At 43.8% G+C, this 70,844-nt stretch overlaps 3 protein-coding genes, 1 non-coding gene and 2 pseudogenes across 6 annotated transcripts; 3 read left to right on the top strand and 3 right to left on the bottom strand.

Annotated features, from left to right (window-relative positions):
• Positions 1–10,073: 10,073 nt before the first annotated feature.
• TRNAE-UUC lies at positions 10,074–10,145 on the bottom strand. Its single transcript has one exon. It is a non-coding gene; the product is annotated as a tRNA-Glu (tRNA).
• A 578-nt stretch (positions 10,146–10,723) lies between these two features.
• Positions 10,724–15,156, bottom strand: CCDC115 (coiled-coil domain containing 115). Of its 2 annotated transcripts, none has more exons than XM_043574362.1 (5): positions 14,983–15,156; positions 14,805–14,908; positions 14,634–14,716; positions 13,894–14,025; positions 10,724–12,136 (listed from the first exon to the last, which is right to left on the bottom strand). In XM_043574362.1, the coding sequence occupies exons 1-5, from the start codon at positions 15,154–15,156 to the stop codon at positions 12,024–12,026; spliced, it is 606 nt and encodes a 201-aa protein (XP_043430297.1). In that variant the 3' UTR covers positions 10,724–12,023. The 2 variants fall into 2 exon arrangements, with proteins under 2 accessions (XP_043430297.1, XP_043430287.1); XM_043574352.1 differs by having other exon boundaries at positions 13,894–14,040.
• Positions 15,157–15,184: 28 nt separating this feature from the next.
• On the top strand, positions 15,185–19,911 carry IMP4 (IMP U3 small nucleolar ribonucleoprotein 4). Of its 2 annotated transcripts, XM_043574341.1 has the most exons (9): positions 15,185–15,892; positions 16,035–16,143; positions 17,901–17,984; positions 18,692–18,801; positions 18,880–19,012; positions 19,111–19,265; positions 19,348–19,442; positions 19,563–19,636; positions 19,722–19,911. In XM_043574341.1, the coding sequence occupies exons 1-9, from the start codon at positions 15,890–15,892 to the stop codon at positions 19,832–19,834; spliced, it is 876 nt and encodes a 291-aa protein (XP_043430276.1). In that variant the 5' UTR covers positions 15,185–15,889; the 3' UTR covers positions 19,835–19,911. The 2 variants fall into 2 exon arrangements, with proteins under 2 accessions (XP_043430276.1, XP_043430266.1); XM_043574331.1 differs by having other exon boundaries at positions 15,188–15,892; positions 19,348–19,636.
• Positions 19,912–32,417: 12,506 nt separating this feature from the next.
• Positions 32,418–45,124, top strand: PTPN18 (protein tyrosine phosphatase non-receptor type 18; the record flags this gene model as incomplete). The annotated part of the gene is given in 15 exon segments (XM_043602261.1): positions 32,418–32,583; positions 33,116–33,192; positions 33,272–33,368; positions 33,478–33,521; positions 40,571–40,633; positions 41,220–41,257; positions 41,259–41,274; positions 41,488–41,630; positions 42,544–42,585; positions 42,660–42,765; positions 42,851–43,038; positions 43,277–43,344; positions 43,664–44,215; positions 44,644–44,718; positions 44,927–45,124. Coding segments are annotated over 15 exon segments (1,743 nt in total), but the record flags the coding sequence as incomplete, so codon positions are not given.
• A 7,688-nt stretch (positions 45,125–52,812) lies between these two features.
• LOC122496173 lies at positions 52,813–54,779 on the top strand (annotated as a pseudogene).
• Positions 54,780–65,568: 10,789 nt separating this feature from the next.
• LOC122480217 lies at positions 65,569–66,298 on the bottom strand (annotated as a pseudogene).
• Between the last annotated feature and the right edge of the window lie 4,546 nt (positions 66,299–70,844).

Here is a 70,844-nt window from a genome sequence, read left to right on the forward strand (position 1 = left end):
GCGTTCTTTATGAGAGATGAGAATTGGACAATGGTGAGGATGAAGGGATTCTCCTACAAGCTGGCTGTTTCAGGCATTGCATGAAAGATGCTTAATGTGCAATGTAGCTTCAGATAGTTAAGGACAAAGCTCTTTCCTAGGGTTTAAACAGAGTGGTTAAGAATACTTTTTACTATATTCATCTAAAATGCTCGTTGACAGCTGCTTTAAGCACACCGTAGTTCAAGGCAGTTAAGACAAGGCATTTCTTGGGAACCTGGGTGGCTCAGTCAGTTAAGCATCGGACTCTTGATCTTGTTTAAGGTCATGATCTCACAATTCAAGCATTATATCCCCATATCAGGCTCTGTGTTGATGGCCTTGGGATCTGTGCTGATGGAGTGGAGCCTGCTTGGGATTCTGTCTCTTTCTCTCGGCCCCTGCCCCCACGTGTGCATGCTCTCCTCTCTCTCTCTCTCTCTCTCTCTCTCTCTCTCAGTAAGTAAACTTAAAAAAAAGACAAGGCATTTCTATAATATTTATGGAGTACACATAAGGAGCACCTTTTTACAAAGACTTATTTTTTACTTTTTTATGTTTATTTTTGAGAGAGAGAGGGAGAGACAGAGGTCACATGCAAGTGTGGGAAGGTGTGAAGGGTAAAGACAGAGGGAGAGAGAATACCAAGCAAGCTCCACACTATCAGTGCAGGGTCTGATGTGGGACTTGATCCCACCAACTGATAACAACCTGAGCTGATATCAAGAGTCAGGCACTCAACTGACTAAGCTACCCAGGCACCCCAGGTGCACATTTTACTAAATGGTGAGAGGTTCATGCAAGTGACAAGAAAAACAGTATAGTTTTAGGCACTTCAGTGCATGGCCATTGTTTATTGCTAATATATAGTGTTTCAACAAAGTTTCCTATGAGATCAGTGTAAAGGCTAATAAAGAATGTTTGAAGTACAGTGTAGTTTTAGGCACTTGGATAGAAGGCCCTTCCCTATTGTTGATCTAATGAAGTTTAAGAACATTTTATTCAGAAGGCATTTGGAACCCTCACTGAGAACACAGGGATTTCAGGTAGTTAAACAAACACACGGGCATTCCCTAGTGCTTACCAGGATTTAACCACACTTCTTACTGGATAAATACAAGAAACTAACTCAAAAATGCTTTAAGCATTAATGGAGCATTTGTCCTCAATTAAACATAAAAACATTCCCTAAGGCTAAAAACACAGGGTTTAAACAAAAGTTTATACTAGATGTCCATTATAAGTGACACAAAAGATGCATTAACCACCATGTAGATTTAGATACTTCAGAGCTAGGGCATTTCCAGTGCTTCTACACCAGAATCGGAATAGTTATGACTGTGTATCCAAAATCTTTTTGAACTAGGCTTGACACAAAACACAATTAGGCAGAGAAGCACATGGCCATTCCCTTTGCTAACAGAATGTTTGAACAAAAGCTCCTTTTGTAAAAGGCAGTTAAGAACACAGTCATTTTCTGCTGCTAATAGAGAGTGTTTCAACAAGAGATCCTATGCTGTGTAGGTGATGGCTACATGAATGATACTATAAGCACAATGGAGTTTCAGACACTTAGGCCCAAACCCCCTCCCTAGAGTTTACAGAGAGATTAAAAACACTCCTTGCTACATTCATCTGAAACACTAATTGACATCTGCTTTAAGCACAGTGCAATTTTAGGCTCTTACGATCACGGCCATTGGAACAATGTCTAGACAGTCTCTCAAGACACTTTAAACACAGTGTAGTTTTAGGCCATGAAACATAAAGCCCTTCCATTCTATGTATACAAATAAGTTTAGCAAGACTTGCTACTACATGAACTTACAAGTGAATGCAATCCTCAGTGAGCACACAGCTTTTTCAGGCAGGTAACCACATAGGCATTTCCTGTGTCTTATACAGAATTATTTAAGCCCCCTCCTTATGGGAAAAATCTAAGAAACTAACTCAAAGATGCTTCTGGTAGAGTTTTTTCCAGCAGTTAAGCACATGGCCTTTCTGTATTGTGAACACATACTTTTTGGAACAGAAACAGGCATGGAGACTTGGAGAAAGTGAGAAGACAGAGAAATTTATCCCAAATGAAAGAACAAGCAGAGATCTAAGTGAAACAGATATAAATAACCCCCAAAGGGGAAAGAGAGAGAGAGGAAAACCAAAAAAAGGCTCTAAATTATAGAGAACAAACTACTGGTTACTGGAGTGGACAGGATGGAGGGACAGGTTAAGTAGTGAGCTTGTCATGATGAGCACTGAGTGGTGCTCCTGGAATTGTTGAGTCAATCTACTATATGCTTGAAACTAAGATCACATTGTATTTTAACTAAGGGACTTCAAGTAATAATAAGAAAATGAAAAAAAAAAAAAAACCTTTAAGGCGGGGAATGAAAGCCACTTGAAGCACAGTGTGGTTTTAGGCAGTGAAGCATGTGGCCATTCCTATTGCTCATATACACTGCTGCAACAGATGTTCCAATGAGATGTCTGTGAAAAGGTACATGTAAGACACTTTCAGTAGTGAGTAGCTTTAAGCAATTAAGCAGTAGGCCCTTCCCTAGTTTGTATACACAGGAGTTAGGAGCACTTCCTCCAACATTGACCAAAAACATTAACTGAATTTAAGCACACTGCAGATTCAGGGAGTTAAGGCCATGTCCATCCTCTAGTGCCTTACTATAAGCACATCTTTTCTGTGTAAAAGGCCTATGCAAGCCACTTGAAACACAACCTCTACCTTTAGGAAGATACATGCAGATCCATTACCCTCTAAAAAATATGGAGTATTTAAACAAATGGTCCTATTCCATGTACATGAAATTCTACATGAAAGCCCTTTGAAGAACACTGTACTTTTAAGCAGTGAAGCACTTGGCCAGTTCTGTTGCAGGGAGTATGGCCGAAGTCGCAAAAGATGAGTCCGCAAAGTGCAGTTAAGTGAAGGTCCTCATAATGGAGTCGGAATGAGGCCCCGACTCCAGAATGAAGCTTCTTTTTATTAGGATAATTGCTAAAGATTATGTGCATAAAGTCAGCTAAGCAAGTGTGTTAATCAGCCTTTAAAGATTGAATTTCAAGTTAAATGGTTTCTATAACACTGGAAGGGTCAGGTGTGAAGGAGGATCCGGCCTTGGACAATGTTAATGGCTCTGGGCGTTCCTTATGAGCCTCTGCCGCGTTCAGCTGTGTAAACATGTCCTAAGGCCTTGCACCTTCTCCAGCCCTTCCCTTTGGAAGTCTTTTCCTTTGATGCTTCTCTCCTGCATCTCCCATACATTTCCTATTCCTCATATAGAATGTTTTGATGAGTTTATTCGCATATATTGAAAGTCATCAGCCAGTCTTGAAACAGGGTAGTTTTAAGCCATTAAGTTTAAGTGTTTCTATAAAGAGATTTAAGAAACTTGTCACTTCATGTATTTTAAAAATATTTGGAGATTTTACCAAGTGCATGGCTGTTTCAGGCAGTTAAGCACCTATACACGCCCTGATCATTTAGAAAGATTTAAGCACATTTCTTATTGGATGAATCTAAGAGACTAACGCAAAGATGCCTTAGCCACAATTGTGTTGTGGCAATTAAGTGCATGGCCATTCCCTTATGATAATAAACAGATTTTAGAGAAAATACCCAACTAGATGCATGTTGAAAGCCAAATGAAAGATATATTAAGCACAGCATAGTTAGGCGGTCAAAAAGAAGTCTCTTCCATAGCATTTATCCAACCAGGTGGAAGAACACTTGTAATTATATGTATTAAAAGGAATTTGAAATACTCAGAACACAACTATCAGGCAGCTCATCACATGGACATTCCCTAGTGCTTGAACAGATGGGTGTAAGCACACTTCTTCCTGCCTTTGAGAAGGTAATTCACAAATGCTTTAAGAAAAGTGTTTTTCTGTGAGTTAAGAACATGGACACTGCCTTGTGCAAATATAGAGGGTTTGAACAAAAGTTCCTACTGGATCTACACTGAAAGCTGCATGAATAATGCCACTGTACTTTTAAGCACCTAACGCTAGGCCATTTCCTGGTGCTTCTACACAAGGGTTTAAGAATACTTCTGACTACACATCCCCAAGAAGCTTTCTAAAACCCTCTTGCAGCAAAGGGTACTTTTCAGCAGTAAAGCACAAGTATCTACACAGAGAGGTGGTGGGGAAAGTGTTACTCCATATGTCTATGAGGGACAAGACTGTCACTTGAAGCACAGTAATGCTTTGGGCACTTAAGTATGGGGCCTTTCCCTATGGCTAGTAGAGAATGTTTTTTAAAGTTTTTATTTAAATGCCAGTTGTGATGTATGTATGGTGTTTGGTGTCTGTGTGTGGTGTATGTTTGGTGTGTGTGGGTATCTCTGTGGTGACTGAGTGTGCGATATACCTTTACTATGTGTGTATATGGTAAGTGTGTGGTGTTGTGAAAGTGCGCTGTGAGTATGGTATATGTGTGGAGTTGTGGGTTGGCTGTTTTGTGTGTGTGTGTGGCATGTGTGGTATATATTTGGCATATGCGTGGTGTGTGTGTGTGACATATTCCTTTGGTTTCACTTGTGTGTTTGTGGAAGTGTTATATGTGAGGCGTCTGCCAAGTATCTGTTTTGTGTGTGTGTTGGTGGTATTTTTGTGGCATTCTCTGTGTGTGTGTGTTGTATGTGTGGTCTGTGTCTTTGGGGTGTGTGCTGCATGTGTGGTGTGAGTGTGAGAGATGAATGTGTTTGTTGTGTGTGGTGTATATTTGGTATGTGTGTTTGCTTGGTATTTTTGTGATGGGTGTGGTGTTTATGTGGTGTGTGGGTGGTGAGCGTGTGTGATGTATGTGCATTATATGTGTCGTTAGTGCTTATGTTTGTGTGAGGGGGGTGTGTGTGCTGAGTTCATTTTGTGCCGTATGGCTTGTGGTGTGTGTGTGTGTGTGTGTGTGTTTGTGTGGGTGTGTGTGATATAGGCACGGTGCATGTATTATGTGCGTGTTATTTGAGTGTGGCTTGACTGTGGTATGTGTGGTATTTGTGAGATATGTATGTGGCTTCCTTGTCATGTATGTGTGGCGTCCACATGGCAAATGTGTGTCACGTATGTGTGTATTGCGTGTGTGGTATATGCGTGTTGTGTGTATGGCATGTGAGACATGTATGGTCTTTGTGGTGTATATGAAGTGTGCGCATGCTATTTGTGTGTGCCCAGTATATTTTTGGTTAAAAGCTGGTCTATGATTTGTGTGTGGTATACACTTAGATATAGTGTATGTGTGAGGTTTTTTGTGTGTCTTTTATGTGTTGTATGTGTTAGCAGTGCAGTGTGTGGTGAGTGTGTGGTGCATGTGCTAATATTTGCCTGGTGTATGTGTGGTGTCAGGTGGCTTATGTGTGGCGTTCGTGTGGTTATGTATAGTTTTTGGTGGCAAATATGTGTGGGAGTTTGTGTGGAATATGTGTTCTGTGTGTGTTGAGTGGTTTGTATGTCATGTGTGGTTTATGTGCGGTGTGCGTATGTGGTATATGTGGTACGTGTAGTATCTGTATGGTGAGGATCGGTGCATGTGAGGTATGTGTGTGTGGTAGATGTGTCACAGGTACGTGTGGAAATCATGGTGCATGTGGTACATGTGGTGTAAGGGCTGCACGTCTTTTGTGTGTGTGGTGTGTGTCTCTGAAATATGCGTCTTGAATGTGTAATGTATGTGTGGTATGTGGTGAAAGGGTGTTGTATGTGGTGTGTGTGTGGTGTATGCTTGGCTTGCGGGTCCGTGGCATATGTGCGTGGTGTGTGTTGTATGTGTGTTATGTATGCAGTGTGAGTGTCGCATGTGTTCATGTGTTGCATGTGGGCATGTTGTTGATGTGGTGTGTGTGCAGGGTGTGTGGAGTCTGTGTGTGCTGCATGTGCAGTGTTACCTGGTGTGTGGGTTCAGGTTGTGTGTGTGACACATATGTGGTGTGTGCATCCTAATAGTTCTATGTGTGCATGTAGTGTGTGTGTATGATACATGTGTTGTGCATGAATAGTGTAGCTATGTTGTGTTTGGGGCATGTATCCTCTTGTGAGTTTTGCGTATGTGTGGTGTGAGTGGTGTTTGTGTAGTGTATGTTTGTGTGTGGAATATGTGTAGTGTGTCTGTGGTGACTGTGTGAGGGCTGTGTTTTGTGGCAGTCTTTGTATAATATGCACATTGCCTGTGTGTGGTGTATGTGTAGGTTGTGTGTGGGGTAAATGTGTGGTCCGTGTGCGGAGTGTGTAATATATATCTCGTGTGTGTGTTATCTGTGTGGTGTACATTTGGCCTGTGTGTGTTCTGTGTCATGTGTGTATACATTGAGTGTGGCATATGCATGATAACAGTGGTTGTCTCCATGGTATGTATTTGATTTGTGTTTCGTGGGGTTGTTTCTGGTATTTCTGGTTGGTTGTGTGTATGGTATGTACAGCCTGTGGTTTGTAGGCTGTAGATGTTGTGTCTCTGATGTGTGCGTGAGTGGTGTGTTTATGGTGTTTTTGTCAAGTGTGGGTTGTGTTGGGTGCATACTTATTTTATATGTTGGGGGTTGTGTAGTGCATGTGTCATGTATGTGCTTGGAGTGTGTGTGTGTGTGTGTGTGTGTGTGTGGAGTCTATGTGTGGTCTGTGAAGGGTATATGGGTGGTGTATGGAGTATATGGGTGGTGTGGCAGTGCTGTATGAGTTGTGTGTTGATTTGCATGTGGAAGATTGTGTGTGTGGGGGGGGGGGGTGGGTGTGGGTGTGTGAATGTTATAAGTACCTGGTTATTGTGTGGGGAATGTGGGGTGTGTTTGTGGTATCTCTGGATAGTGTGTGTTGTACTTGAAGTGTGTTTGTGTGTGTATTTGTGGTATATGTGTATTGTATGTGTGGTGAAGGTGTGATATGTGTTGCGTGTGTAGTATATGTGTGGCTTGTTGTAGTATAGATGTAGTCTGTATATTTGGTATATTTGTGATGCATGTTGTGTGAAGGCAGACTATGTGGTGCGTGTGCAGGATACACATGATGTAACAGTTCCTTTTGTGTTGTGAGTATGCAAAATGTGTGTGTGAAATATAGGTGCGGTGTATATGTGATGTGTGTGCTGTGTGGCGGTATATGTATGGCATGTGCAGTGTGTGGTATGGATTTGTTCAGTTTATTTGGTGTGTTTTACTTGTGGAGTGAGTGTTCTGTATATGTGGTTATTGTGTGATGCATGTGTGGTATATCTATGTGATATCTCATTTGGTAAATGTGTGGCGTGTTGGTGTATGGTTATATGTGTGGTGTGTGTGGCGTCTGTTTAAAGTGGTTGTGATTTAAGTGTTTTTCTGTGTTTTATATGTATGATATGTGTGGCATATGTGTGGTGTGTGTGTGCTAATGGTATTCGTGTGGTACGTGTGGAGTGTGCATGGTGTATCAGTGCTATATAAGAGGTTTATGTGTGTTCATGTGTGCTGTATGTATGGGATGTGAGTTGTGATGGTGGTGTATCTCTGGTGTGTTTATTCTCCATGTGCAGTGTGTGTTTATTTGGTGTTTGTGTGACATGCGTGCTGTGTGTGGTATTTGTGTGGTGTTTGTGTTGTGTATGTGTGCCATGCATATGTGGGGTGTGTGTGTGTGTTACGTATGGTGTGTGGATATGTGTGGTGTTGATATTTGTTTTGCAGATTTGCTGGTGTGCATTTGTGTGTGTATTTGTTGTTTGTGAGTTATATATCATGTGAATGTTTGGCATATATGTGGTACATGTGTTATATATGTGCTATTTGCAATATTTGTGGTGTATATGTGTCATGATTGGTGAGGGTGTGCTATTTTGTGTAGTATGTATGTGGTATATATTAGTGTGTTTCTAGTATATGTATGGTATGCCTGTGTGTTCAGTATGTGTGGTGTGTATTAGCAAGAGTGTGTGTACTATATGTATGTGTATATGTGATAGAAGTTTGATATGCAGGGTATGTGTGCATGTGTGTGGTATATATGTGATGTATATGCGGTATGTGTCTGGTGTGGGTGTGGTGAACGTGTGTTTCTGTGTGACATGTATGAGCTGGGCAGTGCATGTGGTATGTATGTTTGTGTGTGTGTGCGTGTGTGTGAGTGTGGTAAATAAGGAGTGTCTGTGGTGTGTGTGATGGGGGGGACTTGTGTGGTTATTTTGCTGTCTCTAAAGAATTTCTTCCAGTTTTCCTGAGGGCTCTGACTCTGAGTTTGATGGCCAGTGGATCCATGCCTAGATTCCAAATGGAGTAGCAAACTGTTGCAACTGGCAAAATCTTTTTCTTCCTCTTTTCAGTTTTCATTTGAGGAAAACCAGCATTCACCTGATTGGCTATTTCTAGTCTATTTACAGATATGTGAGTTGAGTCTGAACCTGCCCAGGGGGTGTTATGGACTCCATGTTGAGGAGGGCCACAGTCACTTTCCCACACTGAAAAACTTGAAAATCATATCAATAATGGTCTATATCAGAGCCCAGTTACATTTGCTTTATACCAAACAAAACTGTGGAGAACTAAAAGTGCATTGTACAAAATGTATATGGTGTTCTTATATTTCACCTATTCTAGTATGCATGTGACTAGATCCATACTTTCTAGAAAATGCTTCTGTTAAATAATTTAGTGAGTCACTGTTAAATCTGCTATAGTAATAAATTGATGCCTCTTGGCTATTTTTGTCTAAATTAAGCCACCAAGGTAGCAACTACCTAGGACTCTTGTTCTGCAAAAGTACAATAAATACTAAACGTGTCAAAATAAAATAATAAAATTTAAAATAATAAAATAAAATAAAATAAAATAAAATAAAATAAAATAAAAATGGCTTCCCTTGTATATCATGCCTTTAGAGAGTTTTTTTTCTCAGCAGAGTCAACTAGCCCTTAAGTTTTTCTACCTGTTGCTGGCTCCAGCAGCGGCTTCTGAGCCTGGTATACTATGACTCTCTGTATTCACTCTTCTTTCCAGTTTTCAAAGCAGCAATTTGCCCTGTGATTTAAGTTTTCTCATGGATCTGAGAAGAGTTGTTAAATTTTAGTTTATTCAGCTTTTTTTCTTGTGAAGACAGGAGTGATGACTTCCAAACTCCATTGTATCTATTTTAACATGTAATATGTTAATATTAATATTATATTAATTACATATTTATATATATTAATATTTAACATGTAATATTTTAAAGTAATATGATAATAGAAATAATTTCTCCCCCCAAAATGTGTGAATGAATAAACTAGTGTAGTGGTCTACTCCTGAAGGCAGGACCTGCACATAAACTCCCTGGATTGACTAAGTGAACCAGAGAAAAGGAGGTGGAAAATTGAGGAAGGCATTTAGTGACTCATGTTTGTAGTTTTTGATGGGAATTGTGCACGTGTTGGGGGGGGGGGGGGTGAGTGAGGGGTTATTTTAAAGTTTTAAGTAACTTTCATAAAGGGTAGGGGGAACACCGGCTTACTCAGGTGAAAAAAAAAACGGAACTCTAACCACTGGACCATTCGGCAAACAAAGCGGCCACAAGACCAGAGAAAGTTAAATTGTCAGAGACTTCTTCCAACTGGCTCTCTCCAGTCCATTCATGCACTTCATCCTGTGCTCCTCCAGAGACTCAGTTCCAACCCTTGCAGCCCAGCTTCTGGACTGTCTCTGGAGCAGAGGCTGCAAGTGTCTTGATTCCACCCAGCCCCTCCTTCCTCCTGGAGGGTGTCCTTACCCATAGGTGTGTGGGAGGGGCCAGACAGTGGTCACCCTCCACTGAGATTGACAATAAATTTTGAATATTTTAAATATTATTTAATATTTAAATATAATAATATTCACTTCTATAATGTATATGGTATCTTCTATAATTAATAAGTTCCTGATAGAGAAAACAGTTACTGATATGGTGAAAATTGACACTTCGTTCAAAATACAGAAAGCTGGGGCCCAGAGCTCCCTGGGCCTCAATTTCTCCAGGTTTAAATAGAGAGAAATGCCCAATGCTATCTGAGGTGTTCCACTGGCAGAAGAAACAAAATTCCAGCCAATTGAAGAAACAAAACAACACCTCTGTTCCCATACCGGGAGTCGAACCCGGGCCGCCTGGGTGAAAACCAGGTATCCTAACCGCTAGACCATATGGGAGTCAGCACCAACCTGCCTCTCATCTTGTATACATCACTTCTATCAATTTGTCATGTGCACCCCCCACACAACAGCGGCGCACTACCGGGCTCGCTCCGCCCATGGAGATTCGCTCTGACTGCAGCTCCACCAGCCCGTTTCAAGACTCCTTTCTCAAGACTCGCCCTGGGTGGGAACATCCGGGCCTCCTCAGGGGCGGGAACTCCTGGTCCCGGAAATCTAAAGGACTAGAGCCAGGGCAGATTGCCGGGCGTTTCGGTCTTCACAGTCCGCGTTTGCAGGCACACCTGAAGCCCAACTCCAAACAATAAAAGGTCATTTACTGACATCTAAAATAAAGGACCCCTTCTAGGACCGGAGTTCCACGTTAATATCTTTTCCGTGAAAAGCAAAAAACGGATTGTGGTATCTTATTTTAGCTTCTTCGTTGGTAGCAGCCGTATTTTGTTCTGAAATTTCTCTACTTTACTTTTGAGTGCTTCCAGTAGGCTTTTCACGGACAGCTTAAGCTCAAAGTGGCAAAAACAAAAACAAAACAAACATTCTCCCCAATCCAATCACAAATCTGACCACTGCGATTAAAGTATATGTGAAAGGCTCAAGGATTATTGACTGACAGTAAGATCAATGAAACAATGGAAGTCCAAAATATGGTAGGGGTACACACTGGGATTAAGTGAAAGAATAAAAGGTGGCATCTCAAAGCGGTAGGGGTGGATTAATCAACATAATGTATATATGTATGTAGACCTATGGTATAAAAGACAAATTGGTGGCAAGATTCACTCCGTACCTCAACTTAAAGTTTTTGAGGAAAACACTGGAGAATTCCTTTATCACATCAATTACAACCCCAAGTCCAGAAATCATAAAACAGCTGATTGATCAATTCTACTCTATTAAGAAAACTGACCAAAAAGAAAAATACAAGAGCTGGGTGATGGTTACTACAGCTTTCACCTTAGTTATTCATTAAGCTAGTCAATTATTTTGTGCAGTTTAATTTGTTTTATTTTATAATAAAGGCTTTAAAAAAACACCATATGGAAAGTTAAAAGACAAATTGGGAAAAATATTTATATTTCGTATATGAACAAAGGATTAATTTTCCCCAAACATAAAGATTACCTCCTGGAAACTGCTAAAAATACCAACAACCCAGCAGGAAAATGAAGCATGGACACAGTTGCCATCACAGGAAATACAACTGGACCTTCAAAAATTAAAAGAGGGTTGGTCTCACTCCTGTAAAGATAGAGGAGGTTTTTAAAAATCTGAAAGGTCTTTTCCTGGAGTTCCCTTCCTAGAGTTCCCTTGAAAATCTAAGTCAAATCTTTTTTACTTTCTGGCTTAAAACCTGTCAAGGACTGCCTATCTACTCAGGTGTTTGTGTTTTTTATTGACATGGAATCATGCTGTCCTGATCTGTTATCCATGTTTGGTTTTTTTTTCCTATATCAAAATCAGTTTTGAGAATCTAGTGAAACTGAAGCACCTATTTTTTGCCCTTCCCTGCCACTAGCTGGATAGTATTGCATCTTGTAAAGAAACTGCAGCTGATATATCCACGAGGATGTTCTGGTTATTTACTAATATGAACTAACCTAACAACTTTGCCGTCTGCCCCACATGACTGTGTCCTAGGAGAATACAAGCCTAGAAGTGGTTTCACAGTAGTGACTTTCAACATTACTCAGTTTGCCTCTTCAAACTTTCATATCTAACAAAGCTGAAAACATGCAAACCAGAGAAATTTTAAGTAGTAGGGATTAGCTGGGAATAGGGGCAGGGGCAATCTGTGAAGGAGGAAGGCCTGAGATAAGGTAGCCAGCCACATGAAGGAACAGCTGCGCTCACTCCTCTGTCTCTGGTCACAGGTCAAGCAGACTCAGGCTCCAGCTGCTTGAGTTTTTCCTGGAGCCCCCGGAGCTGGCTTCGACCCCAGTCAATGCGGATCTGAAGGGTGGCCATGTCTGCAGCCAGCTGCAGGCCTAAATGAAGAGATACGATTGTCACCATGGTATCTGTGATGTGACACATGACTCAGGGGACATCCCCAGGGACTGGAAAGGCTCCAGAACTCTGGCCTCCATGCTATTCCTAAAATATTCTAGGAAGAGCCTTGCATTGGCTACTTCAGAACTTTACTAGACACACAAAATTCTACCTCTTCAACAGACCTCCTTGACCCCCTTACTATCACCCATCAAGAACTAAAAATTCACAGATCATAACACTGTTGCATGCCCTCATTTCCTTCCTTCTTTCCTTCATTATCACAGTACTTCACTGTTCTCTCCCTCTATCTGTATTCTCTGCCTCCAAGAGTGCTCCACATCCTGGATCCACACCGAGGTGGCTTTTGCCTGACGCCTCTATTAAGTCATCTGCGTCCTCCATGCTGCCTAGTCCACTGGCCAGTTCAGTCTTCAGCCTACCTGCCTAACAGCAGAGCTGGCCATGCATCTGATCACCTCTCTCCAGGAAGCACTTTCTCTTCTTTTCTTCTGGGGTCCCTTACCCTCTGGGTGATGCTCCTGCCTCACCACTGCTTCTCAGTCTCCTCATCTGGTTTCTCCCCTATCTCTTCCCATCTCCTCTCCACACTCCAAGGCCCTCTGCTGATCTCAGCTTTAATGCCGTGTGTCAGCAGCTTGAGAATTTAAACACCAGTGCCATGCAGTGGGCTACCAAATCACTCTTTCAAGGCCAGGTCTCTTCCAGACTCCAGATTGCATGTGCCCAGACACCTGATCAAAGTCTCCACCACCCAGCACTGGGAACATACTCACACCCAACTCCTTACTTTACCCTTGGCTGCAACTCTGCAGCCCTCTCACAACAGGTGAGGGCAGCTTCAGTCCCCAGGTGGTCTGGCTCAGGTGGAATCCCCAGGTGGAATCTAGGGGCTCATTCTTCACTCCTTCCCTTACTCTCAAATTGATCTATCAGCAAATCCTATGGCTTTTACTCTCAAAACATACAGGTTCCCACCACTTACCCCCTCCTTCACAGCCTTCACCTGTATCTCAACCATGGCTGCTCCCTGGCACCTGCTTCCTCCCTTTGCTCTTGTCTTTTCCCACCCAGTACCCACAACTTTCCTACCACTCTGTGGGTCCAGTGCACCTCCCTCTGTTCAGAGCCAAAGCCCTCATAAGGGTCTACACAGCCTCAAATCACCTGGCCCAGCCCCCCTCTGACCTCAGCTCCTGGCATTACCCCCTGCATTAATTCCACTCCAACCTATTGGCTTCCTCTCTGCCATCTCAAACACCATCTCATCTCAAAGCATTTTCCCTGGCTAATACTTCTGCCAACAACACCAATCCCCCAGATCACCCACAAAGTTCTCTCCATCTCTTCAGAGAAGCCTTTCCAGACCACCCTTCATAAAATAACTCCTCTAGCCCACTCCTGTCCAACTCCATCCACTGTACCCTATCTTAGGTATACCCCTACCTGGTATTATGTATAGGGCTTACTTATTTACTTGCATGTTCTCTTTCTCCCCTCAACAGAATAAACATTCCATGAGGGGTGTTTATCCCTTTTGTTTCCTGCTGTATCCCCAGCACCTAGCATGGGCCTGGAACACTACCAACAGCCAGTAAATGCTTTTTGAAAAAACAGCAGGTGTACAACAAAAGTCTGCTGGAGAAAACCTGGAAAATCCTTTGCAGATTAAGCCCAACTGTGGCATGGCATTAGTGCTCAAGTCCTTCCAGGAGATAGAGGATCCACTCACCCTCCCGGAAGCTGGCTTGGGCCTGCCGTAGACTGTGAGGAACAAGGATTCCAAACCAGTTCAGAGGGTCCCGGAGGGCTGGGAAGGACTCTGGCTCTGGGGTTCTGGTGAGACCCTTGCGTCTTCGCAAAGCTGGGTAAAGAAAGACTGGAGGTTGGGGGTTTCATTAAGTATTCCTTGTCTTCTCAGTGACAATGTTGAACTTGATCTGAGCTCATGATCCTGACAAACACCGATGGTTGGAAAATTCCCCCAACCATTTATGTTCCAGAAAGCAGCTTACCATAAAGAACAACCCTTCCCTTTGTGACTCAGATGAGAGGCCCTGACCACTCTTTCTCAAGACTCTCATAACATCAGCAAATGACTCCCTTGTTAACCTGTGACAGAACCACACACTGACTTTTCTCATTTGCCTGAACATGCTGAAAGGCCAGACAGAACCTCCAACTCCCCATTCCTCTCATAAGTGACTGCGATTAGAATTTTGTCCCTCTAAGGTACTTAGACATATAAACATTTTCTGTCCAACTGACTGAAACCTACCCTGATTGCAAAACTATCACAACTGTAAAGGACCTTATCTAAAACTTGTCTACCCTGCTGAGACATTCTGATCCTCCAATCTGGGCCGCTCTCTCCATCGCAACACCCTTAAGAAAATCATCTCCTCAATTATCCTGTACATTTTGTATTTGACAAAACAGGCGGGAAGAAGCGGGGGAAGGAGGGGGACCCACCTGCCTCTCGGGGCCCCACCTCCTCTGGAGTCTGGGCGCTGGCTCTGACCAGCCAGAACCTCTGGAGTCCGTCCTGGGCCTCGCTGAAGAACGAGAAGGTAGGATCGACATTTGGAGGCCCCAGCCTGGACCCCTGCCCGCCCACCCGCTCCAGCATGCACAGCTCCTCACCTGGTGTAGACGCAGACCTGGGGCTCCATGAGGGAGGCATACTGCAGGGGACCTACCGATTTGGCACCCATAGAGTAGCGAGCTTTGGAAAGCGAGAGCCAGCCCTGAGATGAGAGGAGAGCGGTGAAACTCAGTTTACCTCCGCATGCCCTCTCGCCCTCCCTCCCCAGCCTCCCACCTCCTCCACCCGAGCGTTCAGTGCCGCCCGTTTCGCCTCCAGTTCTTCCAGGTCCTGGAACAGCTGCAGAAGCAGCGAGTCCAACTCCGCTCGTAGGTCCGGCGCAGCCATGGGCCCAAGGAACTGAGGTCTGGAACCAGCCTCTTCCCAGGTCGTCCAATCGCCGTTCGCCATGCCGGCATGACAGCCAATAGGCCCCCGAGACCCACCTTCAAGGGGCGTTCCCAGACGTGGGCCTAGTCTCCCGACGTTTAGAGGTAGGCGGGTAGTCGCTTCTAAAGGCAAGCGCGCCTAGAGCAGCGGCACAGAACTGATTAGTCGGTTTCTCTGAAGTAGGCCAGCCTACCGAACAGTCGGCTAGAATTATGGGTAGTTCTGAGTTCCTTCTGGCGACGGCTGCATTTTAAAAGTAGGGCTATAGCTGTGGCGATGGACAAGGCAGCCATTTTAAGGGAGGAGGGGTTTCAATTCCCGGAACCCGGAGGCCAGCCTCTGGTCTACCGCTGTGCTGCTTTTACAGTTGCTGGGTCATTTAAGGCCGCCAGTTATAAATATTTTAACGGTTCGTCATCTTAAAATTGGGCATCCTGCACAGCAGTGACAAGTAGCGAAGCCACACACAGACATCTTTATTAACTGCTATCCTATGGGACAACAACATAGGATCCTATGGCGTATCCTATGACGCCAGCCTATTGGCTGCTCCAGTGAGCATGCGCTTCCAGACTGGCCAATCGCCTTGCGACTTCCACCCCACCCTTCACCATCTTAGCATTGGGTGCTTCTAGCAGTAGCAGAGTCTAGTGAAGCTTCTGGCTACCTTCTTGGTTGAGGGCAGAATCGAGGGTGGAGCTGCGCGGGCTGAGCCGGCAGATTCTCCGGGACCCACGTGGAAGCCGTGCTCAGAATGGTAGGAGGAATGTTTGAGCTCCTGTTTTTGATGTTGGGGGTTCGCGGAGGGCTGGGGATGGTTCCTGGACTTGGGGCGGGTGGCCCTCGGGGCCCGGCCGTGTGTGGCTAGAAAGAGGTCGACCGGACCCGCTGTTCCCTAGCTGCGTCGTGAGGCCCGCCTTCGCCGGGAGTACCTGTACCGCAAGGCACGCGAGGAGTCGCAGCGAGCCGCCCAGGAGAAGAAAGAGAAGGTTCGGCGCGCGCTCGAAGGTATGCCGGTCGCCGCCACTAGGCAGCTCTAAACGTGTCATTATGAAGACCATTGGTTTGCATTTTAAAACCCAACGGAATAAAACCCTTTTATTAGCATTTCTTAGTGTGGCTAAGAACACTGGGCCGTTTTCCTTGCCTGTTGGGTCTCCTGTTGGTTTGCAGATGCCCCTTCCGTGATGGTATGAATTACTTACATTTGTGCTGCAGTATCCAGATTTTACAGTTTGCCTATTAATTTTGTTTACAGTGTGTTCTTACCAAATTTAAATTCTTTACGTTGTCCTATAGATATTGTACCTCCGCCCCCACCGCCCTTATTTTTCTTTTGGCTACCTTCAGTACAAGGTAGCAAGAATATCTCACTGTCTTAGCATTGTTATGATTCCCTTGCTTTTTAAAACTGTTAAATTGCAGAGAACTTAATTTTATTTGAGTTGTTAATTAGGATCTAACTTTGCGGTATTTTCTCCACTTTTTTAAAAAAAGTATTTTCTATGCTTTTTATTTGTCATACTAATGAAGAGTGTTACACATGCCTAATGGGAAGTCCCATATCCATCCCTATTTTCTTGGTTCTTGTGTGAATGGAACTTTGTTTTCTATTCTGATAGTACTTTAGCTTAATACCTCTAATTATTTTAAATTCACTTTGATTTTCTTATGGTTTAGACAGAGAGTGCATATGTTTTGTATATATGTTTGCATTAAGCATTGTGTTAAACACTTGTGACCTATCTGCCCACATTAGAAATTAAAAATGCTCAATATATTGAAATTCAAGAATATTTACCCCAACTCAGATAACCACAACATTGAATAGTGTTTGAAAATAAACCGTTTCCTTGTTTTTCTTTGTGCTTATGTCATACTTGTTTGTATCCCTAAATCATATGGCTCGATTTTTAGTTTTAAATGTAATTTTTAGGTTGTATGTATTCTTTCACAGCTTCATATTTTCACTCAGCATTGTTTCTAAGATCAGTTGAGTGTAGTGGGGGCTCCCATTTCCTTTGCTTGGTATTGAGCTTATTTTTAGTTTGGGGCAGTTAAGAACAGCACTGCTGCTATGAACCTTTTCTTCCATGTGCAAGAATTTCTCCAGGGCATATTGGAAAGAAATCTTGGGTCCAAGGGCATGTTCATATTCTGTACTTCAGCTCTGCCTACAGCCCAGCCCTTCTGCCAAGTACAGCTTTAGTTCACAGAAGAAACCTCTGACCCAAAGCATCAAGATTAGCAGTTTGGGGGCACTTGGGTGGCTCGGTCGGATTTAAGCATCCGACTTCAGCTCAGTTCATGATCTCAGTTTGTGAGTTCTAGTCCCACCTCAGGCTCTACACTGAGCATGCAGACCCTGCAAGATTAGCAGTTTTGTTATCAGAGGGTTTCAGGATTTCTGGTCCACCTTTGTACAGAGCACTCTGGATTTATTCTTTAAAAAAATTAGTTTGTTAATTTTTTTCTAATTACAAAAACAGTATATACTTGCGATTAAATATTTTTAGAAAGCCCTCAAACCATGAAATTCAGGAACAATAAACAACCTGTAACCATTGTTAACGGGTTGGCATGTAAGACAAATTGTTTTGTCTTTCCCTTCCTCCTGCCAAAAAATCATGAATCTTCTTTCTGCACAGAAAGGAGTAAAAAGGTACTTTTTCATCAAGTCTGTACAGTTTTTGTAAGCCTCGGTGTTGTTCAAATGAAGAATCCATGCTTGTGTCTTACTCAGCCCCTCTGTCTTCCCCCTGCAGAGAACCGCCTGATTCCTACGGAGTTACGCAGAGAGGCTCTGGCCTTACAGGGATCCCTGGAGTTTGATGATGCCGGTGGTGAAGGTGAACTTTCCTGACACTGGGCCAGCTTTTCTCCCTGCACTTGAGCCTGCTGGCTTCCATGTCATTCCTCAGACACCTTGAAGGAAAGGCTCTGCAGCTCCTGCTCCCAAAACTCTCCCAAGTGCCCTCATGGCTCTGCACAGATGGCACCTCAGAACAGCTCTTCTTTACTGCTCCCCATTCCATTTATGTAACACATACAATATTATCCCACTTTCTGTTTTGTCTGTTGTTTCCCTTACTAGAATAGGAACTCTGCCAGGGCAAGACAGTGTCCATTTTGTTCTCTGCCATGTCCCCAGCTGCTGGTACTTCCTTGGCATCCACATGTTTCATTCATTGTGTTATTCAACAGATATTAAAGGTATCAAAGACATTATAAATTTTTGTTATGAGGGAAAGGAGTCTGTTACCTTTGGCCTAACAATCTGGACTTGTGCTAGTATGGTAGCAACTAACCCTGTGTGATAAATATAATTAAAATGAACTAAAATTAAATCATATTTAAAAACTTAGTGCCTCAGTCACACTTGTGTTTATGATCAGTGTGGCTGGGGAGCCACCTTCCTGCCCAGTGCAGGTGTGGAGCATTTTCATTGTTGAAGGTGTTACCAGACAGTGTTGCTCTAGACAGATTCCCGCTCCCTCAAGTTAGCGTTTTACTTCCCAAGACGATGTCCTGTTCTTGCCCCTCATGCTCCTGACAGGTGTGACCAACCACATGGATGATGAATATCGATGGGCAGGGGTTGAGGATCCTAAGGTCATGATCACTACCTCTCGAGATCCCAGTTCTCGCCTGAAGATGTTTGCAAAGGTACCAGTAGTGGGGAGCAAGTGGGAGATGCTAAGGCACTAGTGGCCCCAGTCCTAATTGGAGTGTGTTCGTGTGCAGGAGCTGAAGTTGGTGTTCCCCGGTGCCCAGCGCATGAACCGTGGCCGGCATGAGGTGGGGGCACTGGTGCGAGCCTGCAAAGCCAACGGGGTCACTGACCTGCTGGTTGTCCATGAGCATCGAGGCACACCTGGTAAGTCTGGTGGGCAGGCACCAAGGTGTCTGCTGGGGTTGCTGGGGTGACCGTCTGAGAGCAGAGCGGGTCTCTGACGGCCTGCCTGGCCCCACCAGTGGGGTTCATTGTCAGCCACCTGCCCTTCGGCCCCACTGCTTACTTCACACTGTGCAATGTGGTCATGCGGCATGACATCCCTGACCTGGGAACCGTGTCAGAGGCCAAGCCTCACCTCATCATGCATGGCTTCTCCTCCCGCCTAGGCAAGCGGGTGAGTCTGGGTCCAAAGGGTGAGGGCTGGGGGCAGGGAGTTCCAGGCTGGGCATTTGCCGCTCTCCTTCCCTCTGACCCAGGTCTCTGACATACTCCGTTACCTGTTCCCTGTGCCCAAAGATGACAGCCACCGGGTCATCACCTTTGCGAACAAAGATGATTATATCTCCTTCCGGTGGGTCCATGGGCTGGCCTTAGAATGGTGTCCTGACTTTTGTGTCCCTCTGCTGTTTATTGTTGACCCACATCTGCTCCCTGTCTCCCCTCATCCCTGCCCTGCCTCCCCTCGCCCCAGGCACCACGTATATAGGAAGACCAACCACCGCAGTGTGGAGCTGACTGAGGTTGGGCCTCGCTTTGAACTGAAGTGTGAGTTTGGGGCTTTACTTCTGGTCAGGGATGGGGAGGGAGTCTGGCAGTATAGATGACAATGTTCCAATCTCCATCCCCCCAGTGTATATGATTCGCCTGGGCACGCTGGAGCAGGAGGCCACCGCAGATGTGGAGTGGCGCTGGCACCCGTATACCAACACCGCACGCAAGAGGGTCTTTCTGAGTGCTGAGTGAGCCCACTCACTGATCAGGACATAGACCTGGACCCAGGAGGAAGGGAGGGGTCAGAATAAAGTCTGTGTGCCACACTACCACATTTGTCTCTGTGTGGTCAGGACAAGCCCACTGTCAGGCTGAATGTGAGGGACAGTGTTCCTGGGGTCCCCTCGGGGGGAACCTGACAGCTCAAGGACATTTTGAGGCCTGATATTGATACTGTGTGTAGGACGAGGCAGGCCCAACCTGCTGGCTTGTACCTTAGCCATAGGGAAGGTTTGGGAGATTTGATGCTGCTGTGACTGGAAAGTCAGAGGCCCTCTGAGAACTCATCTCAGACTGGGGATGGACAGTGGTACGGGTTTTACACAGAATGTTCGTGAAGACCCGACAGCATGCACCCAAGCAACAACCTTCGGAGAGAAATCCATCACACCACAATGGGGCGGCCTGAGAACAAGTCAGGCAGGGGCATGGAGAGTGGAGAGCTACAGGGTAGCATGAAGCAGCAGGGGCCATCTGGATGATCCATGTAAAGACCCTGAGCTGGACATACGCATGAGGGTCCCAGGAGCAGGAGTGGCCTAGTTGGGGGGGGGGGGGGCTTGAGGGGGGCTGGCGATAGGACCTCACGTGATGTCTGTGGCTTTTGGCTCCACTCGTGAATCCAGAGGCTTCTGGAGCCTCTCACCTTGCCATCGCCTCGGTTCATGAAGAATATGCCACTAAAATTTTTGTGTAAGTTACAGAAATTCCAAAATATATACAAAGCAGAGTAGTATAATATTTTATGTTAGTTTCCAGGGGCTGCTGTCACAAATTGCCATAAACTGGGTGGCTTAAAACAACAAATTCATTTAAATTCTGGAGACCAGAAGTCAGATTAAGGTGTTGGTTGTATTCTCAACTCCTCCGTTACTTGCCTCTTCCAGCTTCTGGTGGCTGCCAACAATCCTTAGTGTTCTTTGGCATGTGATTGCAGCATTGTGGTTTCTGCCTTTGTCTTCACATCTCTACTGTCCGTGTCCTTTGTGTGTCTTTTATACGGACACTTGTCATTGGATTTATAGCCCATGAGAAAATCAAGGTTTTTTTTAACATTTATTTTTGAGAGAGAGAGAAAGAGCGTGAGTTGGGGAAGGACAGAGAGAGAGACACACATCCGGAGCAGCTCCAGGCTCAGCTGTCAGCACAGAGCCCGACATGGGGCTCGAACCCACAAGCCATGAGATCATGACCTGAAGTCCAACGCTTAACCGACTGAGCCACCCAGGTGCTCCTTATTTTTTAATAGCACAGAAGCCTCACTTAGAACAGCCGCCTTTGTGCTGGGGGCCAATTTTCAGCCAGGGACAGGCAGAAAATAAGATGCGAAGTATTTAGTGTTCCCTTCATTGTGAGTTCTTCTGTGCTAAAATTAGCCTTCAAGTGTAATTGTTTCAAGTTCCTGAGAAAATCCACACGGGCTCACTGGTAGTGGAGGGCTTTAGACCATTGGGTGTGTGTTTTGCTTATCAGCTGCATTCAGCCATTGGGATGAGTGGTATAAATGTTAACTTTTGTAATGTTAAGTATCCAAGTTAATGGAGGATATTCAGTAAGCAGGGAGGCATCCTCCTCGGCCTGCCATGTCTGCAAGAGGTACAGGGAGATACAGAAAACAGGAAGGGCAGGAGCCCCACACCTACTGAAGGTGAGGCATGAGGACACGCAGTTGTTTGAATGGCACCCCCTCCCTCTCCCCTCCCCGCCCCCCTCCCCCCCTCCAGTATGGCCACAGCCTAATTCTTGGTGCCTGTGAATATGACCTTATTTGGGGAAAAAAAGGTCTTTGCAGATGGGGGGATAATCAAGTTAATGTTAAGTCCTGTTTTCCCTGGAAAAACATACTGTGCTGGTGGAAGAACCTGTGAGTAAAGTCTTTTCAGATGGCAGTCTGGTAGGTTTCTTAGCATTTAAAATGTGGCTCTACTTCTTGAGTCACCATGCTAGGGTCAAAAATGGTCCCTGTGATGCTGCTGAGGACAGTTTAGGCCTGACTGTTAGGCCTGGACAGCTTTACCTGGATGTTTGACCAGGGGAGCTTGTAAAGTTTGTCAATAAAATAACAGTAGTTAAAGCAAGAGACAAGTTAGGGGAAACGTCCACTGTAGCACTTGTGTATTGCACAGATAATATCTGAGGACTCAGGGAGCCTTCAATTTGAGGCATGGTACAGCAATTAAAGGGATATTTGTGCATCTTTTGACTTTTCTAGAAAATCAGTTAATAAATTATACAGTTTTGAAATGTGAAGGACGAGAGAGGAGGCAGAAGTGGGTGTGGGCTTTTGGTGCCTACCATTTGGAGCATCTCTCCTGGCCAGGGAGCAGTGGCCCAGGGAGAACAGAGGGCTGTTGGGCTCAGGAAACGCCCTGTTTCATGTCTGCAACTGATCTTCATGTTCTAGTATTCTTCTCAATATTCAGAAATAATAACATGTGGGGAATCCAAGTCAAGGGCATGAGAGATCCGTGCTCTGTTTTTGTAACTTTTATATATAAACGTGACATTTCAAAAGTAGAAGTTTTAAAGGAATTATTGCTAATCTTATTGAATGACAATATTGGAGTTCCTTTAGAAAATGTTTCGTTAGTTTTTAGAGACATGGCGAAGTATTTGGAGGTGAAATATCAGCTCCATAACTTGCTTGAAAATGCTTCAGGAGGGGGGGGAAAGTAGCTAAAACAAAATACTAATTGTCATATTTAGCAGAGGGTTTGTTACATTCTTTCTAATTTGTTGTATGTTTCAAATTTTTCACAGTAAAGGCTTAAAAGGAAAATAATTAAAAATGCCTTCTGTTGTTATTTAAAGCATATTTTTAAGTTATTGAAAAGCTTCAAGCAAAAAAATTGAGGTGTGAAAATAAAAGGTAACTTCAGATACAATGAGGTTAATAGGCCAGCAGGGGGTGTTCTCACCCCCAACCATTCCTTGTTAACTGCAGACCCAACTGGAAGAAAAACCTTTTAAGTCCCTTGCTACTTTAGCTGCTGGTTTGCTATTCCCCACCATCCTCTTGCAGGAGAAAGGTTTTCTACTACCCCCTGGCAACAGCCCAGCCAATGAGAGACAGTCACAACTCAGCCAATGAAAAGCCACTATACTTTGAACTCCCAGTTTATTCGCATGGACTTTTTGTTTAGAACACCCCTCCCAACTTCCCATTTTCCTCTATAAAAGAGCATTCCATTCCTCTCCTTTGTTCTCTGGACTTTCCTATGGTTTTGCCCAATCGTGCTTGTCTTGGATTACAGTTCCCTACTATTCCCAGATAAACCCATTTTTTGTTGGTAAATAACTGGCAGTTTTAAAGTTACCAAAAGAGACATGCTAAACAGTAATGGTGATTGAAAGCCATGGAGAGGGCCAAGGGGTGGGGAAGAAGAGGAGAGAGAATGTATTCATTTTTCACTTTTAGGCATTGGTCCACCAGACTGGCTGCAGTGAACATCATGCCCACTTTCCCTTATTCTCCCTTATTACTTCCTTAGGGCACATTCCTAGAAGTGGAATTTCTGATCCAAGGAGATGCATAAGTGTAGTAAGTCTTTTGATATTTGCTACCAGAAAGTTTGTAGCAGGAGACCATTTTTATCAGATTGGCAAAGATGAAAAAGTTTCAGTATGGTTCATACTGTGGGGAATTGAGTTTTGAATAGATGCAAAGCTTTAGGGGGAAATTTCATAATTTTGACTTTGATCCAGTGGCCAGACCTGGGAATGTGCCTGACCTGCACACCATGTGCACAGTGGTCACCATGCAACCATCTGCACCATTGTTTCTAGCACAGGGAAACGGCCTAAGTGTCTATCAGTAGCACTAAATTTACATAAATTAGGATGTATCCACAGAGTGAAACACTGCAGCCACAGAAGAACACCTCAAGATAGAGTGTTAAGTAAAAAGCATGGTGAAATGCCATATGTGATATGTTACGGGTTTGCAAAATAAAGGGCAAGGGCCCTGTGCTGGTGTATGAACTGCATTATCTCTAGGAGGGTAAACATTCAAATGGTGCCTTGCAGAAGGGAACCAGTGCACTGGGATCCAGGGAGGAGGGAGACTTTACTTCAGTGCTGTGAGTAGACATTTCATTTACTTCTTGACCACTTTTGTGAGCTCCCTTCTGGGTTCCGTGCCCACTTTTCTTTGGAGTGCAGGAGAGGCACTTTGATTTGTTCTGATTGGCTTCAGGAGTTTAAAGATGTTGGAAATACTTCTCTAAAACTGACACTTCTTTAAGTTGTAAAAGGAACACACCCTCATGTTTAAAAAAAATACAGAAGTGCACAGTGAAAAATAAGCCACCTTCCTACTCCCCATGAACCCAACAATCCAGCCGTATTCTCCAGAAACTATTGACTATTGCCTTAAAAAAATATATATATTATTAATATATATAATATATATGTTATATAGATATATGTTATATATTATTAATATATAATATATATGTTATATAGATAGATATAGATGTGTTATATATATATAATCTATCTACCGTCTATATACCTATATATCTATATATAGACATATATATCTAGGGATCATGCTGTGCACACCATTCTGAAACTTGGTGTCTTTCCCTTTAATAATCTCTTTAGGATATCTCTAGGTTATCAAAGATACCCAGTACATGTGAATCCACTTCCTATTTAATGGATGCACACTCAAGTGTTTCCTATTTTTACTCTCAGAAATCTTGCTTCAAAACATCATTGAACATACTTCTGTGTACACTTACGTGAGTATATCTGATGAATAAATTCCTGCGAGTGGAATTTTGTCTTTAAAATGATCATAGATGCTGCTGAATTGTCCCCCAAGAGGCTGTCCCAGCCACTGTCAGTAGGTCTGTTTCTGTGTCCTTGCCAGTACTGAGTACTATCAGACTTATCAACATAAGCCAAGCTCTAGATGCAAAATGATTTGTAGTTCTTTAATTATGACAGGTGTTGTGCATCTTGTTAAATACTATTGGGAATTTGTATGTGTGTGTTCTCTGTGAGCTGTTTGCTCTCCTCTATAGAAATGACTGTTCACCTCTGTATTGATTGTTTTAAATATTTACTTGTGCAAAATTTCAAGCATAAGAGCAAGAGAGGACCATATGGTAGCCCCTCTCAATGTTGGCCAGTCTGGTTTCCTTTGTAGCCCCACCTACTCCCTATATCCACTCCACTCGTTTATTTGAAACAAATCCTAGACACCATGTTATTTTATCCATGAATATTTCTGCATATATTTCTAAAAGATAACAAGAATAATAATACCATATTATACCTAAAAAAACAATTATTCCAAATATATATTTTATATATTCCAAATATGTTATTTTAAATATCCAGTTACTGTTCAGTTTTCCCTGATTACAGTATGTTAGTTTGAACTAGGATCCACATTAGGTCCATTCGTTGCAAATGATTGACAAGTCATTTGTCATTCTTTTTTTAAACAGCTCTATTGAGATATAATTCACACATCACACAGTTAACCCAAAGTATACAATTAAAAAATACAAACAATTAAGCTTCTTCTATTATCTTCACAGGGTTGTACAACCATCGCTCTAGTTTTAGAACATTTTGTCTCTCCGACAAGGAACCCCGTCCCCATAAGCTGTCACTCCCCATTCCCCTCCAACCATCCCTTCACCCTCAGCCCCTCGCAACCACTAATCTACTTTTGGTCCATAGACCTATTGTGGGTATTTCATATGAATGGAATCATACAACATGTGGTGTTTTTGTGACTGCCTTTTATTTAGCAGTACACTGTCAAAGTTTACCCCTGTTGTCAGTACTCCATTTCTTTTTGGTGCTGAATAATGTATGTGTATGCCACATTTATCACTTTATGAAATTTGGGTGGTTTCTACTTTGGAGCTATTATGAATAGTGCCGCCATAAATACTTGTGTATACATCCTAAGTCTCTAGTAACCTATAGGATTCCCTGTTTTTAATCTTTTCTTTGAAATATATTCAATTAGGACACTGGTTTATTTGTCTTGTAGAGTTTCCACAGTCTGATCTTGTTCCTGCTGTGTCACTTAATATTTTCCTATGCCTTTATATTTCCTTTGCATTAACATCTAGATCTAAAGGTTCGGTCAGATACAGGTTTAAATCTTGTTGGCAGGAATGCTTATGTTCTTTTACCAGGAGGCTGATAACGTGTGTCATTTTTTAATGTTAGCAGACATTAATATCATTGCCTAGCTTTATTAATTCACTAGAGATTTCAAACCTGGTGGCTATTTTTCAGTAAATATGAAATCTTTCTTGCATTATAATTTCAAGTTCATTTTTTGCTAGTATGTAGGGAAGTGATTTCTGTGTGCATAGGTGTGATATGTGTGTGTATTATATTTCAACCAGATACTTTATTACACTTTCTTATAAGCCCTTTTGGTTTTTCATAAGATTTTCTAGAACATTCTAGCTGATTATGCCATATGCCATATGCCAGTTACAGCATTTTTGACAGACCCCTCCTTTTTTTCTACTTGCCAGAGTGCATCGGCTAGGAACGCAAAACACCCAGCAACAGCAGCAGCAGCATGAGATGCCCCTGCCCTTGTTCTTGGTCTCCTTACAGGAATCCTTCCAGAGATGTAATACTTACCCAGACATAGATGTACAATTAGCTTCTCTCTAGTTTTATAACTGAGTGGCAGAAGCCGGTGGAGACAGACCCATACCTCCCTTTGGTTGTGATGCCATGGGTTCTGCACTCAGCAACCAAAGAGCCGTTAGCTATGCAGGACCCCAGCCAGACTAAGATTAACAGAATGTGGCCAGTTGGTCTTTTCAAAATAAAGTGCCACATACAGAGGTGTGTGTGCACCGGGCTAAAATTGTGTATAGAAAGTGAACGCCAAGGATGCAGAGGCCCCGGGATGCTGCACCATCATTGTTGGAGCACTTGTTTGCCTAGAGCTCACAGGAGCCAGAGCTGTCAGTGCAGAGGGCGTGGAGCTGAGTTTATTTCCTCCACAGACATGCACTAGCATCTGGAGATCACTCTAGGTGATGGAGATAACCAGGCTCTGTCCTGGAAGAAGTGGGGCTGGCCTGGGAAAGTTGGTATAAACATTTTAAGGATGTCGTTTTTAAAGATGAGGAAGAGGGCTTCCCCCCTCCCTCTCTAAAGCAGAACAGCAGGGCAGTTCCGAGGACAAAAACAAGCCCTCCACAGAGAGATCATGTGGTTTGGCAGCAGGACTGAGAAAGGATAAGGTGGCTTTCTCCCTGGGCTGTGTTTCCTCAGCTCTGAGCTGCTGCTCTTTGCCCCATAAAGGGACCAGGAGAGATCCTCAATTCAGAACAATGAAATCCAAAACCGCTGAGGAAAGTTCAAGGATACTAACAAAAGCCCTTCCAAAGGTACTTAGCTACAGTCACTGGTGGGCACAAGCTGCCCCTCCCATTGGAGACAGTGTCATTTTTCCTGTTTGCTAAATGCCACACTGTGGCTAGACCAACAGGTCAGCCCATCCAGCCTGCAGGGTTTTTTTTTTTAATTTTTTTTTTTAACGTTTATTTATTTTTGAGACAGAGAGAGACAAAGCATGAACGGGGGAGGGTCAGAGAGAGGGAGACACAGAATCTGAAACAGGCTCCAGGCTCTGAGCTGTCAGCACAGAGCCCGACGCGGGGCTCAAACTCATGGACCGCAAGATCATGACCTGAGCCACAGTTGGCCGCTTAACCAACTGAGCCACCCAGGCGCCCTTGCAGGTTTTTAACAAGAGCAGTGGGAGAATTTTTTCAACGTTTTCTGCCCTTTTTTTTTTTTTTTTTGCCTATCAAAAGGGAGCCAGAGAAGAACTGTAAAGTAGTATAATCAATAGTCTCTGCATCTGCCACCAAACTGCCAGGGTTAAGGTGATATCCACTATGTTTCTCCATTGTAAAGTTACCATTTTCCCCTTTGCAACATCAGCTCAGCCTGGGTTCCTCACAGCCTTAGGAAAACTTCTGCAGGCACCCTCGAGCAACCAGTCCACTTGGCCCTGCTGAGTGGCCAGTCAGTGAGCACTCTGAGCTGGCAAACAGGCAGACCTGCATGTGGCATGTGGGCGTCGCAACACTCGGGACCTTCAGAGGCATGCCATCTGCTCCCACTGCATGGGACTGTGACCAGTAGCGTGAACAAAAGGGCCACTAGCAGCAGTAAATCCCACTGTAAGAACAGCGTGTGCAATTCTCTGGGGAAAAGAGAGGTGCGGCTGGGCTACCGGAGGAGCTCTCGGGGGTCTTCCCACCCTCCACACCCAGCCTGAGCTGAGCAGCTGGCAAGCCAGGAGCATTTGGATGTTTGGAGAGACAGGAAGAGACGGTCGGGAAGCCAGGCAAGTTCAACAGTGACAGGGAGGCATGGAGTGGGGGTGAAAGTGCAGCCAAAAAGACCGACAGCCAACCCAGCTGGAAGTCTCAGCCACTTCTATTCAGAAGCCATAAGATTTCAAGCCACATAGAAAGATCCCCAAACGGACAAACATACAGACCCCTGGATACACAGACAGACTTCTAGATGGACAAAATCCCAGGGAGACAAACAGACTCCAGAGGGACAGACAGCCAGACAAATGGACATATTCTTGAACAAACGGGAAGACACCCAGCCAGACATCCAGAAAGACCTGTGGTCAGACACATGGACACCCCCAGCTCCAGCCATTTGGAAGATGACCACAGCCAACCGAAAGAAAATATCCCTCAAGGACAGACACCTTCCCCACAAATGGACAAACAGACACTACCCCAGCAGAGAGATACCCACCTACCCAATCAACTAGCCAGCCAAACCTCAGCTTTACCTTCTACAGTCTTAAGTTCTGCCAGTAAAGACAGACTCCAGCCTATGAAAAAGTCAGGCCCTCAGCAGGATAAAAGATACATCCCCACCAAGCCAGCTGGATGGACAGACGACTGTCAAGTCAGGTAGACAGACAGATACACCCCCGCACACAGGCTGGACAAACAGAGCCTCAGTCACTAGTCAGACAGAAGATCTCCAGCTAGCCAGAACCCAGCTTCTGGGTCAGCCTCCCTGCCTCCCAGTCACCATCATAAATGATATGGATGGCCCAATGACCCCTCAGTGTTGCACCTACTCCTCAGGTACCACCAGTTTTCAGTGACCTTTGACCTCCAATGATATCCACTAACACCACGGTCCACAAAAGACCCTTCATGATCCCACAGTGACTCTTCCTCGTTTACTCTGGTGTACACTAGTCCCTAATAACTACCATTAGCATCCATGAGTACTCAGGGATTCAAGAGTGTCCATGAATCCTCCATTGAACATCCATATATTCTCAAAGTTCCTGATACTTCTGTGTCCCACTTCCCTGAGTCTCCAAAAACCAATAACTGTCCAGGAAATCTCAGTGATTTCGCTGGCATTCACTGTTGTGCCCTGAGTAGGATCCCTCAGTGACCTTCCCTCTTTTGACCTCTCAGTTACTTAAACTACCACTCCCAATCCCAACAGCCCCTCAGCGACTTTCACTGTGTCTCTCTGACCTCCAACGATTGCTAGTAACATCCACTGACAATGCCCCATGAACACCCAAGGAACTCTCAACTGACTTCCAATTAATTCACTATCAATGCCCATCCTCAGTGATCACTACTGACCATCTTTGAAGTCTTAGAGATGAAACTGATAAATACTGAGTCCACAGTAATCCCTCAATAAATGAAACATCCCCACTGATCATCCACTTTGACTTCTGTCACTTAAACCTGGGTTAGCAAACCACAGCCTGAGGCTACACACACACACACACACACACACACACACACACACACAAGAATGTTTTGTGACATATGAAAACTACATGAAATTAAAAGTTCAGTGTCCACAAATAGTTTTATTGACACATAGACACACTCATTCCTTTACATGTTGCCTATGGCTTTCACACTGCCATGGTGGAGTTGGTAGCTAGAACAAGACCAGAGCCAGCAAGACCAAAGACCAAAAACACTTTAAAAAAGTATGCCCATCCCTAACATAAACAACACTCTAATAATCCCCTAATGAATTAAATCCACAACTTGAACCAATGACCCTGTCAACCCCTCAATGACTTAAAGACCTCACCCTAACCGTTACCCTTTGAGAGCTTGATGACCTCAAACTGGACTCCTGAGATACCCCCTCGAGTGATATCCCCAGAAATTCCTTCCATGACCTCGGTGAAGGGTGAGCTAACCCATCTACCCAGGCGGGACCCCTAGGCCCCTCTCTGCTTTCTCCAGCCTCCCCTTGGTGACCCGGGGAACTGGGTCACCAAGTTGTCCTTTGGCCTTTTCCTGCCTATTTTCTGAAGGTGAGGGTGTGGGGACAGCAAAACGGAGAAGGTCTTTGAAAGCGTTGAGAACATCTCCCCTCCCTCCCCCCACCCCCAACCCACTTCTATGTGGTCAGTTCTGTTTCCCGGCAGGTTTATGCGGGTTGAGATCCTTGAATTAAGACTGGTTGTTTGCTTCCCCAGCTCCTCTTAGCCTGACCCAGAAAACGGAATCTCAGGAAATACGGAGATACAGAAGCATCCACTTCCATTAGGTCTTTCTCACAGCACGGGTGCACAGGTGTCACCCCCCCCTCCCCCCGCAACCTCCTGCGACCTCTCTCGGGCCCCGCCAGAGCGCACGGGCGAAGAACACCCCCAACCCAGGGTCCTCGAGGCAAGAGTGGCAGCTCGATCTCGGCGACCGTGTCCACTCACAACTGCAGCACCACTCCGGCTCGGAGCCCAGTCTATGTCTCAGGGAGACCCGACGGGGGAGGCCAGGCGAGAACGAATGGCCATCTACCGAACGCGGGCACTTGGAAGGTTGGCCCCGGGCTTCCAAGCAAGAGGAAGCGTCCGCGGGATTGTGCGGTGTCACCCGACGTGCCCCGCGCGCAGACCAAGCGAGGCGCGGGCGCCGGACTCAGTCCCGCCGCACAGCCGCAGGCGACCCGCCGCGCTGGCTGCTTCGGGTCCCAGAGCCTGCGGGCGCTACCAGGGCGAGCTCCCGACGCCTTGGCCGAGGGGCGCGCCCTGCTGGCTGTCGCGCGATTCCATTGGGTCGCATGGTCGGAGGCGGGGCCTCCGCTGCCAGCCGCGCCTCCAGCATGCTGGATACTGGCTACTGGCTCGGGGCTCAGTCCTCGGACACGACGTAGCTAGCCCGCGGCGTCTGAGCCGCAGCTGGGACGTGGCGCGGAGCGGAGCGTCCGGGAGCAGCTGGAGGCGGGCTGCCGGGAGGAGGTGGCCCTTGCCGGCGAGTTCAGCGTGAGCTGGCGAGAGCGGGCCGCCAGACGGTGCGCTTCTCCGGAACCGCGCACAGCCGTGGCTTCCATGACCTCGTCCTGCTCCAGAACCGCGTACGGCCCTGGCTCTCATGACCAGGTCCCGTTCCGGAGCCGCGCACACCCCTGATTCTCGTGACCTCGTCCTGCTCCGGAACCGCGCACACCCCTTCCTCCCGTGACGGCGTCCGACTCTGGAACCGCGCACACCCCTGGCTCATGACCTCGTCCGGCTCCGGAACCGCGCACACCCCTGCCTCCCATGACCGCATCCCGCTCCGGAACCGCGCACACTCCGGGCTCCCGTGACCTCGTCCCACTGCCGGGCAGCAACAGAAGACCGCGCAGCAAGGGAAGGCAGGCGCAGGCTCAAGCTGGAAGCTGATCACCAGGGCCTCTCTGGGAAGGAAACGGTTGGGGGAAGAGGAGCGCAGAGGCCCCGCTGAGGCGGGTGTGGTCGCCGCGCTCTGATAGACGCTGTGGCCTCGGGTGCTTCACGTGGCCCCTCTGGCGTTGGTTTCTCGGGTGAAATGCGGCCCTTGCCGACTAAAGTGGCGTGAGGAACTGGTGTAGGTTAAAAGAGCGCCTAGCACATCTTGAGCGCTCACTTTGTAGGCGTCTTTGTCACTAGTTATAAACACTCTCAACGTTACAGGGGGGAGGTGCAAGCCGTGCATAAGGAACGGTAATGCAGCATCGTAGGCATTTGGTAGGTGTTACTTATCATCGTCTGATTATGAGTAGCTGAGGAGGATAGTAATACAGTCGCCACTAATAACAATCTAACAGTAACAAGGTATCTGTAATATTTTGTTACATAAGTAATGTTATACGTTATAATTCATATACAGTGTATATTGTTATATGTATCATATATCATGCTTGTTAAATACATACTACGTTACAGTTATTGTTTGCAATACAATACAATTGGGTGTATAGGGTAGATGCAGAGAGGTCTGAATACCGCCCTCACCGTGCCACTTCCTGGGGGGGGGGACTTTTGCCAAGTCACTCAACCATGTGGTGGTGCCTCAGCTTTCTTACCTACGCGGTGGGGACATCAATAATAGTACCCACTTGGGGAAGACCTGGCGATGACTCAATGCCATTGGCACAGAGAAGGCGCGTGGTCACTACCATTAGCAGGGCACCATGCTTTCCGGAAAAGTCTGCATTCGCCTCTCACAGGCCACGTGCTTTGTGTCCCTACAAGCCACTCTGTGCCCCAGGACTTTGATCTGGTTCCTCTTTTCCTTCTCCCTCCCCTGGTCTGCTTGTTGTGCCTCCCAACCAGGACATCCAGGCCTGCTTAGCCACATGGAAGACTGAGCCTGTGCACTCCACCCAGGCTGGCAGTCGGCCAGGGAATGTGAGGAAAAACCACCACAAAGATGTGCTTCCAAGTAAGTCAGGGGCTTTCAGGAGTAGATGGGGCTCTGCACCCACCCCTCACCGCAGCACAGTCCAGTCCACCCCAGTTTGCTCCCAGAGCACTCCCTCCCCCGTCCTTGCCAATCCTTGCAGTGGCTGCCTTTCTTTCTTTTGTTCTTTTAAGTTTATTTATTTATTTATTTATTTATTTATTTATTTATTTATTTATTTATTTTGAGAGAGACAGTGTGAGCAGGGGAGGGGCAGAGAGAGAGAGAGAGAGGGAGAGAGAGAAAATCCCAAGCAGGCTCCATGCTGCCACCTGTGGGAGCCCCACTCCAGGCTCCACTGGAATTCACCAACTCTGAGACATGACCTGAGCTGAAACCAAGAGCGGGAGGCATAATGAACTGAATCACCCAGGCACCCCCGTGGCTGCCTTTCTCCTGAGCAGCTCATGAGTATACCTAGGTGGACCCCTGCTGCGTGTGCAGCATCCCTGCTGGCTTTCATCCAGGAGGCTGTCAGGGGCTTGGTGCCTTTTCTCATCTCTCCCACTGGCAGATGATCAGGCACCAGTGGTCCTGTCCCTGCTCCAGGAGGAGGGACACGGCCACTACATCAATGGCAACTTCATCCAAGTCAGGCTGGGAGTCAGGGACAGGGTGGACATGGTGGGGGTGACAACAGGATCTGGGTGGTGAACTTAGCCTTTATCAGGGAGCAGACGGAAGCCGGGCCTATATTACCACACAGGGACCCCTGCCTCACACCTTGCTAGACTTCTGGCGCCTGGTCTGGGAGTTTGGGGTCAAGGTTAGCTTTGGGCGGGGGGGGGGGGGGGAGCTAACATTCTGAGTCCTCCCTTGGCCTTGTTTTTCCTGTCCCCAAATCATTCCTCTCTCCCCTTATCTTTCGTGTCTCCATGATCCTGAAGGCATGTCGAGAAATGGAGAATGGGCAGGTAGGTGTTCTCAGCTCTCTAGAATGCATTTCCTTGTGCAGGGAGAAGGCAAGAGAAATCTTGCTAGCACCTCCCTAATGCTACTACTGAAAGGCCCAGTTCTTGGAGTGACTCCACTATTGCTCTTTAATTTTTTTGTTGCTGTCTTTCGTCTTATTCATGGTGCTTATCCCTGCAGTGTTCACAACCCCTCTACTGCTGGGCTTCCCACCCCAAATCTGCACCATAGACCATCAGGTCCTATACCCTGGCTTCCCTGGTACAGCTCTGATGTCTTTTTGCCTCTCCTTCCTTCACTCTGCTCTAGCCAGTTTGGCCTTTGCTGTTCCTCAGATGTGTCAGGGATGGCTCTGCCTCAGAGCCTGTGCCTTGGCTGTTCCCTCTGCCTGGAACATTCAAGGCTACTTCCTCCATGAGGCCTTCCTGGATCTTACATCATTTAAAACTCCCAGAACTCCCACTCTCCTTCCCTGTCCTATTTTCCTTTTTGCCTCACAGTTCTTCCCACTTCTAGCATACAAGGTAATCTACACATTGTTTATTCTCCATCTTCCTGATAAGAAGGAAAGTCCAGGAGGGCAGGGATCTCTATTTTGCCTGTTAGCATAAATTAGTTCCTCAGTAAACATATCAGCATCGAAGGCACATGATTCTACATTCTGGCCTGCATGGACAGGGTTGTGGGGTGGGTAAGTACTGCCCCAGGCGAATGGCTGATCATGGAGTATGCACAATCTGTAGTGACGTCTATTTTTCATTCCTGACTTTGGTAATTTGTGGTCGGCGTCTGTCACTCCTTAAGTCAGTCTGGCTAGAGTAAAGATGGGCAAACTTTAGCTGTTGTAGTAGGTCTGTCTTGCAGCCTTTTTCTTTTTTTTCTTGTAAATAAAATGTGTTAGAATATAGCCACACTCATATGTTTATATATCATGTATACCTGCTTTCATACTACAATGGCAGATTTCAGTAGTTTCAAGATGGGTAGATTGAATGGCTCACAAAGTGTAAAGTAGTTATTTATTATCTGGGCCTTCATAGGAAATGTTAGCCATCTCTGGGCTAGAGGTTTATCAGCTGTATTAATTTTTTTTCAAAGCAGCAGCTTTGGGCTTTACTCATTTTCTTTATTTTTTTTCACTTCCGATTTCATGAATATCTTCTCTTCTTCATTTTTCCTTCCTAAAGGTTATTTAGGTTTAACTTGCTCTTATTTTCCTAATTTCTTAAACTTACATCATTGATTTGAAATTTTTCTTTTTTTATGTACAAGCATTTAGTGTTATTCACTTTTCTTTAAGCTTTAGCTACATCTCACAAACATGATAAGTTGTGTCTTCTCCAATTAGTTCAAAATATTTTCTAATTTCCCTTGTGGTTTCTTCTTTGACTCGTGGTATTTTACCACAGTTGTTCTTAGTTTCCAAATATTTGAGGATTTTCCCATATATCTTCCTGTTATTTTTAGTTAATTCCACTGTGGTCAAGGAACAACTTTATATGATTTCAATCTTGCTAAATGTACTGAAACTTGTTTTACGGCTATGAACATGGTCTACATTGGTAAATACTCTGGCACTCAGAAAGAATGTGTGTTCTGCTTTTGTTGGGCGGAATGCTCTATAAATATCAAGTCAGTCAAATTTACTGTGTCTTTGTTGACATTTTAATATTTTTGTATCTTTATTGTATTTTATAGATCTTAACTGATTACTTTTCTCTAAATGTTCTATCAAATGCTGAGAGAGCAGTGAAGTCTCCAGCTGTTCTATAATTGACAATTAGTATAATGTTATTTAAGTCCTATGTTTTGTATGGCCTTTTCGGAGGGGGTCTACTTGCCTTATTATTTGCTGAAATAATATTGAAATTTTCTAATTTTAAAATTATCTGGTTTGTCTTTTCAGTTCTGTCAGTTTCTGCTTCAGTTATTTTAAAAATCTGTAATTGAGTACATATACAGTTAGGATTATGTCTTCCTGATGAATCAATCCCTTTTCCAATATGTAAGGTCTCTTTTTATCTCTGGCAATATTCCTTTTTCTGAAGTGTACTTTGATATTAATACAGCCATTTAAATTACTCAGGTGTGCATATCTTTTTCCATTCTTTTACTTTTTTAAAAAATCTATGTTCATCCTTATTTTTATTTTTTTGAGTTTATTTATTTTGAGAGAGAGAGAGAGAGAGAGAGAGAGAGAGTGTGTGTGGGGGGGGGGGCAGAAAGAGAGAGAAAGAGAATCCCAAGCAGGCCCTGAGTTCTCAGCGCAGAGCCCCACTGTGGACTTGATCTCACTGAACGTGAGATCATGACCTGAGCCAATATCAAGAGTCAGATGCTTAATAGACTGAGCCACCCAGGCACCCCCATCATTATTTTTAAAGTGTCATGTAGGTGGCATATTGTAGGGACTTACTTTAGTATTCAGTCTGACAATTTCTGCCTTTATTTGGAGTATTTAGTTGTTAATATAATTATCAGTAATGTTGAATTTAAACCTACCATCTTTCTGTTTTCTATTTGTTCCATCTGTTCTTTGTCCCTTCATTCTTCTTCTCTGTCTTCTTTCAGACTGAGAATTTTTATGAATTCATTTCATAGTCATTATTGACTTATTAGCTATACCTCTTTGTATTATGTACTTAGTGGTGGCTTTGGAGTTTACAAGTTAGGTCTAATTTATCACAGCAAATAATATTATACCATTTCATTTAAAATATAGGAACTTTAGCATATTTCAGTTTTCCCATTCCATGCTTCACGTTATTGTCGCCATAGATTTTAATTCTAAATATGAAATACTCTACCATACACTGCTATTATTTTTGCTTTAGATTATCTTTTACTTAATTTTTTAATTTTTTATTTTAACTCCAGTGTAGTTAGCATACAGTGTTAGTTACAGTGTACAACGTAGTGATTCAAAAATTCTATACATTACTCAGTGGTCATCAAGATAAGCATACTCTTAATCCCTTTTACCCGTTTTACCCATTCCCCCTTCCCCACCTCCCCTCTGGTAATCATCAGTTTGTTCTCTATATTTGAGTCTGTTTTATGGTTTCTCTCTTTTTTTTCTTCGTTCGTTTGTTTTGTTTCTTAAGTTCCACATGTGACTGAAATCATATGGTATTTGTCTTTCTCTGACTTACTTCGCTTAGCACTGTACCCTCTAGATCCATCCATGTTGTTGCAAATAGCAAAATTTCATTCTTTTCTATAGCTGAATATCTTCTTTATCTATTCATCTATTGATGGACACTTGGGCTGCTTCCATAACTTGGCTATTGTAAATAATTCTGTAAAAAACACAGGGGTGCATATATCATTTTGAATTAATGTTTTCATATTCTTTCATATTCTCAAATACCAAGTACTGCGATTACTGGATCATAGGGTATCATGTCATCTGCTAATAGTGAAAGTTTTACTTCTTTCTTACCAATTTGGGTGCCTTTTATTTCCTTTTCTTTCTGATTGCTGTGGCAAAATTAAAACCTTCTGTACAGCAAAGGAAACAACAACAAAACTAAAGGGCAACCTACACTGAATGGGAGAAGATATTTGCAAATGGCATATCCAATAAAGAGTTAGTATCCAAAATATATAGAGAACTGATGCAAGTCAACAGCCAAAAAACAAATAATCCAATTAAAAAATGGACAGAAGGCATAAACAGACATTTTCTTTTCTTTAAGTTTTAATTTAAATTCTAGTTAGTTAACATATAGTGTAATATTGGTTTCAGGAGTTAATTTAGTGATTCATCACTTACATATACCACACAGTGCTCATCATAACAAGTACCCTCCTTAATACCCATCACCCGTTTAGCCCATCCCCCCACCCACCTCCCTCCATCAATCCTGAGTTTGTTTTCTATAGTTAAGAATCTCTTATGGTTTGCTTCCCTCTCTCTTTTTCCCCCCTTCCCCTATGTTCATCTGTTTTGTTTCTTAAATTCCACACATGAGTGAAATCATAAGATATTTGTCTTTGTCTGACTTATTTCACTTAGCATAATACACTGTAGCTCCATCCATATCATTGCAAATGGCAAGATTTCATTCTTTTTGATGGCCAAATAATATTCCATTGTATGCATATACCCCATCTTCTTTATCCATTCATCAGTCGATGGACATTTGGGCTCTCTCCATAGTTTGGTTACTGTTGATAATGCTGCTACAAATATCGGGGTGCATGTACCCCCTTGAATATGTATTTCTGTATCCTTTGGGTAAATACCTACTGGCGCAATTGCTGGGTCATAGGGTAGTTCTATTTTTAACTTTTTGAGGAACCTCCATCCTGTTCTCCAGAGTGGCTTCACCAGTTTGTGTCCCTACCAACAGTACAAGAGGGTTCCTCTTTCTCCACATCCTCGCCAACATCTGTTGTTTCCCATGTTGTTAGTTTTAGCCATTCTGACAGGTGTGAGGTGGCATCTCATCGTGGTTTTGATTTGTATTTCCTTGATGATGAGTGATGTTGAGCATCTTTTCATGTGTCTGTTAGCCATCTGGATGTCTTCTTTGGAAAAATGTCTATTCATTCCCTCTGCCCATTTTTTAGCTGGATTATTTGTTTTTTGGGTGCTGAGTTTGATAAGTTCTTTGTAGATTTTGGATACTAACCCTTTATCAGATATGTCATTTGCAAATAACTTCTCCCATTCCATAGGCTGCCTTTTAGTTTTGTTGAGTGTTTCCTTTGCTGTGCAGAAGCTTTTTATCTTGATGAAACACTAATACTCCATTTTTGCTTTAGTTTCCCTTACTTCCAGTGATTTGTCTGGTAAGAAGTTGCTCCCGCTGAGGTCAAAGAAATTGCTGCCTGTATTCTCCTCTATGGTTTTGATGGTTTCATGTCTCACATTTAGGTCTTTCGTCCACTTTGAATTTATTTTTGTGGGTCCAGTTTCATTCTTCTGCATGTTGCCATCCCATTTTCCCAACACCATTTGTTGAAGAGACTGTCATTTTTCCATTGGATATTCTTTCCTGCTTTGTTGAAGATTAGTTGACCATATAGTTATGGGCCCATTTTTGGGTTTTCTATTCTGTTCCATTGATCTCTGTGTCTGTTTTGTGCCAGTACCATATTGCCTTGATTACTATAGTTTTGTAATATAGCTTGAAGTCCAGAATCATGGTGCCTCCAGCTTTGCATTTCTGTTTCAGTATTGCTTTGGCTATTTGGGATCTTGTGTGGCTCCATACAAATTTTAGGATTGTTTGTTCTAGCTCTGTGAAAAAATGCTGTTGGTATTTTGATAGGGATTGCATTAAATATGTAGATTTCCTTGGGTATAGACATTTTAACAATGTTTGTTGTTCCAATCTGTGAGCATGGAGTGTTTTTCCAGTTTTTTGTGTCCTCTTTCATTTCTTTCATAAGACTTGTATAGTTTTCAGAGTACAGATCTTTTACCTCTTTGGTTAGGCTTATTTCTAGGTATCTTGTGGGTCTTGGCACAATTATAAATGGAATCAGTTCTTTGATTTCTTTTTCTGCTGCTTCATTATTGGTGTATAGAAATGCAATAGTTTTCTGTACATTGATTTTATATCCTGTGATTTTGCTGAAATAAGTTCTGGCAATATTTTTGGTGGAGGCTTTCAGGCTTTCTACATGGAGTATCATGTCATCTGCAAATAGTGAAGGCTTGACTTCTTCCTTGCCAGTTTGGCTGACTTTTGTTTCTTTTTGTTATCTGATGTTCATTTTATCCCCAGTCATTTTTTTTCTTTTTTCCACTTTAAATAGTTTCCATTGCTATGTCGTCATGGTCTTTTTTTAATTGTTTCTTCTATGTCTAATCTACTATTAGACAGTGAATTTTTTATTTTATGTATTTTATTTTTCCTCTCTAGAAGTTCCATTTAGGTCTTCTTTATACCTTTTGTTTCACTTTCATCATGTTCATGTTTGCCTTTTCATCTTCAAGTATAATTAAAATGTTTTTAAAAATTGTTTAAAGGTCTATTCTTTCCTCATCCCTACCGGATCTTGTCTTCACTGATTTTTCTCCTGGTTAGGGATTTTGTTGTTTGCTAGTGTGTCTAGTAAATTTTTATTGGATGCTTGACATTTTTAATTTTACACAGGTCACTGTTGGATTTTATTGTCTTCCTTTAAAGAGTGTTGGACTTTTTCTGGAGGGTAGTTAAGTTACTTTTTGATGTTTGATCATTTTAAGGTTTGTTTTTAAGCTTTTGTAGGGCAGGTCTAGAGTGGCCTTTATTCTGGAACTAATTTCACTCTACTCCTAAAGTGTGGTCTTTTTTGATTCCCTACTAAATGCCCTTATAGTCAGTCAGGTCTCTCCACTCAGGCTGGAAGGAATGTAAATTATTTCTGTCCCATTATGAACATTGCAGGGAATGTTCATCTTATAGGTCCCTAGTTATTCTCCTTTCTTGGGAAGTTATTCTTGCCTAGTTTCATGACATATTTGCTCAGATTATTACTCAGCTAAAAATAGTCAAGGGGACCATATGCAGACTTCTGGAGGTTTGTTTGTTTACTTTTGTTTGCATATCTCTGTTCTTTCCAGGACTCTGCCCTTCAAATTCTAGCTGCCTTCTCCTCCCTTAGCCATAATCTCTGGCTCCTCAACTCGGTGGGATCTCTGGACTCCCCATGTCCTGCAGCCTGGTGACTGCCTCTAGGGAGTAAGCTGGAGTAGTCATAAGATTTAACCCATGTGTTTCCCTTTGTTCAGTGATCACAATCCTGCAATGCCTGTGGTCCAATGTCTGAAAATAGCGGCTCATAAAAAACATATCCAGTTTTTTTAGTTGCTTACAGTATGAGAATATTCTGGCCTGTCTTCCTCCTGCATAGTCAGAAGCTCAAGTCACCACTATGTCTGTGTGTGTTTAATCTGACAAGGCTCTGCCAGCTGGCCTGCACTATAGCTGCAGCTGTCTGTGCTTCCAGCAGCAATGCCTGAGGTGTCCTGTGAGAGTGTGGACGTATTGAGCTAGAACTCTAAAGCAGACTGCCCCTCTTTATTCCTTGCCCTTTCTCCCTTACCTTTTTGAAAAAAAAGTGTGAGCATTACTGGGACCAAGAACAGGAACCACTACAGATTGGACTATTCTGCATCGTGCTGGTAAGCTGGAGCAGAGGTGGGAACAGTGTTTTATGGAGTCTTGAATGTTAGGGAGGTTTCACAGAAGATTCTCAGGATGGAAGGCTTTTGGGCTGAGCCTGAAAGGATGAACAGTTTTCCCACAGCCCCCTCACACTTATTAGTATGCAAATAGTCATAACTCAATACATGCATTCATTTTGCATTTTAACTATGATCATGATTATCTCTGTTATACAAATGTGCCTTGTTAAGTTCTTAAAATCCTTATTTCCCTTAACATTTCAAAAGTCAGGAAAATCTGTCACCTCAAGTCATACATACAGTTGGTACATGAGAAGTGCAATAAAACTCTTGTAGAACAAAAGAAATCTCTTTTTTTCACTATAAATGAGCTTGCTGGGGTGTTTAATCATATTTCCTCTTTCCCTCCTCCATCAAATGTTTCCTTCAGGAAAGCCATGGGGGATGTTTGAGCTGAATGCGTTTTAAAAACAATGTTGTTTGACTTTGATTTTTAATCAGAAATGCTTTGTTTTCTGTAAATGTCTTTTGGCACCTGTAGTCTTTGTTCTCCCTTCTCTTCCCACCTGCCCCACATCCTCAGACAAGGGAGACATGGCTGAACACAGACATCATACTCTTAGGTCACCTTTCAGAAGGTACTGAAAAGGGAGGAGGAGGCTCCCATATGGGGAGAGCTGTTTTCTGTCTCCATTTTCTCATCTGTAAAATGGGCATTAGCAATAGTACTTCTCTTCTCAGTTATTATCTGTTGGATTTAAATGAAAGATGTTTAGAATTGAGCCTGACATGTAGTAGGTACTCATAAATGTTTTTTTTTAATTATTTGTCCCTCTTTTCCTGTGTTTCAGGAATACCGATCTGTGTACCAGCTGTAATATATGTCCTGGCCAGACAGAGGAGTCACTAGCAATCCTGAACATGTGCTCACCATGGCGGAGGAAGCCCATCACCTCCAGGGATATGGCCCCAGGCCCGTCTGTGTCCACTGCAGGTTTAAGAAATGGGTTTTATGGGAGTGTGGTGAGACAGAGGTGACTGGGAGTCACCTGACTGGGAGTGGGGGAGGGAGGCAGGGAGGCCAGTGCAGAACTTGGAGCCAGTCTTGCAGATTGAGTGCCTCTTTTTTTTTTTAATACACTTATTGTCAAATTGGTTTCCATACAACACCCAGTGCTCATCCCAACAGATGCCCCCCCAATGCCCATCACCCACTTTCCCCTCCCTCCCACCCGCCATCAACCCTCAGTTTATTCTCAGTTTTTAAGAGTCTCTTATGGTTTGGCTCCCTCCCTCTCTAACTTCCCCCCCCCCTCCCCTCCCCCATGGTCTTCTGTTAAGTTTCTCAGGATCCACATAAGAGTGAAAACATATGGTATCTGTCTTTCTCTGTATGACTTATTTCACAGAGAGCATAACACTCTCCAGTTCCATCCATGTTGCTACAAAAGGCCATATTTCATTCTTTCTCATTACCAAGTAGGATTTCATTGTATATATAAACCACAACTTCTTTATCCATTTGTCAGGTGATGGACATTTAGGTTCTTTCCATAATTTGGTTATTGCTGAAAGTGCTGCTATAAACATTAAGGTACAAGTGCCCCTATGCATCAGCACTGAGTGCCTCTTGAGAAACCTGAGGCTACACTGCTCACACCACATCAACTGAAATTAGCATTTATTGGGCACCGACTGCCTGCTGGGGAGTAAGCACACAGTTGATGCTCAACAAATGTAAACAATTAAAAAGTGTTTTCTTTTAAATTGTAATTGGGGGATTCTGAGAATCAAAATGTGCTGCAGGGGATCCCCAGTTAGGGCCCTCACTGAAAACCCCAAATGCCTCATACAAGAGGGGTTGTGGGCAGGTCCTGACCCAGCTTACTCTTATTCTTGCTTGTCAGTGCAGGTTGTGGGTGAACAGGTGTCCGGTGCACTGTGGATTAAACAGGTGCTCTTGACCCAGGTATGAATAGGGCATGTTTGCTTGGGTGCAGTGCAGGCCCCATGGCCACCAGGTCCTGCTCATGTGTCTTCTTTCTCTCCACATGATCCCACCTAACTGCAGCCTCTTCAGCGTGGTCCTGGAGATGAGAAAGCAGCGGCCTGTAGCTGTGCAGACAAAGGTGAGAGCCTTAGTCTCCTCAATTCAAGGACACATGCCTCTTTCTCTTGTCTTCCCTTTTTGATGATTCCTCTTCCCCCACTGAGGAGGAGTACAGGAATAGGAACCTGGTGGTTCAGATGTTCTTCTCAGCACTCCACACCTCCAGCCCCCTTTACCAGAACTTCAAGGAGGTACCAAGGCCTCCTGCCTACTGTCTTCCTGTCCGCCATGAAACACCCTCAGAGACTAGGACCAGAGCAGAGGTCTGTGGACACCATCACTGCAGCATCTAGCCCCTGGACTCCCTCTGGGATCAGGGACTGACTATGATACCTACCTTTGTTCTCCTCCTTGTGACCTTATCAGACTCCGCCTCAGCTTACCCCCCAGAGTCCATGGTGACTTCCATCAGGGGTCTGGCAACTTTCCTCCACGCCTCGCAGCCTTCCCCTCCTGTCCTTCCCCAGAATTGTACCCCACTCTATGATGACGCCCTTTCCTTCCGGATCCTTCCCACCACACGCCATTAGCCTGGTGAGGTCCTCAGGCACCCAGCCCTATCTCCTCATTCTTCCCTTTCCAATTTCTCATGCCCAAGGTAACCCTTTCCTCGCCCTTTCAACACCGGCCCCTTCCTTGCTGTTCAATTTACCAAACATTCACTGGTTCGCTCTTTGCCTGCACTCTGGGAACCTGCCCCAAGACGACACTTTGATCCCAGAGATCTCATTGCCTCTGCTTCTAAGGCTCGCCTCAATGTTAGCCGTTTCCTTGCTTCCCCGGTCATTAACTTAGCAAATATTTCTTGATGCAGCCCACTTGTCAGGCGTCGTGTCAGGTGCTGGGGGCACAGACCCAACCTTCCTTTGCAGCAGAGATGTCACCCCTCCTCTTTAAGACTAGCTCTCCATCTTGAGGCCGTCCCTCCCTCCCCTTTACATGCCACTTCCTCATTCCTTTATTCAAACATCTGCACGACAGTACCACCCCGCAGTACCAATACGCTGCGCCCTCCACCCGCCAGGCTGGCCCCTTCCCTCCATCCACCAAACTAGCGGGGCCCTCCGGACGCACAGCGAGACGCCCCTCACCCAGAGGCCCCTCCCTCTCGCCTCGGAAACCCGCCCGCTCCCCCTCTCCCGACCCGCCAGCAGCCTCGGGCGGGAAGGAAGCGGGCGGTTTGCGCGCCGCGAGCCCTCCCCACCCCCTCCTTCCTCGGGCTCGGCGTCTTCACTTCCTCCCCGTCCGCCCCGCCCGCAGGAGCATCTGGGCGCCCGGGTCCCCGGCTCCCGCTATGGCCGACACGGACACGTACGCGGTGGTGCAGAAGCGCAGGGCGCCCCCGGGGGCCGAGGCGGGGGCGCCGGGGCGCGGCGCGGAGGAGGCGCCGCTCTACAGCCAGGTGCTGCCGCGCGCCCGGCGGCCTCAGGCGCGCGCAGAGGAGGCGCAGGGGGCGCCGCCCGGGCGCGGTGAGTCCGGGCCGCCGGGGTGTGGGCTGGGAGGGCCGGCGCCCGCCAGCTCCTGCGCCAGACGGCGTGTGGCCGGTGTGGAGGGCCCCGCGGCCTCGAGGACCCCCGCCCCTAAGGCCGGCCTGGTCACGGCCAAGGCTGACGTCGGTGCCTCTCCGGCCGCGCTTCTGGGACTGTTGCCCGCCCCGGCTCGGCCGGAAGTGCCCCAGGCCTAGCCGTGGCCCTAAGTCTGGGTCCGTTTCTCTGGCGACACCAGCTCGTCCGGACGGAGGTGGCCTTTGGCCCCGCCCCTACCGCGCCGGCCCCCAGGCCCCCACCCCCAACCCCTGGGAGCTTGGAGGATGAGGCTCTGCCCCGGGTGGGTTCCCGAGCTCCACGGGGCTGCCTGAATCGATCCGTGGGGGTGGGGGGTGGTTTTCTGCCCACAGTTCTGGCTGACCAAAGCCCCGCTGGGCCTGACGCCTACGAGGACGTGGTGGATGGAGCTCAGACCGGTGGGCTAGGTAAGTCAAAGCCTGGGTTGCTGGGATACCGCAGCTTGGACTGAAAACCAGGTGTTGGGGGTTTAGCGATAGTGGCATGGGGCTCCCACTCTCCGAGTCCTGTGGATGTGGCTGCAGTAAATCACAAGGGCCTGAAGGCTTGAGGATGACCTTCCACACATGTCCACACCTCAGCGTCTCCACGAAACCCACGGTGCCCTTCTTCCAGGCTTCAACCTGCGCATTGGAAGGCCTAAAGGGCCCCGGGACCCCCCTGCTGAGTGGACCCAGGTGTGAGTGCTGCACCCCTGCCTGCCTGTTGCCCCACATGGGCACCTGGACTGCTGACGGCCATTCTCTGCTGTGTGAAGTGTTGGGAATGGGAATGATGGTCCTGGATCAAAATAAAAGTTTCTCAGGGTGGAAATATGGGGCTTTGCCCCAGTGATTATAGCATTCAGGGCCTGAGGCTGGGGGAGGTAGCTGGGAGATAATGGCTAGTGAGACCACACTGAACAGATTCAATAATAAACATCAGGATGGGCCCAACCCCAGGGTACTAGGCAAGTTCCCCCAGGTGTGAAAGAGAAGATGGACAGATGGGCTTCTGGAAACTGCCCCCATCACCACATAATGGACTAGTTCATCTCAGTATCTGAGTCTCCCTCGCTCAGACATTCAGCTGGACACAGAGAAATGGGTGGGCCCTAAAAAGGACTGCTGGCTGCTCCTCCCTGCCCCCCACCATTTGGACGGATCCACGCCAGGCATAATAACCAAGCAGACTGATTTCAGACAGGTAAAAAATCCCCAGATGGGTTACACAGTCAGATGGGCCCCCAATCAGGACAAATACATAACCATACACCTAGACAGCCAGATTTCAGAGGACAGTCCACAGCCAGATGGATGGACCTCCAGTCAGATTAATAAACTAACACCTTGACCGATCACACCCAGCAAGAGAAACCATCAAAAAGACCCCTCTCCCAGATAGGCAGCTAGCCAGATACCAGTCAGATGGACCTCTAGGTGGACAGACTCCCAGACAGACATAAGCAAATCCTTAACTGAACAGACACACAGACATCCTCTCAGCTAGACAGACCCACCACCAAGTGGGCAGACTGACAGACCTAGTCAAACAGACTCCCAAGTAGCCAGATGGACTCCTAGCCAGCCAGATAGACCCTTGATTGCACAGACACCCCAACCAGCCAGACAGCCTTCCAACCAGGCAGATAGGTGGACTTCTAGACAGGTGGTTAGTCCCCACCAACTCATCAATTCCACAAAGCCCACAATTTAGCAGACAGATTGATGCACCACCATCTGGGAAGACTGCCAGGTAGATCCCCAAGCAGTCAACAGGCCAGAAAAGTAGACGGACCCTCAGGTAGATAAGCATCCTAAGCTAGACAGATGGCCCACTGTCCAGACCATCTACCAGCTGGGTGTACGTTGCAAATCAGCAGGTCCTTTGAATAGGTTAGATCCCTGCTAGCCGATAGGGCCCCATTGGATGGATGAACTTCTAATTAGACACATGACAGATGACCCCAGCCAGATAGTGAGACACTATGCCCAGTCAGAGATAAACGGACCCCCAAGCCAAGCTGGACAGATAGAACCCAAACCAGAGGAACAGATGGACCCCCATCTGGAGAGATGAATGGATCCCCAACAAGTCAGACCTTATTTAGACAGATCCTAGTCAGACAGAAAGACCCCAAACCAGGCTGATTCTGAGCTGTTCACACAGACCCCTAGCCAGACAGACCCCCCAGCCATTGAACTGGATGCCAGATGCACCAGTTTGGCACAAATCTATGGCTAGTGAGACAGACATCTAGCCTCACAGACAGATGGACTGACCCCAGACTGACAGATCAGTGTGTAGCCAGATCGGCTGATAAACCTCCAAGTAGATAGCTGGATAAATGAACTCCAGACAGACTGAATCTCAACTTCACAAGATCCTCAGGAAGACCCCTGGCTAGACACAACCGCAGACCCTCAGCCAGAAGGATTGCAGCCAGACAGATCTCCAACTAGGCAAGTAGACACTCTGTGAGCCAGAGAGATCTCCAGCTGGACAGACAAAAATGAGCCACCCAGACAAAACAAACAGTCCTTCATCAAGATAGATTTTAAACCAGACAACCCCAGGTGGACAGAAAGACAAGAGTAAATTTATACTTGATGCTCCTAAACCCTGATCTTGCTCTGTGAACCTCTCTCCCCATGTTATCTTCCTAACAATGTCTAGTTCATCCAAGTGGATTCCCAGCCACTCTTCCCCAGCACAGTGCCCTCCCAAGGCTATTGGAAAGTATCCTGTGTCTGTGATGAGCATGGGCCACTGAGGCCTTCACCTGCCGCCTGCCACCTGCCCAGCCACACCCACATCCCTCACGCAGTTACTGTGAGAATTCAGTAAAAGAGGGAATATAAAGATTTAGTTCAGGAGCTTATGCTTGATAAATGTTAGACCATAATCATGTCTGGGCCCCTGTATTCAATATTGGTTCTGAGACAAGTCATTTGCCCTTTGAGTGTTGGTAAAAGGAAGTGAAACTTGCCTTGGTGCTTGTTGGCATTGGACTTAATTTGTCAAGTGCTGTAAGGTCTCTGTACAAGATGCAGTGAACCAGCAGAAACCAGGAATTTGCAGAGAAACCTAGGGGTTCTCCAGTTTAATGGGGAGCGGGAGGCCAGCATCACCTGGAGTCCAAACTGTCAGGCAGAAATTGGAGCTGACCTTTATGGAAAGAGGCAGGAAGGGAGACCCAAGGCTGCTGGTAAAAGAGGAAAGTTGAGGTGTCATTTAGAGTATAAACTGGCCTCACCAGCCTGTTCATTTGGCTCCAGAGACCAGAAGGGGAAAGCAGTAGTATCTTGGAAGAGAAGCAGCCCATGGCAGAAGGAAGAGGCATATTTCCCTCCTCAGGGGAGGGAAATCCATGCCAATTAGAGTATTGGTCTCTGGGGTCTGTTTTGAGGCCAGTACCCACTCAGCCCAGTTTCCTGCCAGACAATATGACTATGGGGTACAGTAGACAGATGTAGGTAAGATTTTCTTATTGACTAAGTCTAAGGTTGAACTGTTTGCAATTCTTAGCTGCCCATTCAAGACTGAGTGAAGGGTTTTCCTGCTTTGATTATCTGAGGAAGGTGATCAGCAACATAGAAAGTCTGTAGGCTTGCAAGGCAGAACATGCAGGAGAGTGTTGGGTGGGGCCATTTCCATATTTTATCTCATTTAATCTTTAAAATAATATTTATGAGTAAGTATGGCCACCGAGCCCATTTTGCAGATGCAGAGGAGACTCAGAGAAGATGGCTGTTAGTTTGAGATTCACACCTAGATTTAGGTCTCACTGTTTGGTGGTATAGAAATATAGGACTCTGAGCTACAGAAGCCCTAAATCATTAAATGAATATAAATAGCTAGCACTGAGTGCTTGGTATGAACGTGGCCTGAATGATTAATCTCCAGAGCAATCCATGCACACAGGTAAGTTTGTTATCCCCACTTTACAGAAGCCATGAATAACTGCAATGAACACAGCATCGTTTGATATGTCTTTAAGTTGGCCTGTATCATAGTGATTAATAGCTTGGATTCAGTCACTTACTAGTGCTATGATTTTGAGCAAGTTTTCAGTCTCTCTCTGGTTCAGTGAGTTTCCTACTCTGTAAATGGAGGAAAATGTTACTTTTATCATAGGGCTACCACACGAATGCTTAATCAGAGCAAGAGTGAATCTAGATTTTTTGTAACACACATAGAAAAGGAGATTTCTTATTTTTTCATGGATTATTCCCAAAATAAAACAATTCTAGATAGTCCTAGTCTTGGTTAGGAGTTGTATTTTAAGTCAGTGGGCAGAAAAATGGTTTACTCATCATAGGTTATTGAGCTAAGTAGTCGTTTAGGAAAAAAGTTTGAGCCATACATCATACCTTAGAGCAGTACAGATCCTAAATGTATCAGATTTAAATATAAAATATTAGGGACGCCTGGGTGACTGAGCCAGTTAAGTGTCCAACTCTTGATTTCAGCTCACAGTTCATGAGATCAAGCCCCAGATTGATTAGCACAGAACCTACTTGGGAGTCTCTCTCTTCCTCTCTCTCTGCCCCTCCCCGAATCGTGCTTTCTATCTCTCAAAATAAATAAACATTAAAGTATATATATAATATATTTATATATATAAAATATTAAACCATAAGTATTAGAAGAAATTATGGGAAATTTTCCTTATAATCTTGGACTGCAGCAGTCCTCGCTAAGTATGGAAAGACAAATCAGAAGTCCAAAAGAAATGTAAATAAATTTTAATACTTAAAAATATTTCAACCTCATAAAAATTACCGTAAGCACAGTCAGAAAATTAATGACAAATGTGAAAAAAATTTACAACTGAGATCAAACAAAAGGCTAATTTTCTGACATATAAAAAGCTCCTAAGAACTAAGGCCCAAAGCTCAAAACAAACATAAGGTCAATATGTGAATTATCTAGTAAGTGATAATTGTTTTATTTATTTTATGGCACATTTCTCTTATAATATACAACTTGGTCCAGGGGACATAAATCCTTAGGAAAATATGAGAAAGATAAGTGTTTGTTAAGCCATACCAGCATTCAAATCAATTTCAGATGTTTTAATAATTGCAGACTGTCCAAACATAAACACAAAGTGCATTTGAAAAGTGATTTCAGTGGGATGCCATAGATTTCAAACATACCTACAGCTGTGTAACCTTGCTTTAAGGAAGACTTCTCCAAGAGATCTGTCCTGGGGCGCCTGGGTGGTTCAATTGGTTAAGTGTCTGACTTTGGATCAGGTCATGATTTCATGGCTCATGAGTTCAAGCCCTGTGTCGGGCTCTGTGCTGACAGCCTGGATCCTGCTTCAGATTCTGTGTCTTCCTCTCTCTCAGCCCCTCCCCTGCTTCTGCATGTGCTCTCGCTCTCGCTCTCGCTCTCTCTCTCTCTCTCTCTCTCAAAAATAAACAAACATTAAAAAGAAAAAAGAGAGGTCTGTCTTTCTGTTTTGGGATTGACAACTAACAAGGTTAACAGGCTGACTGCCATGACCTCTCCAGCCCCAAGCGCTACTTCAAATACCAGAAATAAGAATTTGCATATTATTTCACTTAACTTACACTAGAGAACAAGACCCCAGTTTTAAAAACTTCTGTGTTCCCCCATGGGTTTAGCAGAGTTTTGGGTCAGTGAATATTTATTGAAATTAATAAGAAAGGAAGACTGTTGGTGAGAAAGAGCTCTAAAGTATAACTGCCTGCATTTGAACAGAGCCTCAATTGGGGTTAGACAGGGCAAATGCTCTTATATTGAATACTTAAACAGAAAGAACTCAAAATGCTTTCCGTGGGGCTTTGGCAAAGACCAAGGCTCTTGCTGTATATTTTCCATTATTCTGAATTGGAATGCATTACAATGTAAGTATTTTCTCCTCTGAGTTCATAAATACAGTTAGTAACTCCTGCAAAAGGGAGCAGCCACTTTTAAAGATGTCACTGAATGTAATGAAATTTAGTCAGAAGCAAATTAACTGGATGCCTTCCAAAAGTACATAAAAAGATATCAAGACTTTTACCTGCAAAAAGTAACCGGGAGCGGGGGGGGGGGGGGGGGGGGGGCGGGGGGGGGCGGGAGCCTGGGTGGTGCCTGGGTGGCTCAGTCGGTTGAGGATCTGACTTCGGCTCAGGTCATGATCTCCTGGTCAGTGAGTTGAAGCCCCACCTCAGGCTCTGTGCTGACAACTCAGAGCCTGGAACCTGCTTCAGACTGTGTGTGTGTCTCTCTCTCTGCCCCTCCCCCGCTCACACACTGTTCTGTCTCTCAAAAATGAGTAAACATTTAAAAAAATGTAAAGAGTAGGGTTCATTTTCCTAGTAGTATGTTAAATGTATTAATTCATTTAATACTCCCAAAGAGGTTAAGTACTATTTTTATCCCTATTTCATAGATTTAAAAAACTTAGGTGGAGAAGTTAAGCAATCCAAGGACACACAGCTAGAAAATAGCAGAGATGTGTTTCAAATCTAGGCATTCTGGTTCAAAAAAAAAAAAGTTAGCCATACCTAAAAGCCCAAAGTTGAACTTTCTCCACCCTAACCTTCCTTAAATAGGTCAGGGGCCCCATGAGAATGTGGGATCAGCTGTTCTACAGCTATCAGGAAATGTTTCAGATTTGCATTGTCATTTGTATAGTGGATGCTTTTATAGCAACATAAAAAATATCAACAGTGTGATATTGTGACTTACAGTAAATATATATTTTGGGCTTCATCTACCAGCCCCTGGCTTCCAGCTCCTAAAACCTTTGGAATTTCCTAAGCAATAAAAGCAACAGGAGCATCTTTTGTAATAATATTTGACCTTTGGTCCTCAATTCCAGAAATTTCTTCAGAGCCAAAAAGTGAAATGGGTGTCATGTTATTCATAATAAGGCCTTCTACCATACTTGAGTTTATGTTAATTAAATGACTTTTGGAAAGCCTCTAAGTAACTAGGTTTGGAAGCTGGTTGCCAGGGAAACCAACCATATGATTAAAGGGTTGGAACACTCAGCCCCACCCCTGACCTGCAGTGAGGTGAGGTGAGGTGGTACCTGGAGATTATTAAATCCAGTCACCAATGGCCAGTAATTTAATCAGCCATGCCTACGCAATGAACCTCCAAAAACATCCCTGAACTGCCAGTTTGGACAGCTTCCAGGCTCATAGACCAGCATGCATCCACATTCTGGGATGGTGACACACCCTAAACGCCATAGGGACAGAAAGTCCTACATTTGGGACTATTCTGGACCTCACTGTATGTATCTCTTCATTTGGTTGCTCATTCATATACTTTGTAATAAATCCTTAAACTAGTAAGTAAGTTGTTATTCCTGAGTTGTGTGAGCTACTCTACCAAATTAATGAAACCTAAGGAGGCGGTTGTGGGAACCTCCAATTTATAGCCAGTCAGCACAGGTAACAATGTAGACTTGAAATCGGCATCTCAAGGGGGCTCTCGAGAAGATGGTGGCATAGGAGGACGCTGGGTTCACCCTGTCCTGCTGATCACTTAGATGCCACCCACCTCTGCCTAAATAACCCAGAAAACCGCCAGAAGACTAGCAGAACGGACTCTCTGGAGCCAAGCGTAGAGGCCCACGGAAGAGGGTAGGAAGGGTGGAGAGGCAGTGTGAGCTACACGGACTGGCGGGAGGGAGCTGGGGTGGTGGAGGGGCAGCCCCTCTGGCAAGGCAGAGCCCCTGAGTCTGACTTGCAAAAGCGGAGGGGCCGGACTGCGTGAGTTCTGACAGCCAGCAGGACTTAACATCTGGAATGTTAAAAGTCAACAGCTCTGCTCAGAGAGCGGGAGGGCGAGAGGACACTGGGAGGGAGAGGTGTTGAGCCCTGGAGGACAGAACTCAGCTCGGTGGGGAAACAAAGGCTCTGGCCAACGCCATCTCCCTCTCCCATCCCCCAGCCGAAGTCCCAAAGGGAACCAGTTCCCCTCACGAACTTGATTGCACCACGCAAACACCCAACACTGTGCTTCTGTGGATCCATCCTTCCAACAGGTCTACCTGCCTCCCTCCCAGTGCTGCAGGACCCCTCCTGCTGGGGACCACCAAGGGCAAAGCAAGCTAAGCCTGCCCCTCCCACCCCTGTGCACTTTGTGGATCCACCCCAGCTAATATGCCAGATCCCATCAAAGCAGCACCACAAGCCTGGCAGTGTGCAAGTAGCCCAGACAGGGGCCACACCACTCCACAGTGAATCCTGCCCCTGGGACAGGGGAAGATAAGGTACACACCAGTCTGACTGTGGCCCCAGCGGTGGGCTGGAGACAGACATTGGGTCTGACTGCGGCCCCGCCCGCAAACACAAGTTACTCCAGACAGCACAGGGAAAGAGCCCTGCAGTTCCGCACCATTCCAGGGACTATCCAAAATGATGAAATGGAAGAATTCTCCTCAAAAGAAACTCCAGGAAGTAGCGACAGCTAACGAATTGATCAAAAAATGATTTAAGCAATATAACGGAACAAGAATTTAGAATAATAGTCGTAAAATTAATCGCTGGGCTTCAAAAAAGTATAGAGGACTTTCGGAATTCACTAAGAACATGTATGAATCATATAAGAAAGCCCAAATGAGCTCATCCTAGCCTGGGATGCTTCAGGCCATGACATTACAGAGGACTCTATGCTGATCCATGAGTACTACACGGGGAAGCCCCCAACCCCATTCACCTCATCGTGGACATGAGCTTCGAGATTGGCCGTGTGAGCATCAAGGCCTATTTCAGCACTTTAATGGTGTCCCTGGGAAGACCAAGGGGGTGATGTTCATACCTCTATTAGTGAAATATGCACATTATGACTAAACACATTGAGTTGAGCTGATCATGGAGTCCTGTTTTAGCCCCAACCAGGTGATCAGACTCTCAAGCGACTTTCAGCAAGTAGGAGGGACATCAGCTTGCATATAGGATGCCCTGAGCACAGTGTTGCAGTATGCAGAGGATGTGCTGTCTGGAAAGGTATCAGCTGACAATACTGTGGGACACTTCTTGATGAGTCTGGTTAACTAAGTACCCAGGATAATTCCCGATAACTTTGAGACCATGCTCAATAGCAACATCAATGACCTGTTGATGGTGACCTACCTGACCACTCTCACACGGTCACAGATTGTCCTCAGAAACTTGTAAACCTTCAAATGGGCCCTAAGTAGTACTCCTGCCAGGCTTGGCCACCCTAGGACCAGAATGGAGTGAAACAGGATGGTTTCCTCGTGGTTTGAGTCAGACTGAGTCAGTCAACTACTTGTGACTCTAAATAAACATAGCCTACCTTTGTAGAGAGAGAGAGAGAGAGAGAGAGAGAGAAACTAGAATATAAAGGATTCAGCCCTAGAACTCTGCCAAATGGCAGGGGAGCAGCTGAAACTCACTCTGGATCAGAGGGACTAAGGAGTTCCATGATTACCATTTTCCCTCCACCATGACAGCATGGACAGGAGCAGGGTTTGGGCATCCTAGCTGGTCTACTGCCTCAGTGGGCCCCAGGCTCCTAGCCCATACCAACCACAGCCATCCTACCAAGGCAGTCCCAGCATGGCACATACTAGAAAAATCCCTGGCATGGTGCATACTGGAACACATACTGAAACAGCTCCAGCCATCTTGCCTAGGTAACACAGGTACAAACCTCAGTATACCTTCAGCACAGAGAGCTTAGGACTGTCCCAGCCATGTCCACATCAGCTTCAGCTGTTCTACCAAGATGCCCTCTGAATGAAGAGGGCAAGGGTTTTAAAAAACAAGGATAGGTTAAGGGATCTCTTGGATAATATCACACAAACAAATATTCACATTATAGGGGTCCCAGAAAAAAGAAGAGAGAAAGGAGCAAAAAAATATTTGAAGAAATAATACTTGAAAGCTTCCTTAGCCCGGGGAAGTAAACAGACATCAAGGTTCAGGAAGCACAGAGAGTTTCAAGTAAGATGAACCCAAGGATTTCCACACCATGACACATAACAATGAAAATGTGAAAGATTAAAGATAAGGAGAGAATTTTAGAAGAAACAAGAGAGAAGCAACTACTTATTTATGAGGGAAACCTTATAAGACTAAAGCTGATTTTTCAGCTGAAATTTTGCAGGCATTATATATTTAAAATGCTGAAAGAAAAAAACCTACAACCAAGAAGACTCTACCTTGCAAGGTAGAATTAAGAATCAAAAGAGAGAAGAAGAGTTTCCCAGACAAACAAAAGTTAAAGGAATTACCACTAAACCAACCTTACAAGAAATGTTAAATGGAATTCTCTAAGTGGAAAGAACAGGCCATAATTAGAAGAAAATTATGAAAGGAAATAATTTCATGAGTAAAAGCTAACATACAGAAAAGGTAGTAAAGCAATCACTTATGAAGCTAGTATTAAGGTTACAAGATGAAAGTAGTAAAATCATTTATATCTAAAAAATTAGTTAAGGGGACCCACAAAATAAAATGATGTAAAATATGATAACATATACATAAGATGTGGAGGAGAGCAAAAAAGACTTCTTTTAGAATGGGTTTGGGGGTGTGTCTGGGTGGCTCATTCGATTGGATGTTTGGCTCTTGATCTCAGTTCAGGTCTTGATCTCAGGTTTGTGAGTTCAAGCCCCTCATAGGGCTCCATGGTGTGAAGCCCATTTTTATTTATTTATTTATTTATTTATTTAATTTTTTAAATTTTATCTTTGAAGCCTACTTAAAAAAAAAAGTTAGAATGAGTTTGAACTTAAGTGACCATCAACTTAATATAGACTGCTATATACTAAGGACATTACATATAGACCATATGGTCACCACAAAACAAAATCATATAATAGCAAAAAATAAATAGAAAGAAAGCCAAGCATTACATTTAAAAAGTCATCAATCACAAGGAAAGAGAGCAAGAGAAGAAGGAAAAAACAAATAAGAACTACAAAAACAACCAGAAAACAATTCAATAAATAGCAATAAGTACATACTATCAATAATTAATTTAAATTTACATGGTCTAAATGCTCTAATCAAAAGACATAAGGTAATAGACTAGATTAAAATAAAAACATAAGACCCATCCATATGCTGCCTACAAGGGACTCATTTCAGACATAAAGACAAGTATAGACAGAAAATGAAAGGATGGAAAAAGATATTCCTTGCAAATGGAAGTGAAAAAAAAAGAAAATATTGGTAGCAATATTTGATCAGACAAAATTGACTTTAAAACAAAGACTGTAACAAGAGAAAGGGCACTACATAATGACAAAGAGGTGAATCTAGCAAAAGGATATAACAATTGTAAATATCTATGCACCCAAAATGGGAGCACCCCTAAATAATATAAATCAAATATTAACAGATATAAAAAGAGAAATTGACAGTTATACAATAATACCAGGGGACTTTAACACCCCACTTAAATCAATGGATAGATCATCCAGACAGAAAATGAATAAGGAAACAGTTCCTCTCAACAAAACATTAGATGGACCTAGCAGGTAATACAGAACATTCCATCCCAAAACAGCAAAATATAATTTTTTCAAGTGCACATGGAACATTTTGCAGAATAGATTACATGTTAGGCCACAAAACAAGTCTCAATAAATTTAAGAAAGTTGAAATTATATTAAGCATTTTTTCCAACCACAATGCTTTTTTGTGTGACTTTATATCCTTGTTTATTATTTTAATTTTTAAATATAATTTATTGTCAAATTAGCTAACATAAGTGTATACAGTGTGCTCTTGGCTTCAGGAGTGGATTCATGTGATACATCACTTACATGAGCCACACCCAGTGCTCATCCCAACCAACCACAATGCTTTGAAACTAGAAATCAATTACAAGATAAACACTGGAAAAAACACAAACGTGGAGGCTAAACAACATGCTATAAAACAACCAATGAGTAAACAAAGAAATTAAAGAAGAAATTTAAAAAAATACATGGAGACAAATGAAAATGAAAACATAACAGTCCAAAATCTTTGGGACACAGTGAAAGTAGTGCTAAGAGTGAAATATATAATGACAAAATCCTACCTCAAGAAACAAGAAAATCTCAAGTAAATAATCTAACCATATACCTAAAGAAACTAGAAAAGAAGAACAAAACAAAGCTCAAAGTTAGTAAAGGAAGGAAATAATTAAATAACAAAGACCAGAGCAGAAATAAATGAAAAAAAAAAAACTAAAAGAAAAAAAAAAAGGAAAGAAAGGGAAAGTAAAAAAAAATAATAATAAAAGAATGAAACAAAGAGCTGGCTCTGTGAAAAGATAAACAAAATGATGAACCTTTAGCCGTACTCATAAAGAAAAAAGAAAAGACCCAAATAAATGAAATCAGAAATGAAAGAGGAGAGGAGAGGAGTTAAGGTGGTGGAGAAGTATGAAGACCCTGGGCTTTTCTTGTCCCTCAAGCAAAGTAGTATTGAGGTCAGATCACCTAGAATACCCAGGAAATCCATCTATAGACTGGCAGAAGGATCTCCACAGTTGGAGGGAGACAGCATGGCAGGTAGAGGTACACGGATGTGAATTGGGAGAGAGAAAAACAGCTGTACTGTGGAGGGGAGAGAACCCATTCCATAGAGAGGCAAAAGGAAGAGAAAGAGAGAGGGGTTGAGAGAGTGCAGCATTGGGTTCACCCAAGAGGAAAATCTCTCCAGACCACGGACTGGGGAGCAAGAGGTACTGAGTGTCACGTTGCAAACAACGTTTGGAGTTCAAATTCTGAGCTTTTGGAAGTGTGAGACTTTGGAGTGAAGCTGTGGCATGCACTCCAGGGGAGAAGGAGGACACTGGCCCCAGTGTGCATAGCACTCCCTTCCTGGAGTACCTTTGGAAGTGGGTATACTGCCTCTCCAAGGCCAAAAGACCCTGCAGGCACCAGCCAAAGGCCTTTCATCAGCAGGGGACAGAGGGGCATGCAGAGGGCAGATAACCTGGTTGCTGCTTTTTGCTGTGCTACACCATAGATTCCGTGCACTGCACAGGCATGGGATCATTTTTCTTGGACAAAGGACATCAGACGCATTGTGGGGAGGCTCTACTCTGGAGGAGGGGGGTGGGTCCAAATGGTGCCGGGTAAAGATTTCAAGTTTTGAATCCCAGCTCCATGCCGAATATGTGGACCAGGACACACTGACTGCCCTTGCTATTCTGTGAGGGCTTACTGAACAGAATGGGTGTGAGATCCTCTGTCCAAGGACAAGAGAGTAGGTGGAGCCATTGCCCCCCCTTACTACCAACATGATGGGACTTTAGAGAGCAACAGAGCAGCCCTCAGTGGAGGTGGGAACTGCTGACACCAAATCCCAAACCCCTGTGCCTGGCAACTGCGTATTTACTGGGGCAGGTCTGACTCTTAGTGCAGCAGACTTCTCCAGAAGATCAGCACAGGCAGCACCCTGCATGCACCAAGTCTACTACCATAGAGTGCTTCAAAGCATCACCTGCGGTTCTTGTGGAAATAGGACAAGGCTTAATTTTTTTCTTTTCTTCTACTTCTTTTTTTTCCCCTTTGAATCCAGGCTTACAGTTTTTTGTTTGTTCATTTCCTTTTCTCTTTTTTTTTCCTTTTTTCTCTTTTTTTCCCTTTTCTCTTTTTTCTTTCTGTTCTGTTTTCTTTTCTTTTTCTTTCCCTTACTTTTTCTTTGGAATCGGGTTTATACTTGTTTTTTTTTTTAATTGTCTGTTTAGGTTTTTTTTTCATTCCTTTCCTTATTTTTTTTCTTTTTTTTTTAGTGGGGAAATCAGGCCTTTTTTTCTAGGCTTATTTTAACAAACAAATTAAAACATACCTAATTAAAGTTCCAAATACTCCCCACTGCAAGCTAGGAGGACCTCTGCAGAGGACTGACCAGTGGGAAAGAGCAGCCAAAACACAACAGCAAAGTGCACACAACATACACCAGAAACACTTTCCTGAAGTACAAGGCCCTGGGCAGTGTATGGCCCCTTTTAATATAGCAGTACTCTCAGATTCAGGAAACATAACAAGCTTTTAAAACACACAAAAGACAGAAACAGCCAAAATGATAAGACAGAGGAATTCTCCCCAAAAGAAAGGTCAAGAAGAAATCACAGCCAAGGATTTGCTCAAGACATATATAAGCAATATATCTGAACAAAAATTTACAACAGCAGTCATAAGAATACTAGCTGGGCTTGAGAAAGGCATAGAAGACACTAGAGAAACCTTTGCTGTAGAGATAAAAGACCTAAAAAACTAGTCAGGCCGAAATAAAAAAAAAAAAGCTATCACTGAAATGCAAAGCTTACTGGATATATAGTCACAACAAGGATTGAAGAAGCAGAGAAGAGAATGGGTGATAGAACATAAAATTATAGAAAATAATGAAGCTGAAAAGAAGGCGGAACAAAAACTATTAGATCATGAAGGTAGAACCCAGCTATTACATAAAGCACAATAATATCTACAGCATAAGAGTCCCATAGGAAGAGCTGGGAAAAGAAGCAGGTTTATTTGAACTTCCTTAATCTGTGGAAGGAAAAAAGCATTGAAGTCCAAGAATTACAGGGAAATCCCCTCAAAAGCAACAAAAGCAGGTCTACACCAAAACATATCACAGGAAACCTTACAAAACACAAAGATAAAGAGAATTCTGAAAGCAGCTAGGGACAAAATGTCCTTAACCAACAAGAGTAGACATATGGTCAGCAGTAGACCTGTCCACTGAAACTTCGCAGGCCAGAAGGGATTGTCAGGAAATATTCAATGTTCTGAAAAGGAAAAATATGCAGACAAGAATTCTTTATCCAACAAGGCTACCATTCAGAATAGAAGGAGAGGTAAAGAGTTTCCCAGACAAACAAAAACTAAGGGAATTTGTGAACACTAAACCAGGCCTGAAAGAAATTTTCAGGGGAACTCTTTGAGTGAAGAAAAAATTTTAAAAAGACCAAAGCAACAAAGACTATAAAGGGCCAGAGAGCATCACCAGAAACACCAACTCTATAAGTTAACACAATGGCACCAAATTCATATCTTTCACTAATAACTCTGAATGTAAATGGAATAAAACCTCTAATCAAAAGACATAGGGTATCACAATGGATAAAAAAAAGCAATACCCATCTATATTATACCTAAGAAAGACTCACTTTAGACCTAAAGAGACCTGCAGATATAAAGTGAAGGGATGGAGAACCATCTATCATGCTGATAGACATAAAAAGAAAGCCAGAGTAACCATACTTACATTAGAAAACTAGATTTTGAAACAAAGATTGTAACAAGAAGGGCATTACATCATAATTGAGGGGTCTATCCATCAAGAAGATCTGACAATTGTAAATATTTATGCCCCCAACTTGGCAGAACTAAATATATAAATCAATTAGTAACAAACATAAAGAACCTCATCCATCATAATACCAGAGTATTAGGGGACTTTTAACACCCACTTACAACAAGGAATGGATCATCTGAGCAGAAAATCAAGGAAACAATGACTTTGAATCACACACTGGAATAGATGGACTTAGTAGATATATTCAAAACATTTCATCCTAAAGCAACAGAATACACATTCTTCTCAAGAGCACATGGAACATTCTCCAGAATAGATCACATATTGGGTTACAAATCAGCCCTTATCAAATACGAAAAGACCAAGATCATACCATTCATATTTTCAGATCATAACACTACGAAACTTGAAGTCCACAAGAAAACATTTGGGAAGTCCACAAATACATGGAGGTTAAAGAACATCCTACTAAATAATGAATTGGTTAACCAGGAAATTAAAGGAATTTTTAAAAATACATGGAAGCAACTGAAAATGAAAACACAACAGTCTAAACCCTTTGGGATGCAGCAAAGGCAATCCTAAGACAGAAATATATTGTATAAATTTTTTTTAATGTTTGTTTATTTTTCAGAAAGAGAGAGAGAGCCAGAGCATGAGTGGGGTAGGGGCAGAGAGAGAGGCAGACACAAAATCTGAAGCAGACTATCAGCACAGAATCCAGCACAGGGCTCGAATTTGTGAACAACGAGATCATGACCTGAGCTGAAGTCAGATGCTTAACAGACTGAGCCACCTGGGCATCCCAAGGGAATATATTGTAATTCAGGCCTATCTCAAGAAGCAAGAAAGATCCCAAATACACAACCTAACCTTACGCATAAAGGAGCTAGATAAGGAACAGCAAACAAAGCATAAAGCCAGCAGAAGAAGGGAAATAATAAAGATTAGAGCAGGAAAAAAAATGATATATAAACAAAAAAAAGTAGAAGATATCAGCTAAACTAAGAGCTGGTTCTTTGAAAGAATTAACAAAATTGATAACCCCCTAGCCAGACTTACCAAAAAGTGAAGAGAAAGGACCCAAAGAGATAAAATCATGAATGAAAGAGGAGAGATCATAATCAACACGACAGATATACAAACAATTATAAGAGAATACTATGAAAAATTATATGCCAACAAACTAGGCAATCTGGAAGAAATGGACAAATTCCTAGAAACTCACAATCTACCAAAATTGAAACTGGGAGAAATAGAAAATTTGAACAAACTCCATAACTGGCAAAGAAATTGAATCAGTAGTCAAAAATCGCCCAAGAAACCAGAGTCCTGGGCCAGATGACTTCCCAGGGGAATTCTACCAGACATTTAAAGAAGAGTTAATACCTACTCTCAAACTGTTCCAAAAAACAGAAATAGAAGGAAAACTTCCAAACTCATTCTACAGAGCCAGATTTGCCTTAGTTCCAAAACCAGGCAAAGACCCCACTTTAAAAAGAATTACAGGCCAATATCCCTGATGAACATGGGTGCAGAATTTCTCAACAAGATCTCAAGATCTCAAGATCTCAAGCAAATCAAATTCAAGAGTACATTAAAAGAATTATTTTAATGTACTCTTTGCCTTCCTCTCTGTTTTTATATTATTGTTCCTTCACTTACTCTATGTTCACCTGTTGAATTTCTCAAATTCCACATACGAGTTAAATCATATGATATTTGTCTTTCTCTGACTGACTTATTTCACTTAGCATACCTCCAGTTCCACCCACGTTGTTGCAAATGGCAAGATTTCATTTTTTTCATCACTGAGTAGTATTCCACTGTGTATGTGTGTGTGTGTGTGTGTGCATGTGCATGTGCGCGTGTGTGTATACCACATCTTTTTTATACATTCATCAGACAATTAACATTTTGGGTCTTTCCATAATTTGGCTATTGTTGACAGCACTGCTATAAACATTGGGGTGCATGTGCCCCTTTGAAACAGAATTTTTGTATCCTTTGGATAAATTCCTAGTAGTGCAATTGATGGGTCATAAGGTAGTTCTATTTTTAATTTTTTGAGGAACTTCCATACTGTTTTCCATAATGGCTGCACCAGTTTGCATTCCTACCAACAGTGCAATAGGGTTCCCCTTTCTCCACATCCTTGTCAATATCTGTTGTTTGCCAAGTGGTTAATTTTAGCCTTTGTGACCAGTGAGAGGTGGTATTTCATTGTGGTTTTGATTTCTATTTCTCTGATGATGAGTGATGTTGAGCATCTTCTCCTATGTATCTTAGCCATCTGGATGCTTCTTTGTAAAAATGTCTGTTCATGTCTTCTGCCCATTTCTTTTTTTTTTTTTTAATTTTTTTTTCAACGTTTATTTATTTTTGGGACAGAGAGAGACAGAGCATGAACGGGGGAGGGGCAGAGAGAGAGGGAGACACAGAATCAGAAACAGGCTCCAGGCTCTGAGCCATCAGCCCAGAGCCTGACGCGGGGCTCGAACTCACGGACCGCGAGATCGTGACCTGGCTGAAGTCGGACGCTTAACCGACTGCGCCACCCAGGCGCCCCATTCTGCCCATTTCTTAACTGGGTTTTTTTTGGGGGGGTGTTGAGTTTTATAAGTTCTTTATAAATTTTGGATACTAACCCTTTATCATATATGTCATTTGCAAAAATCTTCTCCCATTCCATAGGCTGCCTTTTAGTTTTGCTGATTGTTTCTTCCACTGTGTAGAAGCTTTTTATCTTGATGAAGTCCCAATAGTTCATGTTTGCTTTTGTTTCCCTTGCCTTTGGTGACATACCTAGTAAGAAGTTGCCCCTGCTGAGGTCAAGGAATTTGCTGCCTGTGTTTGACCTATTAGCTTTTTGAACTTCGATGTTTCACTCTTTCCCCAGGGAAGTTTTCAGCTATTATTTCTTTAAATAAATGTTCTGCTCTCTTCTCCCTCTCTTCTCCTTCTGGAATCCCAATTATTCAAATGTTTGCCTTTTTGATTGAGTCTCATTGATCACACAGGTTTTGTGGGGGAAGGCATTTGCTCATTCTTATCCTTTTTTTAAATTTACTTACTTACTTATAGAAAGAGAGGGAAAGAGAGTATGATCAGGGGAGGAGCAGAGAAGGAGGGGGAGAGAGAGAATCCCAATCAGTTCCTGCACTGTCGGACTCAATCTCATGAACCATGAGAATATGACCTGAGTCAAAATCAAGAATCAGACACTTAACCGACTGAGTCACCCAGGCACCCCTCATCCTTATTCTTTTCTCTTCTTTTTCTTGTGTGTTATTTCAAAATTTCTTCTTCCAAGTCACTTATTCTATCTTCCATCTGCTCTACTCTACCTCAGAGGCTCTCTACTGCATTCTTCATCTCATTCATTGAATTCTTCAGCCTCAGGATTTCTGTTTGGTTTTTTAGTGGTTATTTAATCTCTTTTGTAAAGAGCTCATTTTGTTCATGTATCTTTTTCCTAATCTCATTGTGCTGTATTTCTTTTTTTTAGGTTAATCATTTAATGTATTAACATTTTCACTTCTAAACATACAATTTGCATATACAGGAAAAAATAGGTTCTGTGGGCACTAGAGAACATGAGAGGAAAGCAATCAGAAAATCAATTCTGGGGGAGGTGGGAAATAGAACTGCATTCTGTGGCTGTGTCTACATAAACTTGGGAAGGAGAAAGAAAAATTAAACAGGATTGTAACTGATGTAGAAAATAAACTTGGGCCGTTCATTTCAACTGTAGGAACTTCTTCTTATGATCCAGGTCTTGGGTCCAGGTCTGGCCTGTTTCAGGATGATCATCTGAAACACAGCCACTGGTCTTTCCCTTCTCTTTACAATCTAGGATCCTGAAGTTCACTCCAGTAACTAAAAAAACCAGTCAGCTTGGCATGTGTGCAATGTCAGTGGCCAACTTCTTCCAGGCACATTATATTGAAGTACACATGAAAGTGAAACGCTTACTCACACCTGAACAAGTTTCTTCCACCTCAACTAACTTCTTGATTTAGGATTACCTAAATTGAGGTGATTACAAAGCTGGCATCTACAGAAATTGGACCAAGGAAATGAAATCTCTCAGCCCATCTTTATACCTACTATGCATTTGCTATCAGCATCAAGTCACCGGCAACACTGAATTTCCAGGTTCAACTATGTCTTCCCAATAGGGCTGGCCAACAGAGTGCACACACGTGTGCCCAAGACTCAGTTCATACCTCTCCCTTCCGTCAGAGGGGGACTCTGCTTTCCAGGCATTTCAGTGACATAACTAAGTACTCTGTGGTTCCAATAACTCCAAGTTCAAAATTAATACCCTAATGCCACATTAAACACTGTTTAATATTTTGTTAGTAAAGTGTACAGCTCTAATAATGACTATCATATAAACAAAGCCATTCTTACTCTACAGGATGTAAAATCATTAAAGCAACATTTTTTACCATCAAAACCAATATTGTCACACAGCACATCTGGCAATTTTCCAACATCTCAAATATCCCAAAGGATGATAGTCAAGTGCACATCCTTTCAACTAGAAACAGACTCTACAGTGTCAGTAAGTTCAGCAGAACTGCCCAGGAAAACAGGCCTGACTGTGGTCACCATCAGGGTCATTTGGCATATGGCTTCATATGGAGATCTCTTTAAGTCTGCTCAGAGATGGAGTCAGTTGACCTATAAAATTGGCCACAGAAAATAAAAACAGAATTTGTGCTAGTAGGGAATGTATTTTGGGATGTTGGGTCAGGAACTATTACTGCGCTAAACTGCCTTGGTAGAAGTACATTGTTTAAAGCCTGCGGGACAGAAGACCGAACTAATTATGGGCTTTACAAATTCGCATAAGGAAATAACAGAAGTGCAGGATTATTGGTTTTCTAGAGTTTCACACATAGCTGGGGCTCAAAATTACATGGTTTAAGCTTCTGTATCAGGAATAAAAACAAAGCCCGTGTCCTGGTCAAGTTTAGTAATATCTTGACAGAAGGCCATTCATGTCCTTAGGCATCATTTCCCATCTATAACCTGAGTCTCCCCCACAGCCATGGTTCCAAGGGCCCCCACTATGCCACCACCAGGGCTCCATGAACCCCAGTGCTTGGGGGAGAGTGACAGTGCCCCAGTCCTGCACAAAGCAGGACACCTGCTCTTCAGAAGGACAGAAGAGAGGAAAAGAGCACCCTCTGCACAGTGCAATCTCTAGAGGCCTGACACAGTAACACTATAACTATGGCCCTCATTCCATTTCCTCACCACTCTTTTAATATCACTTTCTCAACAAGTAGAAAAAAAAGCTATAAGTAGGCTGATGTGGCAACAAAAATACTCAAAGCAGACACTAAAAACATAGGGTCATCTCTGAATAAAGCACATCTACTTCCACATACTTGAAACCGTTTTGCGTTCTTCAAGTTTTAAAGGATAAAACTTTGAGGCTCAAACCAATTCCTAATGTGGGATATTTTCCAAGGATCGCTACCAAAAAAACAAAGAATAAAATGAAGAAGCATCATTCTAAGAGGAGGCAGGGCAGGGGGTGCGGGGAGGGGGGCTGACCCTCCCCCATCATCCTGAGTAGTCAGCCTTGCTGGCCCCAGAGGTCCTGGGGATACCACCCCACTGCCTCAGGGAAGTTCCTGGTTGCTTACCAGCCCACAACTCCTGAAGTTACATGCAGCCAGCTCTGATCCGAGATTTCAAAGTTCAATGTTCAACAGAAAGAAGCTGTAGTCCTCCTTGCCATACCACTCACACATGTGTCACCATATATTAGCAGAACACTAAATTATCCCTTAAGCACTATACCTAACTCTGAAAAGAAAATGCCATTCTAAACAGGTGTAGCCAAATAAGGTATTCCAAGAGTTCTAGAAAGAAACTCCTGGAACGAGCCAGTGCCCCAGAGAGTCCATGTTTTAGCTAAACACAAGTCAGAAGCCTTCTCTACAGTACGTGTATGGATTAGTTAGAACTATGATGTCATCACTTTCAAAAGAACAATTAAACTATTATTAAAAACATTTATCACCAACAGAAATGCCCTGCAAATTATATTATTGCACACAGGGTATCAGAAGCTATGCACATCCAGATCTGAAGGACTCTAGAAGACCCAGACCAGAGAGCCTAAGGCCATGCCAGTGGCAGTTATGGCCACCATGTCCAGTGCCAGATCACTGTCACTGTCTCGATACCACTCCTGAATGATGACTTGGTTGGCAGGCTGTAGTCCATAAAGTCCTTCATGTGGGTACTGGCAGGATACAGAACAATAGATAGCTTGAGTTCCTGGAGGCTATGCACCACTGTATGGACCATAGCCATATGCCTCAGAGGTTGGTGTCCCATAGGCTGTGTGAGGAGGAGAGGAAGAAGTCATGGCTGTCTTATCATACAGGACTTCTGAGCCAACATAAGCTGTGTTTGTCCTGGAATCCTGGAGTGTAAATTTCCAGGCCAAACAATCCTCTGTGCTTTCTGCACAAAGACGCATGGTTTTCCCATCTCAGCAAACAATCTTCAGCGTACAGTCTTTTGGTTTCCCATCTGGAGGCTGAGTATCCTGACACTCATGCCCCATGCAGATGTTGATAAAGTCCACTGGCATGTGGACCTTGTCTTCAACACTTTGCCAAGTTTAGTTATCATAATAGATCAGGTAACCATCTGACCACAGGTCAAACCAATTCTTCTCCCAATGCTTCAAAATAGTACTCTGTCGCAGCAACCATCCGCTCTTTACAAACACCATCTTTCTACCTGCAAACTATCCGGCTGCAGCTGCAGAGCATTGAAGCAGGGCTGGGCCATTGAGCTGTATTTCTAAGTTTTCTTACAGCCTGTTGAGTTTCTTCAATACACTATTTTGAATTCTTTATTAGCTAGATCTTTATTAAAGTGTCTTTGGGCTCGATTGTTAGAGAATTATTGGTATCTTTTGGCAATGGCTTGCTTTCTAGATTTTTAAAGTTCCTTGTATTTCTGCATTGCTGCTTTCACATTTGAAGTATCTTTACTGGTTATATTCAGATGGGGTACTGTTCCTTGGTGTTGCTTTTCTGAGGTTTCCTAGGCTTATTATGGATAAACGTGTTCCACTTCTTTTGATCTCTTTTGTGGCCAAATCCTTAAACTTTGTGTTTTTTTTTTTCTTCCTATAATTCATCAGGCTGGCTGCAGGAAACCTCTCTCTTGTTTTCCAAGAGGTGGCACTATAACTCTAGTTTGTGGTTTTTACTTTGCCCACAGGTAGTGGTCCATTTTTCCTAAGAAAATCCAATTACCCAACGTGTTTTCACTGCCACACTCAAGAGTGCATACAGACAGCTGGCCAAACAATAGGGGGAGATGTGGATTTAGCACTCAGGGCGTTGGGTGTGCCTGTGGACTTGATGGAGAGATCCTCAAGTGCAGTTTTCCTGTGGAGGACTTCCTGCTGAAGTTCTGAAGCAGACAGCAGGAACCAAGTTCCTTTAATACCTTTTGGTATTTAAGATATTTCCTTCCTTTTCTCCCTCTCCCAAGTCATAAGGGTCCTACCTCAGAAATCGGGGTACTTCTGAAGATAAAAATGGGTTTTCTCCGGCTGCAACCCCCACAACTGGGATACCCAGGCATTCATTCCCTGCTTTCCACCTCCTCCACAGAAGGACAGCTTAGCCCTGTGCAGTGTCATCCTGGGGAGGAGAGTGGCTCTGGAGTTCTTGCCTCTCCTCTGCATCCAAACTCATCTCTATCTTGCTTGAATCTCCCCCTCAGACAGGCTGTACCTCCACAAATTCTGTCTCACCGGTGAGTATCTGCCCAGGTCAGCACTTTTCAGGTTTCCCCAAGCCCCACCCCTGCCCCACTTTGGTGAGTGAGGGTGGGGAAGTTTCCCTGACTCCCTTGAATCTGTAACACTTGCTGAGGTCTTCTTTGTTTATTTTTCAATGCATAGGTGGGCAGGAGTCCTCCCAGGTCCTTTGGCATAGATGTTGAGGGTTTTGAGTTCATAGTGATTATCTACTTAGTTGCTTAAAAGGGGGAAAGAAAAGAAAAATGACTTACACTGCCATAATGCTGACATCATTCCAGATGTCCCTCTTTCTATAGATGACTTTCATGACCAGGGTTCAAAGCAGCAAGGTCAGAACTTACTCTTACCCAGCACTCTGTCTGGGTAAGATTGCTGTGCGTTGTCCTTCTTGATTCCAGCCCTATGCCCCTATTCTGCCCTGGAGTTTCAGCACCTCCGCACATGCCTACAGTTGCACGTATTAGGCAGTGTGCAACCGTAGGACATGTATTGACATTGGGTGTATGAGTGGCACCCCCTAGGTTGGGCACCAAAAACCTGCACTCAAGAGTACACAAACCCTGGAGCTCTACCATCATCTCACAGGCTTGGTTTGGGAATGCCACACAATGTCAGCTTTCAAGAATGTGAGCATATGTGTGTAACACAAACTCTCAGGAAAATGTTTCCTTTTTATATACGAAAAAATTCTCCTTAAAAAGTAATTTCAAGTCTTACCTAGTTATTATGTGGAAAGTGGTATACAAAACCTGAGGAACAATAAAAAATTTTCTTACAATCTTGAACTGTTACCAGTGAGTTACCAGTGAGTCCTTTTTGCATGGTAGAAAAAGTATGCATTCACCTGCAATGTGTCTTGGGCATGCAAACCTCCTGGGAGTCCATATAGAACCCCAGAGAAGAGTAAGGTGAAGCTCCTGACAGCTTGGTATGAGGAGCCTTAATTACAACTTCCCCAAGACCTTTTTGAAGAGACTTTTAACTTAAAGCTTGTCAGAGATGAAACTCCAGCATCTTTTTCTGTTCTTCCCATTAGACTTCTCAGCTTTCTTCATTCCTTTCATCTCCTTTGGCTGTCATCTACATAAGTGGAAACTGGCTTCTACCCAGTGAATTTCAAGCCAAAAGACACAGATATCTTCACCACCCAGCCCTAACCCCCACATGTGCCCCAGGCTGGAACACAGAGGGAGTGAAATGACTTCTTCATAACAGTCCTTTACAGTCAGAAGGGTTTTCTTCCTCCAAATACAAGATCTTCCCTTATCCATCAGTTATATAGAATCACCATGAAATTAGATGGGTTTTTTGATAAAATTAAAAAAAATTTTAACATTTATTCATTTTTGAGAGGCAGAGAGAGACAGAGCATGAGTGGGGAAGGGGCAGAGAGAGGGAGACACAGAATCCAAAACAGGCTCCAGAGTCTGAGCTGTCTGCACAGAGCCCGGCGTGGGGCTTGAACTCACGAGCTGTGAGATCATGATCTGAGCCAAAGTCAGACACACAACCAACTGAGCCACCCAGGCACCCCTGATAAAATTTATAGAATCAAGTTTAGAATCAAGTCTTGCTTTGAAAGAGTGCATGCCTTTCCCCCCAAAACAATATTTAAAGTCAGTTCAAAAATGCAGTACACAATTCTAAAACAACTGAGTTCAAGGGTTACAATGTTGGCATTGCAGAATGAAGTATTTGAAGGGCATTGTGGTCCTCAACTTGAGCCATGTTTCAGGGTGACCTGTGGAGCTTTAGGAATATATTGATACTTGAGCCCAGATTCTAGAAGATTCTGACTCAAGAGGTCTGGGGATGCCATGCAAATATCTGTTTATCCACCTATTGATCTATTGTCTATCTATCTATCATCTGTTTGCTTAAGTGATTCTGTTGCATCACCAAGACTGAAAATCACTGGACTAGAACTTTGGAATAATTTATTGACCTAAAGATGTGAATCAATGAAACTGGGTGACCATAAGTTACCTTTGAAAAGAAAGCAAAGTAAATTTGAATACAATGAGTTAAAATAAGCCTTGCAAACAACTAAATCATTTGTTTCTCATTAAGCATCTTCCTCTGCTTCAGGAATCCTTGGCTGAAATGTGGACAGTGGGTAGTCATTTATCTTTTTCTACTTCCAAGGAAATTGCTTTCTCCCTTTTACAGACACACAAGAAAAGCTCCACAAGCTCCTGGATCAGCTCTCTTATGTTCACACCTTTATTGACAATGCCGTATTATAATTGTTTATCCCACATACTCCCTCCTATAATTTTAATCTGTTTCCTCCAGTTCTATCCTCAGTGGAGTCTAAAAGCAGCCATTGAGCATCTTCCTACATACAAGACCCCATGTGTCAACTGAAATGTGCTGAAACTTGCCCAGCCACTGTCAGCCTCTTCCTGCCAGATTCAGTATGCCAGTTTCAGGAAAGTTTTCTTTTGTTCAGGCAGTCCAAAAGAGCCTTTAAAATGTTGGGTTTCAGGAGCCTGGGACTTGAAAAGTAGTGACAATATTTTAGAATATTTTAGCCCTTTAAAGTATCTAAGCACATATACATTCATTCTATTTGATCCTCTCAAGAAACCTGTTGAAGAAGGCTGGTATTACTATTTTAATTTTATTGTTGGGAAATCTAGGACTCAGAGAGGCTAAGCAATTTGCCTGGTGTTACACAGCCGGTGCCCAACAATGCCAAGGCATCAACCCAGGCATTCTAACTCTAAAGTCAGTCTGCTTTCTCCACCCTTTAAAATCTGTTCCAGGCCATGGATTTATGACTCTGAGCTTGTCATCAGCTGCCACAACTCTGGAACTCTGAAGACCTCGGCCATTTATTCACGCCCTTTAGTCTCACACACTGTGGAACCCAAAGGGGATGCCTGTTCTCTGCTTCCAGAACTGAAGCCCTAGACGGAAGGCATGAAGGAAATCAAAAACAAATTCCCTTGTAATTCTATGGCCAAATAAGCTACTCTCAGGTCTCAACTTCAAGTGACTGCAAGGCTGTATACCATCTGGCCTGGGTTGCCCCTCTGACTTCAGTCTATTTCTGCTCCTCCTTCCCTCTCTCTATGCTGGGTAAATGTAAATGAAATGTATTTATTTTGGAGAGCTTTATTTATTTATTTTTTTTTTTGTCCTTAAGCAGACCTAGGATGGAGGATATGGCCCCATGAACTCTTCTGTTAAGAATGTTGGGGCATTCTGCTGTCCTAAACCTGAATGTCCTTCCATTGTTCAATGTGCACCATGCTCAGAGTACAGGGCCCTCCCCCAAGGCAGTGAGGTGTAGTGTGTATCAAACCCCGTCCTCTACCTGTTCTGGGACAGGCAGCTCCATAGTGAAGAGGACAGCTCCAACCTCTAACAGACATTGCTGATCCTGAGGGAGATATCTCAGCGATGCAAATTCAGAATGAGCCTGGGTGGCTTAGTTGGTTAAGCAACCAACTTCGGCCCAGGTCACGAT

This window comes from Prionailurus bengalensis, chromosome A1 (genome assembly GCF_016509475.1).
Source record: "Prionailurus bengalensis isolate Pbe53 chromosome A1, Fcat_Pben_1.1_paternal_pri, whole genome shotgun sequence".
In the NCBI taxonomy this organism is placed as follows: domain Eukaryota; kingdom Metazoa; phylum Chordata; class Mammalia; order Carnivora; family Felidae; genus Prionailurus; species Prionailurus bengalensis.

Bases quoted from the DNA above. Each gene is read 5' to 3' on its own strand.
- IMP4 (XM_043574331.1), top strand. The intron at 18,802-18,879 runs GTACCAGTAGTG...GTTCGTGTGCAG, and splicing joins GCCTGAAGATGTTTGCAAAG to GAGCTGAAGTTGGTGTTCCC. The intron at 19,013-19,110 runs GTAAGTCTGGTG...TGGCCCCACCAG, and splicing joins TGAGCATCGAGGCACACCTG to TGGGGTTCATTGTCAGCCAC.
- CCDC115 (XM_043574352.1), bottom strand. From the start codon at position 15,156: ATGGCGAACGGCGATTGGACGACCTGGGAAGAGGCTGGTTCCAGACCT. The intron at 14,909-14,982 runs GTGGGAGGCTGG...CTCTCATCTCAG, and splicing joins TGAACGCTCGGGTGGAGGAG to GGCTGGCTCTCGCTTTCCAA. The intron at 14,717-14,804 runs GTGAGGAGCTGT...CTCGTTCTTCAG, and splicing joins CAGGTCTGCGTCTACACCAG to CGAGGCCCAGGACGGACTCC.